The 67,029-nt window shown below is 37.8% G+C and overlaps 2 protein-coding genes and 2 long non-coding RNA genes across 4 annotated transcripts; 3 read left to right on the top strand and 1 right to left on the bottom strand.

The window, feature by feature from the left end:
• The first annotated feature begins 6,705 nt into the window (after positions 1-6,705).
• On the top strand, positions 6,706-46,168 carry LOC113083503 (uncharacterized). Its single transcript, XM_026254557.1, has 8 exons — positions 6,706-6,934; positions 7,020-7,340; positions 27,209-27,328; positions 33,306-33,614; positions 33,796-34,104; positions 44,098-44,409; positions 44,590-44,895; positions 45,150-46,168. Exons 1-8 carry the CDS (start codon positions 6,706-6,708, stop codon positions 45,209-45,211), a joined length of 1,968 nt encoding a protein of 655 aa, XP_026110342.1. The 3' UTR covers positions 45,212-46,168.
• Positions 46,147-49,324, bottom strand: LOC113083500 (elastase-1-like). Its single transcript, XM_026254556.1, has 8 exons — positions 49,251-49,324; positions 48,985-49,073; positions 48,723-48,823; positions 47,923-48,048; positions 46,865-47,001; positions 46,634-46,776; positions 46,396-46,545; positions 46,147-46,258 (listed from the first exon to the last, which is right to left on the bottom strand). Exons 1-8 carry the CDS (start codon positions 49,288-49,290, stop codon positions 46,247-46,249), a joined length of 798 nt encoding a protein of 265 aa, XP_026110341.1. The 5' UTR covers positions 49,291-49,324; the 3' UTR covers positions 46,147-46,246.
• On the top strand, positions 49,290-50,682 carry LOC113083502 (uncharacterized). The gene is made up of 4 exons (XR_003283287.1): positions 49,290-49,398; positions 50,021-50,184; positions 50,262-50,417; positions 50,542-50,682. It is a non-coding gene; the product is annotated as an uncharacterized LOC113083502 (long non-coding RNA).
• Positions 50,683-55,848: 5,166 nt separating this feature from the next.
• On the top strand, positions 55,849-56,751 carry LOC113083501 (uncharacterized). The gene is made up of 3 exons (XR_003283286.1): positions 55,849-55,998; positions 56,124-56,272; positions 56,658-56,751. It is a non-coding gene; the product is annotated as an uncharacterized LOC113083501 (long non-coding RNA).
• Positions 56,752-67,029: the final 10,278 nt, after the last annotated feature.

The following is a 67,029-nucleotide window of genomic DNA, read 5'->3' on the forward strand; positions in this document are numbered from 1 at the left end:
TAGAAACAAACATGGATTTGTATAACTTGGATTCTGTGAACAGTTTCTGGAGATGACAGGAACAGGCAAAATTAAATAAAAGTGAAAAATAAAGTCAGAAAATTAAGTAAAAAATCTACTTTTTAATTTGCCAGTATTATAATGTTTCAGTTTATAACCCCACAAAGTTACAAAATGCCTATAAAGTTGCAAAATCAGCTTATTTAGAGTGCAACACTGAAAAAACTTTTAACCACTTCCTCATCGTTCGGTCCTCATCAAAAGGATTTGTATTTTTCTCACAATGTGGTTTAATTCTAGCAATTTAAATTGATTTTCAGCAGCTGTATATATATATATATATATATATATATATATATATATATATATATATATATATATACAGATATATGATAGGACAATGAAGAGTTGACAGGAAGTGAAAGAGCAGTGAGAGTAGCAGGATCAGGAAAAGTCCTTGAGCCAAGATTAATTTAGGATGTCTGTATTGGAGCTGTTCTGTATGTCGGTACCACTCCTACATTCTGGACTGAGAACTGAATGAAGCCAAGATTGTGTTTATGATCTCACTGCTGATAGGACAGTTGCTTCACAGCTGCCTCCACATCGGTCATGGGACTGTGCCATCAACCTGACACAAACATTTACCCTCTTTCACTTTGTGAGTAGAAAGCCACGGAGGAGTACAATGAGGAGGCATTAAAACAAGGCTACATCAGCCCTTCAACTTCCCCTTCTGCTTTGAGCTTCTCCTTCGTGGCAATGAATGATGGAGGCTTGCAGTCTTGTATCAACTACCTTACCCTCAACAAGATGAACACTGTGAAGTTTCGATACCCACTTCCTCTCATAACAGTAGCTTCAGTACAAGTCTGCAGAGCCACCATTTTTGTCAAATTGGACCTCCCCAGTGCTAATAAACTCATCTGGATATGTGAGGGGGTGACACCTACTGGCCACTGTGAGTTACTGGTCATGCCATTTGGATTGGTCAGTTCCCCCTCTGTATTCCAGGACTTCATCTATATTGATGGCATCCTTGTTTACTTCCTGAGCACGGTCCTGAAATGTCTGAGATATTTCCATCTGTTCCTAAGAGCTGAAAAATGCTTCTTCCATCAGTCCTCAGTGCAGTTCCTTGGTCACAACATCAGTGCCTCATAAAAATACATTTATTTACTGATATATTTATTTATGTATTAGATTTTGTTTGTAAATAAAATAACACACCATATTAAATAAAACCCCATTTTGTAATCAAATATTTTTTATTTCAACTTAACCCTTAATACCCCGTATCTAAAAATAATTCTTATAATAATTTTCCAATTATATTTAAAATAAGAATATGAAAAGAGGCAATAAATGTGCATATACTGTGCTCACCATAGACTTGGACACCCTTTATTAAAGCCACCTCATTATAGATTTTTGTAGCTCAACCATCCAGCTACTCTCTCTGTATGTAAATTATTTCATTCTTAAAATGTCTATAGATTTAATTTTTTTTAAAGGACTTTGGCCTTCACGAACAAAACAATAAAAAAATAAATAAAAAAAAATTAAATAACTAACAAAATGGAAGAGAAGCATCATAACTCTAAACTCAATTGTGTATTTCCAGAGAGATGCTCAGATCACACCCCACAATTCTGATCATCTGCGGAGAGAAATTACAAATACACAGATAATGAAGGACATAAAGGCTTCAAAGAGGATTGAGAAGATATTGCACTGAAACTTGATTGCATCTTGTGTTTCTATTTTGTGTATTTATCCATGTTCAGTTATTATGTATCATTCAGCTATAACTGTTGATACAGCACTGTCATTTCTGCTACAGAAACATTTCAATAAAATAAAAAATAAAAAAAACTATAATTTACATGGCTTGCCATTTTTAATAATAGAAGCTGCAAGTTATTACAATACCAGGTATTGAGAGTGTTAAAACAATCATAATAAATGATATTAAGAAATCAATATTAATAAAACTGTTATTAAGAAGGTTTAATCTTGTTCATAACACCATAATGGAACTATATATTTCACTTTCAATTAAAAGCATGTCTTTTACCAAACCTTATAAAATGGGTTCTGCTGTTGTTACAAGAATCCTAATCTGGTATCGTTAAGAGCTATTATTCTTAAGAGTGTGTGTTCAAGTTTGGCCTTTAATAAGTAATACCTGTTTATCACTCCTCGGCTCTTCAAAGAACCTTATCAACTAATTTCTGCAATATGAGCACAATGACAAAGAGTCAATGCATAAACCAGCAGATTTAGGATGGCAGGACCACAGTGACTTCTTGCTGTGTATTTTCGATAGTTTCTGCAGTGCATTCAGTGGGTGGCACAGTAATGCATTTGGCCAACAGACATTTCAAAAGTGAAAGTTTTCTGTCAGACTCAGACTGTTTGGGTGTGTTGGTAAGAAAAGACAAACTGACGGGACGGGAACAAGAGACAAGGTCATGAGAAATATGAAGAAAGTGTTTTTGTTTTTTTCTTTCATATTTATTTTGGATGGTAAGTTGATTTCAGTTTATTTCTTTTAGTTTGGTTTTCATGTTTTTATTTCTTGTACATGAATGGAAGCAGCAGATGAAGTGAAATACAGCGAGTCTCGATCATTAGTACAAATCGTGCACTTTTAGGTGCTTTATAAATTAAATTGGCATTGGAATTAAAACATCAAAGAATAATTTATATCTATTTTATTAAATATTCTCTGCTATTTGTTAAAACTCTGTTTTGTGAGCAAATCACAATGGAATGAGAATAAAGGCCTACTTGTTTGCTTCTAGAGTTTATATATTCCGTCATATTTATTATTCTGTATTATTTTATTAATCATTTATCCTAAATGATTGAATGCAGTAATAATATGTTTATATAGTTTACTGATATTAAAGGGGTGGTTCACTGTTTTTTTCTAGGCTTGATTGTGTTTATGGGGTGCAGTCTAACATGTGTTAATGCTTTGTTTAAAAAATAAATAAATTAATTAATTATTTCTCACATGATTTACCTCACCAGTTAATTACCACACGCTCTGTCCCTTCTCTGGGAAACGTGCTGATGATTTCCTGCTTTTATGAAGCTCCTCCCACAGAAACAGGTGATGGGCTCTGATTGGTTAGCTAGCCCATTGTGTTGTGTTTGGTAGTTTTGGGAAAGTTTGGTTCTTTTCTGCGAGCCGGTTCTTACGGACAGTTCGATTCAATAAACCGGTTATAAAAACTGGTTCACCGGTTCTTTTACGCTCGATGTAATGACGTCATCGGCAATGACGTAATGGTGTCAAGTCTATCAAACATTCAAGTACATAAAGTCACAAATCATTACTTTAGTCAGTTAAAAACCTCATAATCATGAAAAGTTTGCTATAGCTACATAATTCATTGAAATTCATTTGTTATTAAATAAACTAAAGTTTCGTCAGATTTCCCGACATTCAAGCCTTCGGTTTACTCATAAAATTAGCACAAAATCAGTTCATTATCAATCAACAATAGAACAAGTTCGGTTCAGACGCGCTGTGAGTCAGTCGGCTTCACGCTGAATCACACATACACAGTATCATAAACTGCTCTACTCGTGTTCATGTTCTATTTACGACAAACTAAATTTGTGAATGTGTCATCGTTAACTATAAATACAGAACAGGTATTTCATAAATCATCTCTTAAACATCTTTAGAGTCTTAATTATTGTCCAACTTCCCTGAAAACCCCTTTGGCATATAATCTATCATAATCTACAATTTAACAAAATACACAGATTAGATACATTCATCTTCGAAAAAAGCAGTTTTTGAAGGCATTGAACTGACAGAATTTTAAAAGCTGATGTCTCCGTTTGCATTGAACTTTCAGCTTCATAACTTTGCAGATACTGTTTATTGTAAGGTCTGTTATTGGGTTTTGTTTCTTGTTCATTGTTTTCATGTGCTTTATTTTGTAGTTTCTTCTTCTTCTTCTTTTGTTTTTTTATGGCGGTTGGCAAACCAACTTAACGGTGCATTACCGCCACTGACTGGGCTGGAGTGTGAGTCAGGAGATATTGTATCTTAAAAAACAAAAACAAAAAAAACATTAAATCCTACTGGCTAAGTCTGTGTCTCTAAGAAACTTAATAACAAATATATTTTGTAGTTTGTTTCATGCTGTGAGTGTCATGCTTCCCTTGCCCTCTTGTCTTTATGCTATTGGTTCCTCTTGGTTATTGTGTCATGTTCTGATTGGTTGTTTTAGTCATATGTTTTGTTTCCCATTGGTTTGTTCTTGTCATGTGACCTGTATTGTTTTTTTTTTTAAATAAGTAGTCATGTTTTTGCCATTGTGCCTTGTCGTTTATTAACATATGTTCCTGCTGTTGATGAGTGTAGTCTGCTTTAGTCAAGTCAAATCTTTGTTTATTGTTTGGATTTTGGATTGCACCTTTTAAATAAACTGCACTTGGGTTCATCTATGCTCGCTTTCATTGGACAGATCATTACAGAATACACAACCCTTCAATGAACCGACCAGTTAGCCTCCTCTGCTTTTGTCAAGGCGACAGGGCCATAGAGGACTATGTTGCTGACTTTTGTGGACTGAGCAATTTGGTGGATTTTAATGAGGTGGCTTTAAAGGACATTTCTCAACATTTATGATTCTCTTTATTATCCACACTCCGTTTGACTGGTTTACCTCTTACTGTGGGAGTTGCGGATGAGGAGCCCAGTAATCCTACAGTTTCCACCAGCCCAGAGCCACTACACAAAATGGCCACCAGCCCAAACCCACTGCACAAAATGGCTGCCAGCCCAGAGCCACTACACAAAATGGCCACCAGCCCAAACCCACTGCACAAAATGGCTGCCAGCCCAGAGCCACTGCACAAAATGGCCGCCAGCCCAGAGCCACTGCATAAAATGGCCACCAGCCCAGAGCCACTGCACAAAATGGCCGCCAATCCAGAGCCCGCTCCTCGCAAGCAAACTCCAGAACATGCTCGCATGCGCCCTCTAGAGGGAGGTTGGGTCATGACACTTCCTCCAGAAATGGCAGCCACAGCTGACCTTCCTGAGTACCGTCAAGTCACAGTCAATCTTCCTCAAGCAAGTCAAGTCATCGTTGACCTTCCAGTGTCAAGTCAAGTCATCGTTGACCTTCCAGTGTCATGTCAAGTGACTGTTGACCTTCCAGCGTCAAGTCACTATGGGCCTTCCAGAGACTTGTCACATCTCAGCTGAACTTCCATAGTCTCATCACATCTCAGTTGTACTTCCAGAGTCTCATCACATCTCAGCTGAACTTCCAGAGACTCATCACATCTCAGTTTTACTTCCAGAGTCTCATCACATCTCAGTTGTACTTCCAGAGTCTCATTACATCTCAGTTGTACTTCCAGAGTCTCATTACATCTCAGTTGAACTTCCAGAGTCTCATCACATCTCAGCTGAACTTCCAGAGTCTCGTAACGTCTCAGCTGAACTTTTAGAGTCTTGCCATGTCACAGCTGATCTTCCAGGGTCTCGTCACGACATGGCCGCCATTCCAGGGTCTCGTCACGACATGGCCGCCATTCCAGGGTCTCGTCACGACATGGTGGCCATTCCAGGGTCTCGTCACGACATGGCGGCCATTTCTGAGTCTGATTAAGTCATGCCTGCCATGCCTGAGTCCCCGGCTAAGATGGCCGCCACACCTGAGTCGCCTGTCCTTTCACAGCCAAGGAGGCCATCCATGAACCCACAGTCTGTCCTGTCATGGCCACGGAGGCCATATTTACCTGTTCTGCCACAGACAAGTGGTCTGTCCATGTCTCTGCTCCACCTTGGTTTCCTGCTCTCCCTGTGCCTCTCTACCATCCCGCTAGGCCTGCTCCACCATGGCTCCATTCTGCTTTTGATCCGGATCCACCACTTGTCCTAGTTCCAGGCCCGCCATTGCACAATGCTCCAGGTCCTGTTCCTTTTCACGGGCCTGTTCCTCCATCCCTTGCCCTGTTCTGCCTCCGCCCCACCACTCACCTGAATTTCTTGGGTTTTATTTATTTGGTCGTCAGGAGCCGCCCTGAGAGGGGGGGATGTGCAAAGTCTGTTTTGGGATTTGTTTCTTGTTCATTGTCCTTTATTGTGTAGTGTGTTTCATGCTGTGAGTGTCATGCTTCCCTTGCCCTCTTGTCTTTATGCTATTGGTTCCTCTTGGTTATTGTTCATGTTCTGATTGGTTGTCTTAGTCATGTGTCTTGTTTCCTATTGCTTTGTTCTTGTCATGTGACCCGTATTGTTTGTAATAAGCAGTCATGTTTCTGCCATTGTGCCTTGTTGTGTATTAACGTATGTTCCTGCTGTTGGTGAGTCTAGTCTGCTTCAGTCAAATCTGTTTTAGTCAAGTCTGATCATACCTCATCAAGTCTTTGTTTATTGTTTGGATTATGTTTCGATTTTAGATTGCACCTTGTAAATAAATTACACTTTTGTTCATCTATGCTTGCCTTCAGTGGACTGATCATTACATTTATGTTCAAATATCAACATTACACACTAATGTTTAAAAAGTACATTTGCAATCAACCACCTCTTCAAAAAATAAAGTAGCTGTTTTGGTTTGCTCTGCAGGTGTGTTTGGGGACATGGAAAAAGTGTCTGTGAAGGAGGGAGATTCTCTCACTCTACACACTGATATCACTGAAATACAGAGGGTTTTTTTATTGATGTGGATGTACGGATCTCAAAACACTATTATCGCTAAAATCGATGGTAAAACTCAGGCAGTCTCATTATACGATGTTGATGATGGGAGGTTTGAAGACAGACTGCAGCTGGACAATAAGACTGGATCTCTGAACATCAGTGACATCAGAACCAAACACTCTGGAGATTATCATCTAAAGATCATCAGCAACGAGACTTTCCTCAAGACTTTCAGTGTTACTGTCCATGGTGAGAAGCTCAGATATTTGTACACTATTTGCACAATGTTTACATGGGAATATAAGTCACATAACTGTTCCTGTTTGTTTTCCAGATGTGATTTTTGCCGGGTTAGAAAACAAGAAAGAAGGAGATTCTGTTACTCTACACACTGGTGTTACTGGTTCACAGAAACAGGATCTAATACAATGGACATTTGGACCTACAAATCCAGACAGTTTTGTAGCTGAAATGAACATTAAGATTCGTGAGATCACACTGAATTCAGATGATATATTCAGAGGGAGACTACATCTGGAAAATCAGACGGGATCTCTCACCATCAGAGACATCAGAACCTCAGACGCTGGAGTTTATCAGCTACAGATCTCCAACAGTAAAGAAACACTCTACAAGAGATTCAATGTTTTTGTTGGTACGTAGTTCATGCCAAATTAGTGTAATTTAGATGTTCCCTCATAATGCAATTGTTTGTGTGTTTGACTGTCTCTCTTCAGCTGTTCCAGACCCGGGTCTGTCCACTGGTGATATTGTGCTGATTTGTCTTTTTGTCCTTCTGCTGGTGGCTGCAGCTTTTGGTGTGATGTGCTACATAAAATACTCTAAAAAACAAAAAGGTGAGTGTTATCTACAGTAAATACAGGAGTAGAATTTTTATAAGAGTAATTCGTTTTTACATAACCAATTTTTCACAAAAATTTGACTTGCTGAACAATGAAACATCTTTTGAAATATTTTACATCTTCTCCATTTGCTTGATGTTTTCTGTGATGACAGAAAAGGAGACTGTGTCCGTGAAGGAGGGAAATCCTGTCACGCTAGAAACTGGTGCAGTCGAGATCCAGAGAGACAAAGTGCTCTGGATGTTTGGACCTCTAGAAATGGTTATTGCACGAATCGACAAAAATGGCAGTAACATCTCATACACAGATGATGAGGAATTCAGAGACAAGCTACAGCTGGACCATCAGACTGGAGATCTGACCATCAGCGACATCAGGATCCCAATCTCTGGAGATTATCAGATGAAGATCACCGGCAGTAAAGCGACAAAAACAAAGACATTCAAAGTTATTGTAAGAGGTACACAACTGAAATACTTCAAATGTCCTACTGTATTGTCTGTCAATATGTTACTTTATTTGTTTTTGACCTTCGTTGGGCTCTTTAGTGGGTTTTGAGTTGTTGACCTCCACATTCACATCAACTAGTTTTATGTATTTCTGTTTCTTTATGAAATGAAGAGGACACATGGAAATTCACAGAAGGAGAATCTGTCCATCTGCAGACCGGTGTTACTGAAATACAGAAAGATGATCAGATACTGTGGAGGTTTGAACCTAAAAATGCCCTTATCGCCAAAATCGATGGACTGACCAATGAGAGCAGTGTCTACGATGATGATGACGGATTCAGAGACAGATTGGAGCTGGACGATCGAACTGGAGATCTCACCATCATGAACACTAAAAGCACTGACTCTGGAGTTTACGAACTGCAGATCAAGAACAGAAATAAAATCTCCTACAAGAAATTCAATGTTCTTGTTTTGCGTGAGTAACTCAAAAATAATATCGATAACCATGTTCATGTTCATGTTCACAGTCACATGTTTCTTCTACATGTTTCTTGCTTTGGCAGTGAACACACTGAAATATACAGTGGGAGATTCTGTCACTCTACAAACTGGTGTTACTGCACTGAACAAAGATGACCGGATACTGTGGAAGTTTAGCGATAAAGACATTTTCATAGCTGAAATCAACCGAGCCACCAATCAGACCAAATTATACAAAGGTCCTGATGGCAGATTCAGAGACCGACTGGAGTTAAACCAGAGAACTGGAGATCTGACCATCAGGAACATCAGCAGAGCTCATTCAGACGTTTATACACTTCAAATCACCAGCTGCAAAAAGAGCACATGCAAGAGATTCATGGTTATTGCTCATGGTGAGTAACTCAGTCGGATTTATGACTGTTTTGTTGATTTTAATGCTACTATTAATAGTTAAAGATGCAAAAAAAAAAAAAAAACTGAAGAAGACTTAAAAATTATGTTCACAAATTGTCATTGGTGCATCAGTAATGAAGGAAGAGAAATGCAGTTTTCATAATGGAAGTAAAGGTAAATGTTAGTTTTATTATATTTTGGCAATGAACATGAGAAATTATAAATGAACTAGAATAAGATCAACAGACACACATTTTGCATTGCATATATTTTTTTCTTTACTCAAATTTACACCATAAAGTGGATTAACGCAGTTGTCAAAATTTATAATGAGGCAAAGAGGTGATAAGATTATATACAGCAATCTTTTGAACAGAAAGAGATGCAAGCTGGGTTTTATCATCCAGGCCATGGTTACTTAAAATGTCATGCCAAACCTGTGCGAGTTCTTACCTATGTGTGAAATAAAAATCTATAATATAATAAATATCCATAATATTGAACAAAATTAGAGTTTATCAGATGTCATTTATTTTGACATTACCATAGCAGTCATCATATGTTATAATGTTCATGATTTTCCTCTTTATGTGGTGCTGTGATAAAATTAAAGAGAAGACTGTGTCTGGGATGGAGGGAGATTCAGTCACGCTTGACAACGATATTGAAATACAAAAAGATGATCTGTTGCTGTGGATGTTTGGACCTGAAGACAGTCTCATCGCTAGAGGAGAAAGAAATAAAGCAATTTTCAGTACAAGTTTCAGTACAATTTACTCCACTGAAGGGAAGTTCAGAAACCGACTGAACCTGGATCAGTCTGGATCTCTGACCATCACAAACAGCACAACTGAACACTCTGGAGTTTATAAACTATTGATCATCAGCAGCCGAGAGACTAAATACAAGAGATTCAAAGTTACAATCCGTGGTGAGAAACATGGTGATCTTATATAGTTAGGCTTTATCTGGAAATCACATACCTCAGCTTTAATTAAAATAATTACATGTCAAAATATTAATTATTTATTTAAATTCCTGAATTGTAATGTCTCCAATTAAAAAAAAAATCTCAGTAGTAACATATTCCTAATGATGTGGATTCTTCATGGTTTTAAACTCAACAATTCAGATACTTTGAGTGTGATGAATCTGATTAGATTTTTAAACAGTAGTATCTGTGCATAATGCTGTGGTTCTTTGTTTTCTTACAGGGAGTGAAAGAAACCCAGACTTTGGGGCTGAGCAGGAAGGGATCCCCTTAATGCAAATATCAAACTCACAACAGTAATATAGTATTGTATCTGATAATTCAGACTATTTCAAGAGGTCAAGTGACAAGAGTCAAGAGGCATTTATTTGTCATATGCATAGTTAGCACTGGGGAAAACTGGGCATTGAAATGCTTGTGATGAGGTTCAGACATACAGTGACAATAACAAGACATAAGACATAGACGTACATGGAGACCACTGAGGCTCTTGAGTGACTACAGTGCCCATAGACAGAAAGACATGGACAGAGCATTATATACAAATAAGTGAAAGTAACAGGTACAATAAAGGTAATCAGTGTTTAGAGTTATAGTGTATATAAGAAGTCCTGAGGTAATATTATGATTACTGGGGTAGAACGGTGTCTAAAATGTCTTTGTAGAGTGACGTAGAGCTACATGGAGGAAAATTAAAGTGGCAGTGCAGATGCAATAAATAAACTTAAGAGCAGCTCACATTCAGATGTATTCCTGAGTAGAGCAATGTCCAAAAGTCATTGTGGAGTGTCAAAGAGTAACATGAAGGAATAAAAAAAAATAAAAAAATAAAAAAAAGTGGCAGTGCAAGTACAATGAAAGTAAACATAAGAGCAGCATGTATTGCTGTGTTTTTTTTATTTTATTTTTTAGATGGAGGACAGCTGATTGTTAAGTAGTCTTATGGCTTGAAGATAGAAGCTGTTCTTAAGTCTAATTTCAGGCAGTATTGCACGTTTGTATGACATTACATACCCAATGAGAGGGAATTTATTATTAACCATTTGACTTGGTGCTTATAAAATATTAATTTAACAGAACTTGGTCCATTTAGTTGTTATAAATGTAATTACTTTCATTAGTAAATCTATTTGTTAGTATTAACTTTATACCACAGTATTCAGGCTCAGGTACTGTGTTGTTAGTGGGTATTTCTGGATATGCTCTGGATTGGCTTACCTCCTATCTTTCTGAGTTTTTCAGTGTCCTCAGGATCTTTCATGGCAGATTCTGTTCCTTTGTCCTGTGGTGTGCCGCAAGGTTCTGTGCTTGGCCCCCTGCTGTTTAGTCTGTACATGCTTCCCCTTGGAAACAGGGAAAGACTGGGACTAAAAAACAGCCCTGGACTTTGACTAGGCCTGTCCCAAAGCAATCGGCGCACATAAACTCAACAACAACGGCTGGCATGAGTGTCACAAGACTTTAATTGTGGCTCATGATACTATATCATCCAAATTATTGCAATAGCATTGATGTTGACTAGATGTTGAGCTGGAGTGGGAGTCTTTCTCTGCTCTTGGTCTAAGCTGAACCTGAATAAACAAACGATGGAATGCATTTAAAAAATAAAAAGAAACAGGTTTTATTCCATGCTGTCTTAAAATGAATATATACTTAATAATCGTAATGTATGCAGTAATTAATCTTACCGCAGAGATAATACCACATCTAAATGAAAATACACCATTACAAATGTAACTTCTGTATTCAAAATCTTCAAGTTTGTAAGCATTAACTGTAATGTTAACAACATTTTTAAAAGAAAAAGCGCAACATATTTCCTAATATTAGCTACAGCATGTGGCATTTTACAGCTAAAATGTTGAAATTTAGCTGTTTTAACTACTTTAATCATTAAAAATGTAGCGACTTGAATATCACTTCCTAACATCATCCCTAGCAAGTAACTTTCTTTCGCCTCTCATATTCCATACTTGGATCTGGATCTGCCTGTGGAACCAGCTCATCTTTCTGTCCCTCATCATCATCACTGGCGGGATGTTGCTGTATAGCTGTCTGGCTCACTTTACTGCTGCTAATATTTAACTGCGAGGTGCTGCTGCTGGAAAATATTGCTATAGATTTCAGTTAGTTTGGGACATTTAGCGGCTTCATATTGTTATGCATATTGTTTGTTTGTTCGTTTCTATGCTTCTTCTTTCTAACGTTAATGTATTTGCTGTTGGTTTCTTCCTACTCTTCCACTTCTTCTTCTCCTTACTTGGCAGCCACGGCCAGTGCAGCTGGCATCCAACTTAAAGGTGCATTGCTGCCACCTACAGTACTGGAGTGTGAAACAGATTAGTGGGGAAAAAACAGGTGATGAGTGCGGGTGGTGGGCTGGCCCGCCGGCCGTCCTGGAGTACCGGCCATTCTGTGATTCTCCAGATCACACAGATGGCCAGTCCACCCCTGCTTGGAAAGATTATAAGTAGTTTTAAATCAATATCTTACCATTGTTATGCAGATGACATCCAGTTATTTATTTCCTTTAGCCCAGATAGACTAGACCAACTGTCCCTTTTGCTGAACTGTTTAGTCTCCATTAATAAATGGATGGCTGAGAACTTTCTGCAACTTAATACGGATAAAACAGAGGTGATGATCTTTGCCCCAGACAACATTACCCTTAAGATTAGGCAGGCCCTTGGGGGTTTATCATCGTCTGACTGCAGTGACATGAGAAATCAGGGTGTCATTTTTGACAGATCGATGTGTTTTAACAGTCATGTTAAGTCTGTGGTTCGTACCGGTTTTTTCCACCTCAGGAATATTACTAAGGTTAGATCTATGGTTTCAAAAAAAGAGATGGAGATGCTTGTTCATGCTTTTATTTCTTCACGACTGGACTATTGCAATGTTTTGTACACTTGTTTGAATAAATCATCTATAGATCGACTGCAAGTTGTACAAAATGCAGCTGCTAGGCTTTTGACTAGAACCAGCAGGAGATCACATATTACTCCTGTGCTGAAGGCCCTTCATTGGCTTCCTGTTGGGTATAGAGTGCATTTTAAAATTCTGGTTAATACTTTCAGAGCTTTGCATGGTCAAGCACCCTCATACATATACATACTCCATGTCGGTCTTTAAGGTCTTCCGGCCAAGATTTTTAAATGTTCCCAGAACAAGTCTTTCTGTGTTGTGGCTCCAAGGCTCTGGAACTCGCTCCCTTTAGCTCTGAGAACTATGAGTTCTGTGGAATCTTTTTAAAAACACTTAAAGACTCATCTTTTTGGACAAGCTTTTAATGAACAATATGATTTGTTTGTTATTGAAGTTTTATGGAATTTATAGTTGTAGTGTTTTACTAGGTACTTGTACAGTTGTTATTTTTATATTAGTGTGCAGCACTTTGTTACCCTTTCTTGTCTGTGACAGGTGCTATACAAATAAACTTTACTTACTTTTTATCTGTTAATTTGTTTTTGGTATAGTGCTTTCCACAGTACACATTGTTACAGAAAATCATGATGTTTATAATGTCTTCTTGCCTTATTGTCAGTGAATGCTATCAAAACGTTAGCTAACATTCTGGCAAGGTTCTCTTAAAGTTATACGAACAAACTTTCTTCTGATAATAATAGTTTATGGTGTTTAAAAATTGTTGAGCTGAATCTCAGGAATGAGTCCAAGAACTACACTTCCCAGAGTGCACCTGCAGCAGCAATCTGGCTGCTTGTCACCTGTTCTGTCATTTTCACTGATTTGGAGCACCTGTTTAAAAACCTGGAGTTCCTCAGTCATTCAGACAAACAAACTTCACTGAGAAGACACTTCAAGTTTACTTGTAGGTTCAGTCCAAAGACAAAATGTTTTATTTACTCTCATGGTGTTTGGAATGCTGTATAACATACTGAAGCTATCTTTAATTTATGTGTAGATTGGTTAAGAAACACACTGAAGCACTGACTTGTTAAATGGGTTCTTTATTCCATGTAAAGGCTTAAATGGGTAATTCATCATAAAAATCATATAAGATGTTTAATTAAACATTTAAACAATTAAAATTCATTATAAATGTTTAATTAAAATGTTTAATTGAAATGGTAACATTTGTTCTGTTTTTAAAGGTTTACAACCTAATTTAACGAACAGACCAGTCAACTGGCAAAGCCAAAGTAAAAATAAAAAAACTGATTGAGCTGGAAATTTGAGTCGTCCATGTGTCCTTTGGAACCTGAACAAGAGTAGGACTTGACAAATTTTCTTAAAAGATTAGCACAGAAGTATTCATTACACTTATTTTTTGGAATGGTCACTTGAATATTCAATCCATCTAACTTTTTTTTTTTAATGTTAGTGTTCATTTAAGAGAATTTAAGAGAACATGAAATCAGGAATAAACAATGACTAAATGTCAATTTTTTTTTTTTTTTTTTTTGTAAAGTCTTACCTTTTATTTTTGTAATTCAAATATTTCATGACCATGGAACACACAAGCAGTCATAAGGGTCAATTTTGCTTTGCATTGATTTATGGTTCATTAGGACAAGACAATATTTGGCCGAGATAAAACTATTTGCTGAGAAATGCTGAGAAAATCACCTTTTAAAGTTGTCCAAATAAAGTCCTTAGCAATGCCTATTACTAATCAAATTAAGTTTTGATGTATATTTTTACGGTATGAAATTTACAAAAAATCGATAATTTTGTCCCATACAATGTATTTTTGGTTATTGCTACAAATATACCTGTGCTACTTTTGACTGGTCTTGTGGAACAGGGTCCCATTTCTACTCTGGAAAAGTGCAAACACTCTGGAAAAATGTAGCCTATGACAATGAGATGAACAGCAGCATCCCCTGAGTCGTGACAAAGAGGATTGTTTGAAAAATGAATGGTGCTCTGATGTAAACGCTTTTTTTCCTTCTATTCTCATTTGAATGTCAAATGAATATGATCTCAATTTTAAAGGGCCTATGGGGCACTTGACTGATAAACTTACCTAATTTGCACTTAAAACAAAAAGGTGCAAATGTTTCTTTTCTTTTTTTCTTATCTCTTCTTCATGGGTCTGAACTGTTATCACAGCATAATCATACTAAATATCTTAAAAATTCTTCACTGACTTACCAAGTTGTACAAACATGACTAAACGAACTACAAGCAGTGTGGGTCAGATAGTTATAGTAAGCCCCGTGTTCTCAGATAAAGATCAGAGCTGAGAGTCTGTGAGTGTGAGATCCATGACCTGACTGACATGACTCTGTGCCACATCTGAGGCGCCGTGTAGGATTTAAATCAAACTTCGCTTATGAATGCATACACAAAACATGTGCATATACATCTATAAACTACTCACATATACATACATGCATGCATACTACTGATGTTCAAAAAAAATTTAAAATACACGTGCACACTAATATGAAATCGATGTTCGCAATGAATGCATCAAGTCGATAATGAATGAATGAATATAGTTCAATAATTAATAAGTGAATAATAGAAACCAATGAATATCCAAATTAAACCAACTGAACTGATAAATATATCGGTCTACATTTTGTATTTTTAATTGTGGTCTGATTAAGCACAGTGCTAGAATCAAATTGAAACAAAAATTCTAATAAATAAAGTGAACTTAACAGAAGCACAAGTAAAAGCTCTACACAGTGAATCTACACACATCTCAGTTAATTCCTTACTTGGGCCAATGGGTGGTCTTTACACACAACAGCCCCTTATTCATTTTACATATCTGGGTTAGTTTGCTAGCTAGTAATACCTTACAGTCAGATTTCTTTATTAAAATTTTTCACTTTGTGCAGTACAAAAAAAAAAAAAAACATACCTTCACATGGAGCCCTTGTGCGGTCTTCGGTCATTTCTGACCAGAATATTTTAAGTTTTGAAATGTTAAAAATCACAGCTTCATCGGAATGATATGAAATGCGGTGACCTTCATGGCATTTGGGGTGTGAACACACAAAAAAATTGAGGGCATGATTCGAAGAGTCTAAGTGGGCGTAAAAAAAAAATAGTAACACTCAGGGTCTTCGGTCAAAAATGACCGTCCATAGGAAATGAATGGGAAATAGACAAAAATACAACAATTCAGAGAATATTTGTGTACACAATCTACAAATCGATCACAAAACTGAAAAAAGTGCACAGCAGTGAAGGGATGACACTATAAAACATCAAGAGTGTGATATTGACACATCCAATCACACACAGATGCACACACACACACACACACACACACACACACACACATACTTACACATAGACACCTATGAACTACTGTGTCTGTAACACAGAGCAAAGTTTTGAGAATGTGAAATCCATTCAATAATTCAGTCATAATGCAGAAAAATCTAACAGCAGTGAAGGTATGACACTCTAAATAATCACACACACACACACACACCTATGACCTGCTGTCTGTAAAACAGCGATGAGAAGCAAGCGCTGCCTCTTGGGTTTGTCAGTGCACTTAGAAAATCAGACTGGCTCCTTTGCACCATTCTGAGGATTCTTATTTTTTATTTTTTTGCAGGAGCTCTGTGCCACTGAACAATATGTTCAGGTTTGATTGCAATCATAATGCAAAAACTTTAATGCAAATAATGCATGAAATCATTATTTATAACAGAAGAAATATAAAAAAATATACAAAAAGTACTCTTTAGAATGTATTAATATATATTCAAGTCCACTACTTAATATGAGTAAGCAATTATGTCTAAAAACAATAAGGGAATTCACAAGCCTCTCTATGGATTCCTATTCTGGTAATAACTGGTTGCACTGTGCACTTACATGTTTTTCTTTCTTTGCTCTGACCAGGTGGCGCTAAAAAATGTTCGAAAAAATGTATTTGAAAGGCCTAGTCTCTGGTTTAATCTGAAATACAACATTAATTAGAAAATAATTTTGAAAAATTAGAAAAAAAAATGATGTACTATTTTCTATGAGAAAAATTTTCATAATTATTGCATAAATATGAATACCTTAACATTTTCTCAAAATACAAAAGAAAAAATATTATTGAATAAAAATATATTCCACTGATTTTACTGGGGGGCAAAAAAGTTACATTTCAGGTGTCCGGTCACTTTTGACCGTGAAGACCCTGAGTGTGACTCCCAAATGAGGGCCGCACAAGGGATAACAGAGTTTGCTGATGTCCAGATGTGTGGTCTGGATTAAAAAAAAAATTAAATAAAAGATAAAAATGAAGTCAGAAAATTAAGTAAACAAGCTACTTTGATATAATATGTCCTTTTATAACCCCACAGATGAAGTCACAATTTTAAAGACTGAAGTCAGAAATAAAGTCGCAGTTTTGCACAAGGCCTATAAAGTTGCAAAATCAGCTTATGTAGAGTGCAACACTGAAAAAAAAATTAACCACTTCCTCATCAAAATGATTTGTATTTTTCTCACACTGTGGTTTAATTCTAGATATTTGAATGGCTTTCCAGCAGCTGAGGCATTCATCTTGGAATAAGAATTATTTTTCAAGATGTAGTTTTTGCCTTTATTATGATCGGACAATGAAGAGTTGACAGGAAGTGAAGTGGGAGAGTGTGAGAGCAGCAGGATCAGGAAAGGTCCTCGAGCCAGGATTTAAACTCAAGACACCTGTATTGAAACGGTTCTGTATGTTGGCGCTGCCCAAAAAGGCTATCACTGCAACATCAACCTGAGACGAAAATTTACCCTCTTTCGCTTCGTGAGTAGAAAGCCATGGAGGAGTACAATGAGGAGGCATTAAAACAAGGCTACATCAGCCCTTCAACTTCCCCTTCTGCTTTGAGCTTCTCCTTTGTGGCAAAGAACGATGGATCAACTACTTCACCCTCAACAAGATTACTGTGAAGTTTCGATACCCACATCCTCTCATCACAGCTTTAGTACAACTCTGCAGAGACACCATTTTTACCAAATTGGACCTCCACAGTGTACATGTGATGGCAATGAAGGGAACTTTAGAGACAGACTGAAGCTGGATCATCTGTCTGGATCTCAACTGAACAGCACAACTGAACAATCTGGAGTTTATAAACTATTGATCACCAGCAGCCGAGAGACTAAATGCAAGAGATTCAAAGTTACAATCCGTGGTGAGTAACATGGTGATCTTATTTAGTGTGCCTTTATTTGGAAATCACATTATTCATCACATATTTCAAAATATACAATTGGGATTTATACTTTGATTTTAATTTCCATTTCCAGAATACTCAATTTATTAAATGTGATTTATCTTAGTACATATTAACTTTTTAACTTTTTGCATTCAGGGAGTGAAAGAAGTCCAGATGGGGGGCCTGAGCAAGTGGGGACCCCATTAATGCAAATTACAACACCATAACCATAATAGAAAACATTAATTCAGATAGTATTGCACATTTTAGATGATATTACATACCCAATGAGAGTGATTGTTTTCTTAATTATTTAACTTTGGTGTTTGGCGACATATAACAGTATTTGGTTCAACTTGTATATATTTTGTTATACATTAATTTACTTTACTAAATCAGTTTGTGAGTAAATTAACTTTATACAACTGGTATACGGAGGTACGTGTTATTTGTGACTGCATGTCCTTTATAAGAGAATGCTATATTTATTATTGACTGTATTAGTCCTGAGTGACTGTTCTCTTTAAGTCATCTTGATTTTGGTATTCCACTACTTTTATTGTATTGTGCCTTGGAATGATTGCATTTGATTGTTGTATTCTCATCTATAAGTCATTTAGATAAAACTGTCTGCTCGATAAATAAACGGTCACATACAGATACACTGCTGCTGGTATTAGGGGAGTGTGATTTCACCAAGTACAACATGTTCCTGGATCAACATCCTTGTTGATCCTGGAACAACATTCCAATCAACCAATCAGAACTGAGATAAAACTTTTCAGGAAATATGTTTTTGGCTTACAACCAGAGTTAAGTGCTTTTACACCCTTGTTAATCAGCTATCATTTCCCTCTGATTTTAGGAATAAATTATGGGTAGGGGTAGGTTTAGGGTATCGAGTTAAGTCTATATTTTTGGACAATAATATCGATCCAGGATCATCAATGTTGATCCAGGAGCATGTCTTACTTGGCAAAGTCATGGCCAAGTAAGTGGACAAACACTGATTTAGCTTAAAAGCTGTTCACAAGTAATGCATAACAGTTTGTACTATCGTGATCACCACTGCACTACATTTCCCACAATCCCACCAATATCCACATGCCCTCCATTATATGTTATAACGATCAAACTAATAGCCATATGGAATATAAACTGAAGAACAGACAATAATGGGGCCAAGCACTCCATATCAGACCAAATGCAACAATGAGAAATAAAAGCAATTTTAGAATAATTTTAATTTAAATTGCTGAAAAATCATGAATTCATGAATGATTTATAGACTGACGTTTCATAGACCTTCAGTTGTTATGCATTCAAATTCCATGCCATTTCTAATTTTACAGTATTTTTACCTCCTAAATTAGCTTACTACACTTGTTGTGGAGTAACAATTCTAGTATAAAGTATACAAGTATAAACAATCGTTTTTTTTTTTTAAATAATCAGAATATTCACTTATTTCCATTTCTGAAGTAAACTACTGGCAGTAGCTGACATCTTTTGACTCCGGACAGCGGTATCTTGCTAAAAACAACAACAGCCTCAGCTGTTGGAGATATGCGTGGGAATAATAGATAAAAACGAAGGTGGGTCGGTCTAAGGCATGAAAGTCCAGGGCTGATTACGAGTTCCTCCCCAGCCCTGCGTCAGTCAGACTTGGGATTGTTGCTAAGAAAAGACAGACTGACAGGACCCGGAACTCGAACTGGAGTCAGGATCCTGATCTTGCAGCAATATGAAGAAAGTGTTTTTATTCGTTTCTTTCGTATTCATTATGGACGGTAAGTTGATTTTGGCTTATTTCTTCAGTACTTTCGGTTTCATGTTTTTATATCTTGTGCATGAATGGAACCAGCAGAAGAAGCGAAATACAACGAGTCTCGAATATTAGTTAAACTCGTGTATTTATAAAGTCAGAAAAAGTTCAACCAAAGATGCGTGAACGCGAAGGAGGACTCCCTCTCTTTTTAATAGGCTATTGATAAAACGGAAATATTCAAATGCGGAAGAAAATCCGCATTTGAATATAACTGCGACAAACAAAGTTTGGGTGGATGGGGAAGCATCATTTTGGTTGATTGGGACAATGCTTCTTTGCGGTCAAAGATTGACGACGGCTACTGTTCCCCTCGGAATATCTGTTTCCCCTCGGGTTGCCAGGTCCGTGTAATAAACCCAACCAAATAGTTAATCAAACATTTTCCCAAAGTAGCCTAAATTCCGCGGATTTGGCAACACTGCCGCATGCAAATACACAAAACACTCCTGGATGTAAGGAAAGCAAAAAGAGACAAACGCTGCAGCATGTAGTAAAATTATTCTCACACCCCCGTTTATAAACCTAGTCTTGATAATAACAAAAAGTCAGTTCTTGTCAAGACACTATACTTAACTGACTTAAAGCAACTAGCACATTGACAATGACCTGTTTTCTAATTTCAGTTTAAATGGGTGTATTCCTTCAATTGGGCCTTTAGAACCTAATTGCAGGTTATTTGTTTAGATTTTAACAATAAAGCTATTTCAATAGATGGCAAACTTGATCACATCTCCTCAAAAAAAACAATGTAAAGTTTAGAAGAAAAGTGGTTGCTGGACAAAAAGAAGCCTGACAATTTTTATTTTAGAATTAGAAAAAAGCAAGCTTGCCATTTCAGCTAGATTCTACTGGCCTGGAATGGGGTGGACGTTGATAAATGGTTAAAAAGGCTACTAAAAATTTTCCTTTTCAACATTGCTGTGAGACATAAACTGATTATGTTAACAGCAAGGATGAATTTAGTGGGAAAAGTCACCACCAGGACCAACAATGTAAATGAGTACATATAATGACAAATACACAAAATACCCTATGCTATTCTGACTAAATATGAAGCAGTTGTGTAGTGCATTAATTTATTTCACAGGTTTGGGGCAACAAAAATCATTCTTTCTGACTAAGGCACAGAGTGTGTTAACCAGGTTTATAGTTTATTGAATAAAGGGGAAAAAGATGACTATGAATTCAAATGTTTATGTGTGCATAGGGTTCTAATTTTATACACAACATTTATGGTTCATTGTATACTTATTCCAATGTATGTTTTGCACACACCACACATAAAGATTTGTTAAGCTTTTGGTGCATACATAAATACAACAACAGCAAGGCATATAATAAAAAATAAACATAAATGAGCATAAATTAAGAAGTATACGACTGTATAAAACAGAATATCCAAAGCCTCAAGCATCACATTGAAATTGGTATAAAAAAAAAGGAAATATATTTCAAGTTGAATAACCTCTCGTCTTAAAACTATTTTCAAGTTTAGGATTTAGGATGGTATTTTGAACTATTTGACTTGCCGTATATCCAGTCGTGCTTCTTGCGCACGCTAGTTCTGATCGTACGTACATATAGTAACTCGGCAACTACGCAAGAATTGTAGTATGTTTGCGTAAAGGGGAACAGAATCGACTGCTACAACCGCCCCAGATTACTTTGGTTTAATTTTGACAGCACGTTAAACTTTACACTCTGGACAAACTGCAGTCAGTAGAAATATTAAAGACTCTAGCTTCGATATTTGACCACTGTTTTCATAAAACATCGTTGCAGTTACAGTAATTTATGTCAGGAGTGCAAAATAATGATTCTCTATTATGTTTAGTTTAGAATAGAAATTCACCACGTATGTCAGCAGCAGTTTATTTGTGTTCACATTCACTGAACAGCGTCAATAAGGGATTATAGTCCAAAAATGCATACACATGGATAGATTGATATATTTACTCTTGTTTACTTAATATTTCTTCAGATAAAATCAACATTTATATTCATTTTCCACTGATTTACACGATGCAACAGCTCCCTGGGCAAGGCAACCTCCCGCTCTCTCTCTTGAAGCCAACAAGGAAGTGACTAAAACTATAATTCACCGACTGGCCGCTTGAGGCTGGTGGCAAAAGGGACTCAATTCTCCCCATAATAAAATGCATAACTTTACAGCAGGAAAAAAAAGTTTACAGCCTGGTACAAAATATTTTTTGGCTATATAGCTGATTTGGCCCTTCATGACATTGAGGGGAGCTTATTTATTTTTTACAACTGATCCGTTTACCTTTTTAACTTTAGTTAGTTTGTATAATGTTGCTGTTTGAGCATAAGAAAAAAGATCTGCAAAGTTACAAAGCCAAATTCAAAAGGAGATATTTTATTTTATTTAACAGAAATAATTTTTTTAAAAACTACAACAAACAACTTGTTTGGACTACAATGCATATTTTCCGGGATTTGTGATATCACAAATATCAACAAATGGGGTGAGACCTGGTTGAGCTGCACTAGAAAAGGCAGTGAGTGTTATCACCATGTTGGAGGCGCGCTAGCTTTCCCAAGACAGATGAACTTAGAGTGGTTACATTCATCTGGGTTTAAAAAAAAAGAAGCAAAAAACACTCAGGTTGATTTGATTTTGACATAATATTTACACTGAAGCTCACAGCAAGCGACTATGGTAAGGGGCATGACATTTCCCGACCAGGTGCAGAGTTCTGTCAATCACAACACAGACTGGCCCAGCTAACCAGTCACAACACATTTTGTATTTCAGAAGGCGGGCTTTCATTTGATACAGGAACTATTCCAGCTACTTTGAGCTTCAAAAACGCTCTTCGGGAACCTATGGGTGACGTCACAGACACTGTATCCATGTTTTTAAGTCTATGGTTCACACTCTTCCATACTCTCACTGTGACTCAGACAAAAGTGACTCAAACAAAAGCATATTTACATTAACATTTAATTTACATTTAATTATTTAGCAGATGGTTTTATCCAAAGCGATTTACAAATGAAAACAATAGAAGCAGTCAGGTCAACAAGAGAACTACAACAGTATACAAGTGCCGTGACAAGTCTCAGTTAGTCTAGTACAGAACCAATTGCCAGGTTATTTATTTATTTATTTATTTAATAAATGGAAAAGACAAGAAAAGAAGGAAAAGTGCTGGTATTAGTTGGTTAAGTGCTGGCGAAAAAGATGAGTCTTTAGAAGTTTCTTGAAAATGAGTAAAGACTCAGCTGTACAAATTGAGATTGGGAGGTCATTCCACCAGCTGGGCACGGTCCAGGAAAAGGTCTGTGAGAGTGATTTTGAATTTCTTTGGGATGGCACCACAAGGCGTTGTTCACTTGCAGAGCGCAAATGTCTGGAGGGCACATTGAGTGAGTTTAGGTATGTTGGTGCCGTGCCAGTGGTCATCTTGTAGGCAAGCATCAGTACCTTGAATTTGATGTGAGCGGCTACTGGTAGCCAGTGTAACCTGATGAGGAGAAGGAGTAACGTGAGCTTTATTTGGCTCATTGAAGACAACCCTCGCTGCTGCATTCTGGATCAATTGCAGAGGCTTGACAGTACATGAAACTGAAATTGACGAAAGTGACGTGACATTCAGCCAAGTATGGTGACCCATACTCAGAATTTGTGCTCTGCATTTAACCCATCCGAAGTGCACACACACAGAGCAGTGAACACACACACACACACACACACACTGTGAACACACGCCCGGAGTAGTGGGCAGCCATTTATGCTGCGGTGCCCGGGGAGCAGTTGGGGGTTCGATGCCTTGCTCAAGTGCACCTAAGTCATGGTATTGAAGGTGGAGAGAGCACTCCCCCACCCACAATTCCTACCGGCCCGGGACTCAAACTCACAACCTTTCGATTGGGAGTCCGACTCTCTAACCATTAGGCCAGGACTCCCCAAATGCAGGAAGGCATGCAGGAAGGCCCGCCAGGAGAGCATTACAACAGTCCAGTCTGGAGAGAACAAGAGCTTGGACAAGAAGTTGGGTGGCTTGCTCTGACAGGAAGGGTCTAATCTTCCTAATGTTGTATAAGGCAAATGTGCAGGACCGGGTCGTTGTAGCGATGTGGTCTGTGAAGCTCAACTGATGATCCATCACAACAACTTGGTTTCTGGCTGTCCTCGAAGGAGTAATGGTTGACGAACACAGCTGTATAGAGAAGTTGTGATGAAGCAATGGGTTATCTGGAATCAGCAGGAGTTCTGTCTTCGTAAGGTTAAGCTGAAGGTGATGGTCATTCATCCAGCTAGAAATGTCACTCAGATAGGCTGTAATCCGAGCTACCGTCGGGTCATCTGGTTGGAAAGAGAAGTAGAGTTGGGTGTCATCAGCGTAGCAGTGATAAGAAAATCTGGCATCTGAATGACGGATCTTAATGATCTTTAATAATCATGTAGATCAGGGATAGGCAACTCCGGTCCTGCAGACTTTAGTTCCAAGCCTAATTAAACACACCTGAACAAGGCAATCAGTGTTTTGTGGATGTAAGTAGTAGGATGATTGGACAGGAGAAGTTTGGAAACGTCCATCTCTGAGAGTGGGGAGAAAGAGGAGAAAGAGTGTGCGTCGGTCATTGTGAAGTTGTCCTCAGTCTGCGGTGTGGAGAATTGGTCACTGATGGTTCTTGTCTTATTTGTGAAGAAAACTGTAAAGTCGTCTGCTGTAAGAGTCGATGGGGGAGGTGGTGGAGGCGGATTAAAAAGAGAAGAGAAAGTTTTGAAAAGTGTCCAAGTGTCACAACAGCTGTTAATTTTGTTGTGGTAGTAGGATGTTTTAGCCTTGAAGACATTTGCAGAGAAGGAAGAAAGGAGAGACTGATACACACTGAGGTCGGTAGAGTTTCTTGATTTCTGCCATTTCCTCTCTGCAGCCCTGAGTTTAGAGCTATTTAACACTATTTAAACACATGATACAATGAGACATACCTGGGAACAAATGAACTAATTAATGATGCACAGCTGGAACCAAATTAATTAAACAAGGAACTAATAGAACTGAAGACAGGAAAAGGAAACATGACCAAATAAGGAAAACCGGAACAAACATGTAAAAATTATTCTGTATTATTTTGTGGGCTGTATTAATATCAGTTGGCATCATCTTAAACTATTTATTGCAGTAATAATGTAGTTTACTGATATATATATATATATATATATATATATATTATATATATATATATATATTAGTGGTGGGCCGTTATCGCCGTTAACGTGCCGCCGTTAATCTATTCTCAAAGTTGGGTTGGGAGCTGGGTCTATACTAAGCAAGCTATGATGACTTTCACCTTGATATTTTATATAACTGACTCGCTGAGGACAGCCTAAAATGATGCTCAGGACAGTTGACGGGCCACTGCTGCGCATCGTCACGAAAGCTTATCTTTCTCACGTGTTGTTAAGCCGTACCGCTTGTCGATTTAAACATTAAAGCATCCAAAAACTAGACGCGGAAAAGCTGAACGGAGTAGCGCGTGCCGTTAGGTGCGCACGAGAGAGAGAGCCGCGTATCACGGACAGCGACACTGAACCAAGCTCTCTTCTGCGAAGTTCACCTCGCTCGAAGTCCCTCCTGCACCCGAACGAACAAATACAAATCGCAGTTTGAAAAAAGATGTGAAAGAGCCCAATTCAACACCACGGTGTTCTGGTGTGCAGGGCTCGCGCAGAGAAAGGCGTCTCAAAACACTTGAACATCGAATTTGCTTATTTTTGCTCTTGTGCCGACAAATACATATAAAATATGTCAAAATATCCACCTTGGAAATTATGCTCGAAAAAACTGTCAGTTATTTCTTAAGTGAAAATAAACAGTTGAGGAAAAAAATGGGATGTGTATTATATTGGATGCGTTCATCTTCTCTTAAAGTGACCGCGCCTAATTTAGCTACTGGCTGCTGTAATGTTAATCCAAGAAAATGAAAATCACTCACTGCTCTTGACTGAATTTCTTTGTAGTTTTAAAAGTCAAACCAAAAATTATTCAGAAACCAGATATAATTTTTGATATATATAGCAAAACTGTAATAATGTGAGACATGTTGAAGGTGTCTGAATAAATGTAGGTTTGATTGTATATTTCATTTTTACATTGAAGACTATCCAGTGCTATTATTTGGTTTCTGTACCTTGACACCTACAAACTTGAAAAAAAAAACTTAAACATTGGTGTGAAACAGGAGTAATGTTGTTTGCACCTTGTGCAACGTGGAATTAGTTTACAGCTTTTTCAAGCACTTTGTGATCCATTTTAGAAACAGGAGATAAGCGCCTTTTCTAATGCACCACCTAGCTTGATAAACCCCTTCTCAAAGACTTACTGTTTGTCAATTTTATTTGGGTAACACATATTCTGAATGCCTTCGGCAAAATTCGAATGAGCCATTTTAATCTAGATTAATCTAGATTAATTTCAAGATCACAGTGAGATTAATCTAGATTAAAAAAATTAATCTATGCCCACCTCTAATATATATATATATATATATATAAAAAAAACAAAGTAGCTGTTTCGGTTTGTTCTGCAGGTGTGTTTGGGGACATGGAAAAAGTGTCAGTGAAGGAGGGAGATTCTCTCACTCTACACACTGATATCACTGAAATACAGAGGATATTTTTCTTGATGTGGATGTATGGATCTCAAAACAATATTATCGCTAAAATTGATGGTAAAACTCAGGCAGTCTCAACATATGATGTTGATGATGGGAGGTTTGAAGACAGACTGCAGCTGGACAATAAGACTGGATCTCTGCGCATCAGTGACATCAGAACCAAACACTCTGGAGAATATCATCTAAAGATCATCAGCAACGAGACTTTCCTCAAGACTTTCAGTGTTACTGTCCATGGTGAGAAGCTCAGAAATTTGAACACTATTTTTTATGTTTCTTTTTGTTACTCCTCTCTCCCGTTTGCTTTCCAGATGTGATTTTTGCCGGGTTAGAAAACAAGAAAGAAGGAGATACTGTTACTCTACACACCGGTGTTACTGATTCACAGAAACAGGATCTAATACAATGGACATTTGGACCTACAAATCCAGACAGTCTTATAGCTGAAATTAATATTAAGATTCATGAGATCACACTGAATTCAGATGATATATTCAGAGGGAGACTACATCTGGAAAATCAGACGGGATCTCTCACCATCAGAGACATCAGAACCTCAGACGCTGGAGTTTATCAACTACAGATCTCCAACAGTAAAGAAACACTCTACAAGAGATTCAATGTTTTTGTTGGTACGTAGTTCATGCCAAATCAGATTAAAAGAGTGTACTTTAGATGTTCCCTCATAATGAAATTGTTTGTGTGTTTGACTGTCTCTCTTCAGCTGTTCCAGATCCGGGTCTGTCCAATGGTTATATTGTGCTGATTTGTCTTTGTGTCCTTCTGTTAGTGGCTTCAGCTTTGGGTGTGTTGTGCTTCATAAAATACTCAAAAAAACGAAAAGGTGAGTGTTATATACAGCGAATATCAGGGGTCAAAGCAAAAAATAAAAATAAAAATAATAATATTTAAAAGGATACTATGGCAAACTTATTGCTTTCTTAATTCAAACTGATTTTCTTTTACACGAATACGTGGTTGACTTGAAGAATGAGAGCTATACACAATATAATACACTTGAAAATGATGTGCTATATCACTGCTTATCGACACTAGGGGTATGACAATACACTTAGCTGAGATAAGATAAGATACAGATATTTGATTAAATACTATTTTAAAGAAATTTACAGTTGTATTTAGAAATATTTTAACTAATCTAGGGCCTGTAAATAATGATTATTTTGGTAATAAGGTAATCTGATTATTTTGACAACTGAGTAATCTGATATTTTTTAGCAACACAAACAGATCAAAGTGATATCCAGGCTTTGGTATAACTATTTATATATAAACTAATGATGAGGCAATTATAATTGGCTCAAATAAAATATCAAAACCAAGAAATTACATGATTTTATTAGACAACACTGTTACTGTACATAATGTAATATGCCTATACATAATGAACATAACCAACTTAAGTACATTATATGAGGTCGCCAACAGCCCTGGTGACATTTTACTTTACAGTCTGATTAGACAATGTTTAAATCCATTAAAAGTTAATATTTATATAAAGCTTCCAAGACCACTTGCTGAAAGTGACAGGCTGTCTTTGCAAGCCCCTTGAGCCATCCCTTGAACTCTGAAGACTGGATTGCTAGAGTGTCTGAGGGGATGCTCAAAGTGGTAGCTTGATCCAATGCTGCTCGAGGCGCCTTTTGCGGCGAGACAGTCAATGTTAGAACGTGGGGACTGCAGAGAGAGGGTTAGATGCGCATTAGCGGTCCAACAATTCAATTCAAGTTTATTTGTATAGCGCTTTTTATGATACAAATCATTGCAAAGAAACTTTACAAAAAATTACGTTTCTACGATATTTAGTAGTAGCTTAAAAGTGGTGACTGTCAGTCTATGTGCATATGGCAAAAAGGGCATGTAAAAAAGACATATAATAAAAATAAAGTTAAATAATGCAGCACAAGGCACATGGCAGATAGAGTGCAAACCAGTGAAGTGAACAAACAGTGGAGATAAAAAGATCTGCCAAGAGCACCAGGAAAACAGTGAGTGTGCATTTTACCATTGGCTAACATAGCATGGACGTGTCTGACAATGGAGTCTCCGACAATCACAGCGTCGTGTTCCGTCTCGCGGAGGAGAGCACAGTGGTCAGAGGGGGAGAAGTCGTCTCCAGGGGCCTGGCTTGCGTCCTCCACTGTGGATGCACCCAGGGTCCGTGGTGTCCTGGCGCCGGAGTGAAGAACATCTGAACATCTATATTAACACGTTATATAAATGAAAATTATGGTGTATAAAAAAGATTTTTAAGATTAAAAAAATAGTCGATAAAAAAATAACTTGACGGAGCTCAAGTGCAATACACATGGCAGCAACAAACAGGAATTGAAGTAGTGAAGTTTATAGCTGCATACGGGTTTGGTGGTCAACAGTGGTCTCTAGTGGAGGGCACAGTCCCAGACAAACAGCAGAAGTACGAGGAACTGCTGTTAGGGGCCCGAGGACGAGAGACTTTTGCCGTCGAGCTCAGGCTAACCTCTTTCGCTGTCACTAGCGAGCCATTGGGAAAACTCTAGGACCCCAATCCTTACGAGGAGGCACCATAGGTGAAGGCTCTTCTTGTGTGGTGACCAGTTGGTGGTGAGAGGATGTTGAGCGTGATCACGGTGCCGGCACCTGACGTCGTTCAGTTTCTCTGGGTCTGCGAGGAATCATCTGGCGGAAAGAGTCTGATTGCTGTTTCGCTGCCCTAAACTTATCCACCACCAAGGTGACCGCCTCTCCAAACAGACCATCCTTGGAAATCGGGGCATCCATAAGAAAAGTTTTGTCCTTTTCCTTAATGTCAGTGAGACTAAGCCAAAAGTGGCTCTCGACCGTTAACATCCGTGCCATAAAATGGCCTACTGCTCAAGCAGTAAGTTTTGTAGCACGTAGTGCCAAATCTGTTGCTCGCCGCAGCTCTTTCACAGCCTCCGGTGTGATACCATCTCCCTCGTCAAGTTCTTCTAAGCGATCTGCTTGGTAGGCTTGAAGAACTCCCATCGAGTGGAGAGAGGCAGACATGGTAGGACTTACCGACAAGGTTGGACGTGCATCAACAGGAAGAAGGGGGAGAGATTTCCAAGCCATGGCCGAATTAGGCACGAGAGTCTCTTCCGCTGGCGGAATCACAATATAGCCACTGTCCAACAGAAATGTTGGTGAAATCTGCAGCCACAGCGTTTGTAATGCACACAGAGTATGGCTGTTTCCAGGACCTCAAAACCTCCTGGTGGAGGTCCGGGAAAAAAGGCAAAGGCCTATGGGGCTTTGCAGGTGTCAGACTAGTTAAAAAATGGTTGTCCAGCATAGATGAAGGTTGGGCTTCGGCAACCACAGAAACAACATGGCGGGGGCAAGAAGAAAGGCCACTAAGCACTGCCAGTGCATGATGCAGGCCAAAACACACTATGCACCTTTCATAGGTATCCCCCTGTGACGAGTGGGGTGGGGCCAAGAGCCATGGGAATGGGGCGAGGCCGGTGGAGTGATTGAGAAATGAGCGAAGCCTGCTTGACCCACCGGTCTCAAGTCCCACGGAGGAGATGGAAGGATATAAAACAGGAGCGACGACAGTGAAGGACGAGAGAGGACCAGGCCCGGGATTTATTTTGTCATTAAAGTTTCATTTTGATTGTCCACCGGTTCCCACCTCCTTCTTCCCGTGATCATGGAGTTTTTATTGTTACGGTGGTGGCGAAAGATCCCTTGCCGCTGTGGTGAATCCTCGGTGCCATCGAGCAGGCGAGGAAGTGTGCCGCCATGGACGCTCGAGGCGGTGGGCTGGAGTGAGTTGCCGGGGACGTGGATGGGTGGGTGCCATCCGTGAGGGCGCGGAGGAGTCGCCGCTGTTTGCCAGAGAGCTGGAGCCTGCTGCCGTCCGCCATGTTGGGGAGGAGAAGGGAACGGGGGACTCCTGCCAGCTGCCCAAAACTGGAGGAGCTGTTGCCGTCCACCGGGCGGCGGTGGAGTGTTGTGCTGTCCGCCGAGGGCTGTCCAGTGCCACAGCCAGGCACCGCTGTGGAGATCACCAAGCTGGTGGAGGGCCAAGTGGCAGTGCGTCTAGGAACTTAATTTTTTTTTCTCCTCTCTCCCATCTCTCATCTCTCATCTCTGTCACTCCTCATCCTTCCATCTCCTTTTCTCTCGCCTCATCTGTCCTATCCCCAGGTTCCCACGGTTCACCATGAGCGGTTCCCCCCTGGAGGGGGGTGGGGGTGGGGGTAGAGCGCAGTCTCTTGAGCACTCCTTGGCCTGCGAGGGGCAATGGGGGTATGTGATGAGTGGGGCGGGGCAGAGAGCCGGACGTGGATGGGCGGCTGCCGTCCGTGAGGGAGCGGAGGAGTCGCCGCTGTTCACCAGAGAGCCAGAGCCTGCTGCCGTCCGCCATGTTGGGGAGGAGCAGGGAACGGGGGACTCCTGCCAGCTGCCCAAAACTGGAGGAGCCATTGCTGTCCACCGGGCGGCGGAGTGTCGTGCCGTCCACCGAGGGCCATCCAGTGCCACCGTCAGGCACCGCAGTTGAGATCACCAAGCTGGTTGATGGCCGAGTGGCAGTGCGTCTAGGAACCGAATTTTTTTTCCTCCTCTCTCCCATCTTTCGTTTCTGTCACTCCTCATCCTTCCATCTCCTTTTCTCTTGCCTCATCTGTCTTATCCCCAGGTTCCCGCATGTCACTGTGAGCGGTCCCCCCCTTGAGGGAGGGTGGGGGTTTTAGAGCACAGTCTCGTGAGCACCCCCCGGCCTGCGAGGGGCGATGGGGGTATGTGATGAGTGGGGCGGGGCAGAGAGCCGGGGGAACGGGGCGAGGCCGGTGGAGTGATTGAGAAATGAGCGACACCTGCTTTACCCACCGGTCTCGAGTCCCATTTAGGAGATTGAAGGATATGAAACAGGAGCGACGACAGTGAAGGACGAGAGAGGACCAGGGCCAGTATTTTATTTGTGTTTATTTTGTCATTAAAGTTTCATTTTGATTGTCCACCGGTTCCCACCTCCTTCTTCCCGTGATCATGGAGTTTTTATTGTAACAGTGGTGCCGAAAGATCCCTCGCCGCTGTGGTAAATCCGTGGTGCCATCGAGCAGGCGAGGAAGTGTGCCGCCATGGACACTCGAGGCGGTGGGCTGCAGTGAGTTGCCGGGGACGTGGATGGGCGGCTGCCGTCCGTGAGGGACGGAGGAGTCGCCGCTGTTCACCAGAGAGCCAGAGCCTGCTGCCGTCCGCCATGTTGGGGAGGAGCAGGGAACGGGGGACTCCTGCCAGCTGCCCAAAACTGGAGGAGCCATTGCTGTCCACCGGGTGGCGGAGGAGTGTCGTGCCGTCCACCGAGGGCCATCCAGTGCCACCGTCAGGCACCGCGGTGGAGATCACCAAGCTGGTTGATGGCCGAGTGGCAGTGCGTCTAGGAACCGAATTTTTTTTTCTCCTCTCTCCCATCTTTCGTTTCTGTCACTCCTCATCCTTCCATCTCCTTTTCTCTTGCCTCATCTGTCTTATCCCCAGGTTCCCGCATGTCACTGTGAGCGGTCCCCCCTTGAGGGAGGGTGGGGGTTTTAGAGCGCAGTCTCATGAGCACCCCCCGGCCTGCGAGGGGCGATGGGGGTATGTGATGAGTGGGGCGGGGCCGAGAGCCATGGGAACGGGGCGAGGCCGGTGGAGTGATTGAGAAATGAGCGACACCTGCTTTACCCACCGGTCTCGAGTCCCATTTAGGAGATGCAAAGATATAAAACAGGAGCGACGACAGTGAAGGACGAGAGAGGACCAGGCCTGGGATTTATTTTGTGTTTATTTTGTCATTAAAGTTTAATTTTGATTGTCCGCTGGTTGCCGCCTACTTCTTCCCATGATCATGGAGTTTTTATTGTTACAGTGGTGCTGAAACCCGGGAGAAGGAGGGACGCGCTGCTGAAGATTTTTTATTGTTACACACCCCCTAGTGTAACACCTGCCACACGGCTCCTTGCATTTCCCGTAAACTCAGCGCGTCCACGAAGAGGAGTTGAACAGTGCTCGATGAAGAAAGTCACTGAGAACGCAAGATACTTTTCTTAGAACACAGAAAATTTGCCTTCCTGAAGGAAACTAAATCTGAGTGAAATAGCACGTGGCACGCAGGTATACTATGCGTACGCATGCGTAGGGTGGTGCCAAGCACTATTTGGCCAGTGAAATTGGTGGGATGGTACAGGGCTTCAGACATTCGTCACACCAAGAGGTGTTCCCATGCAGTGACGTCACTCCAGCATTGATGTTACCTATGAAAGAGAAACAAGATTTTTTTTTTTTTTTATGTAGGATTATGCTTTCTGCAGCCAAATGCTGCTCGCCGAAATCCAGCATGGCGCTGGAGAAATTTAATAATGGAATATACGTGTAGAATTGTTTTAAAAGAGCAATTAGTTACCATATTTTCTTCTAGACTGAACCACAGATTGTTTAATTCAAAGCCTAGGATTGTTTAAGGAGCCAACAATTTAGCAGAAGAAAATCTGCTTTATGTGTGATGAAAAATTTCTGAATTTTTCTTGTTCTTACTGAAGAAAGAATAAAGAAAGTTCTAACACCCTAGAAATGCATTTAAAAAGTGACTTAAAAACCAATCAGATCACTGTTCAGTAAATTGAATCAAACTCAACACTAAATCACTTATGAATCAAATTGAAGGTTTTGGAGCAGTTCAACTGTTTCTAATGGGACTCACTTTACATTATTGTATTAATTCACCCAAATCATATATTTTTGAATAGTTGAACAATGAAACATATTTAGAAATATTTAATATCTTCTCCATTTACTTAATGTTGAGACAGAAAAGAAGACTGTGTCAGTGAAGGAGGGAAATTCTATAACACTAAAAACTGGTGCAGTCGAGATCCAGAGAGACGATGAAGTGCTCTGGATGTTTGGACCTCAAGAAATGGTTATTGCACAAATCTACAAAAAGGCTGGTAACATCTCATATGCTGACGATGAGCGATTCAGAGACAAGCTACAGCTGGACCATCAGACTGGAGATCTGACCATCAGCGACATCAGGATCCCGATCTCTGGAGATTATCAGATGAAGATCACCGGCAGTAAAGAACCAAAACTGAAGAGATTCAGAGTTATTGTAAGAGGTACACAACTGAAATACTTCAAATATCCTACAGTATTGTCTGTTAATATGTTATTTTACAATATGTATATTATACTTATTTGTTTTTAACCTATATAGGGCTCCTTAGTGGGTTTTGAATTGTTTACATCCACATTCATATCAACATGTTTTATGTATTTCTGTTTCTTTATAAAATGTAGAGGACACACGGAAATTCACAGAAGGAGAATCTGTCCATCTGCAGACCGGTGTTACTGAAATACAGAAAGATGATCTGATACTTTGGAAGTTTGAACCTAAAAATGCCCTTATAGCCAAAATCGATGGACAGACCAATGAAAGCAGTGTCTACGATGATGATGACGGATTCAGAGACAGATTGGAGCTGGACGATCGAACTGGAGATCTCACCATCATGAACACTAAAAGCACTGACTCTGGAGTTTATGAACTGCAGATCAAGAACAGAAATAAAGTCTCCTACAAGAAATTCAACGTTCTTGTTTGGCGTGAGTAACTCAAAAATAATATCGATAACCATGTTCATGTTCACAGTCAAATGTTTCTTCTACATGTTTCTTGCTTTGGCAGTGAACACACTGAAATATACAGTAGGAGATTCTGCCACTCTACAAACTGGTGTTACTGCACTGAACAAAGATGACAGGATACTGTGGAAGTTTAGCGATAAAGACATTTTCATAGCTGAAATTAACCGAGCCACCAATCAGACCAAATTATACAAAGGTCCTGATGATCGATTCAGAGACCGACTGCAGTTAAACCAGAGAACTGGAGATCTGACCATCAGGAACATCAGCAGAGCTCATTCAGACGTTTATACACTTCAAATCACCAGCGGCAAAAAGAGCACATGCAAGAGATTCATGGTTATTGCTCATGGTGAGTAACTCAGTCGGATTTATGATTGTCTTTAAAAGATAAAGATGCAAACAACTTGAGAAGACAGAAATGTTAGTCAAATCTTCATTGGTGCCCAGAAATTAGGGACATTTTAAAATCTGTACAGCTCCAACACAGTTTATTCTTATGTGCAAAACAAAAATCCATTATCTTGCCCTCTAATTTATCAGACGGGATTTAATTTTATTATAACATTCTTGTGTTTACTGTTTTATGTGGTGATGGGATAAAATTAAAGAGAAGACTGTGTCTGGGATGGAGGGAGATTCAGTCACGCTTGACAACGATATTGAAGTACAAAAAGATGATCTGGTGCTGTGGATGTTTGGACCTGAAGACAGTCTCATCGCTAGAGGAGAAATAAATAAAGCACTTTTCTGTACATATGATGGCACTGAAGGGAAATTCAGAAATAAACTGAACCTGGATCATCAGTCTGGATCTCTGACCATCATAAACAGCACAACTGAACACTCTGGAGTTTATAAACTATTGATCATCAGCAGCCGAGAGACCAAATACAAGAGATTCAAAGTTACAATCCGTGGTGAGTAACATGGTGATCTTATTTAGTGTGCCTTTATTTGGAAATCACATTATTCAGCTTTAATTAAAATAATTTTAAAATATTCAATTGGGTTTTAATTTTCATTTCCAGAATACTTAGATTTTTTTTTAAATGTGATTATCTTTGCACATAAATATCAACTTTTGTGTATTCTTTGTTTTCTTTCAGGGATTGAAAGAAGTCCAGATGAGGGGCCTGTGCAGGAGGGGATCCCCTTAATGCAAATAACAACACCATAACAGTAATAGACACTATGAATTCATACCCAATGAGAGTGATTGTTTTTTAACTATTGGTTTTAGATTTACATTTACACCGTTGTTTACGGAGGTACTGTGTTATTTGTTACTGCATGTCCTTTATAAGAGAATGCTATATTTATTATTGACTGTATTAGCCCTGAGTGACTGTTCTCTTTAAATCATCTTGATTTTGGTATTCCACTACTTTTATTGTATTGTGCCTTTGAATAATTGTGTTTGATTGTTGTATTTTCATCTGTAAGTCATTTAGATAAAATGATCTGCTCAATAAATAAACGGTCACATTCAGATCCACTGCTGCTGGTATTAGTATCTGATAATGTCAGTCCTCTAGTGGACAAACACTTATTTCGCTCAAAAGCAATTCGCAAGTAATGCATAACATATTTGAATGTACTCCCATGATCACAACAGCACTACATTTCCCACAATCCCTCCTGCCCTCCATTATATGTTATAACGATCAAACTAATAGCCCTATGGAATATAAACTGAAGAACAAACTATTTTGATGAACAAGAGCATGATTGTGGTCAGTGTTTTTGTTTTTTCCCCAAATTATTTCACACTCAGTTTCTTTCTAGAACTGACTGACGGTGTGTTTTAAAGCAGATAAACCCGCAGCCATAATGAGATTGTTTCTAACATTGTAAAATATATTATGTTAAGGTTTGTACTTTCTCTGAACATTTCATTTGCTAATAAAATTCTAAATTTATAAATATAATTCTAAATTTTAATTTTAATTAATTTTAAGATTATTTTACTCTAAAGTAGCCTATCTCTAAGAGATCCTGATGCATTGCAATGGTTTTTTTTCCTTTAGTTTTTTTTTTTTTTTTTTTTTTAGAATCATACAGGCATCATAAAACATTGTGAACATAGTATTTCACTGAAGCTTGATTGCATCATCTTCATTTTGTGTTTCTATTTTGTGTTTATTCTCATTCAGTGTCAGTTATCATGTGTTAATGTATTAAACTGTTGTAAGAACACTGTCATTTTTGCTACAGCCATGTTAATGATAATAAAACACGTCTTGCATTTTTAATAATAGAAGCTACAAGTTATTATAATACCAGACAGGGAGAGCAGTAAAACAATAAGAAGTATTCATATTTTTAAAAAGGCTCTGATGTTGTTACCAGAATCCTAATCTATATCGTTAAGAGACATTTTTTCTTAATAGTGTGTGATAAGGTTTTGGCCCTTAACAAGTTTTACCTGTTTATCACTCCTTGGCTTGTCAAAGAATGTTATCAACTGATTTCTGCCCCCATGTGCACAGTGACAAAGACTGAAATTAGACTAAAGATTGATTTGCATAAACCAGCGAACTTCTGTATTAGCAGGATAACAGTGACTCCTAGCTGTGTATTTCCGAGGGATAGTTTCTGCAGTGCTTACAGTGGGTGGCAGTAATAAGCAAAACAAATGTGATTATTTAAGAGAACTTTTAAATTGCAGGCAGATGTAGGCCAACATTACGGTACATACAAATATTTGGAGCGTCCCTTCTGTCCCATATGAACACTTATTTTCTACACGTAACCTATACAAGAATAAACACTATTTTCTTCAAGGATCAGAATCACAATTGTCCCTTATTTTCCATTTCTGAAGTTAATTGGCAACACTAAAGAAAATTACGTAAAGTAATTATCGTTTGACTCCCTTCTTGACACCGGCATCTTGCTAAAAAACTAAAAAGCAAGTAATAGATACTGAAAAACAAAACAATAAATAAAGCTGGGCCGGTCTAAGGCATAAAATCCCAGGGCTGAAAATGAGTCAAAAAGTCCCTCTCCGGCCCCACATCAGACTGTTTGGGAGTATTGGTAAGAAAAGACAGACTGACAGGAAGGGAACTCGAGTCAGGATCATTATCTTGAACCCTGCAACAATATGAAGACAGTGTTTTTATTTGTTTCTTTCGTATTCATTTTGGACGGTAAGTTGATTTTGGCTTATTTCTTCAGTACTTTCGGTTTCATGTTTTTATATCTTGTGCATGAATGGAACCAGCAGAAGAAGCGAAATACAACGAGCCTCGAATATTAGTTCAAATCGTGTATTTATAAAGTCAGAAAAAGTTCAACCAAAAGCGCAAAGTCTGTGATTCAAAACAGATGCGTGAACGCGAAGGAATGTGTGCTGCCCCTCTTTGTGATAGGCTACTGATCCTGAAATATTCAAATGAGGAAGAAAACTATTTGGGTGGATGGGGCAGTGTTTAAAGGCTTTACTATGAAAATTATATACCTTAGAGAACTATATGATCCTTATGGCCTAAATGAGTGGTTCAATCTTTTTATTTACGCAAGCCCTAATCAACCACAACAATATTCATGAACTAGCTAGATATTTGCTAAAATATAAATTCTTTGTGCAGGCTAAATGTGTTTGCCAAACAGTTCATTGGTGACGGGGCCAATCGAATTATTTATTTGATTTCAATATTTTTATTTGGACAAAGATTAGAAATTTAATTGTTTTTAATGACTTTTGGACTTAAAGCATTCTTTTACCTCAGGTTTATGTGTTGTATTGTGCAAATTTTGGATGGATTTATGAATTAATGAATAAACATGGGCTCTTAATAATGATAAACAGAAAATTATATATTGCATATAAAATTATATTAAAGTACGAACTAACTTGTGCAATACAGTGAATATTCTTACAATACCCTAAAAATGTGCTGTCCCAATTCGCCAAATATTGTATCCCAATAATTATAATTATTTATTTATTTTTGGCCCTGTTTACAGAAAAGATAACATTGTTTGCTCCCAATCACCCTTCATTCACCTATTATATATCCTACATCCAGGGACAGAAGTTTCACATTACATAATTTGCATAGGTGACAGTGGACAACAGATATCAGTTATGGGCCATTCCACCGAATGGGTGCCATTTGCTTCAAAACTCTTCCAAAAAAAAAGACTGAATCTAGTAATACACACTGTTCAGCTTTTTTGTGGATGTTGTTTTCTTACAGCGCAGTTCATACTCAAGCAACATTCCATGTGTCACGAGTCTAATATAATTTCCACCAGACAGAAATTCCAAGGACAATTTATGTAATACTTGCATGGAATGTAATATAAAACAGCAATGCAAAAACATTGTCTCTGTGTAGATAGAAGGCCAAAACTTTGAGAAAAAGATGTATTTTCAAATGTATCTAGATTAATATGGATGTAGTAGCCTAATATTTACATAAATAAATCAGATGACACTACTCATTCCTGTTACTTTTACTATATATGATTATAGGATACATGAGTAACTGAGTAACAGGACTGAAAGTAACAAGATTTAGATTTTAGGATATAATTAGCAAATACATATAACCACATGGAGTACAAGCTGATATTATGAGGATACTCAGCAAATTACAGTCATTCACAAAATATTTCTTTTTTTTAAATAAACAAGAAGGCTAAAAGAAACTTTTATTCAAGCTCAAACATCAGAAATATTCATACTGTCACAGTGTTTGGTCTGTGTTTCCCTGGGTGTCCACTAGAGGTCTCACTTCCCATTATCGTCACCCCACTTCAGTACTGCTTTTCACACAAGCCTTTGTCTGGACTCAGCACTGTTAATTGCACTCAGCTGTTCCCACTTTCATTGTTTGCACCTGTCTTTATATACCCGGTTTGTTTCTGTCACTGTGATAAAGTCCTTTGTTTATGTCTCCCGGTTTATGTTTCGGGGTCCCTGGTTTTTTGTTCATGTTTCTTGTTTCGGACTGCTCATCTGGATTTTGACCTTTGCCTGACTAGTTACAGTTCTGGATTACCCAATAAAACACTGCAACTGGATCTCTCTGTTTGTGTGTGCGATTCGTGACACATTCGTGGCATTCTTTGTTCATGAGTCACGTTATCACATCCTCAGAGCTTGTAGATATAAAGGGTGTTCTTTAAATGACTCTCTTCCTGGGTCCCTGCAGCTGGCTGATAGGGACTGGACCTGTTTGAGATAGTTGGGTACTGTGTGATCACTAGTTGATCATTACTCAACGTTAAAACTCCAGATGGGAGAAAGAAGACTCCTTTGATTCCTTTTTGGAAGTAGCTGATTCTGCACATTATTTAAATGGTTGTTCCATGAGATCTTACACATTAAATGATGGCAATAATTCTGGCATATTTCATATTATTCTGTATTATTTTGTGGGTTGTATTAAAATCAGTTGGCATCATCCTAAATGATTGATTACAGTAATAATCTAGATGTTTCTGTTTTTTCAGGTGTGTTTGGGGACATGGAAAAAGTGTCAGTGAAGGAGGGAGATTCTCTCACTCTACACACTGATATCACTGAAATACAGAGGGTATTTTTCTTGATGTGGATGTACGGATCTCAAAACAATATTATCGCTAAAATTGATGGTAAAACTCAGGCAGTCTCAACATATGATGTTGATGATGGGAGGTTTGAAGACAGACTGCAGCTGGACAATAAGACTGGATCTCTGAACATCAGTGACATCAGAACCAAACACTCTGGAGAATATCATCTAAAGATCATCAGCAACGAGACTTTCCTCAAGACATTCAGTGTTAGTGTCCATGGTGAGAAGCTCAGATATTTGTACACTATTTGCACAATGTTTACATGGGAATATAAGTCACATACCTGTTCCTGCTTGTTTTCCAGATGTGATTTTTGCCGGGTTAGAAAACAAGAAAGAAGGAGATACTGTTACTCTACACACTGGTGTTATTGATTCACAGAAACATGATCTAATACAATGGACATTTGGACCTACGAATCCAGATAGTTTTGTAGCTGAAATGAACATGAAGATTCGTGAGATCACACTGAATTCGGATGATATATTCAGAGGGAGACTACATCTGGAAAATCAGACGGGATCTCTCACCATCAGAGACATCAGAACCTCAGACGCTGGAGTTTATCAGCTACAGATCTCCAACAGTAAAGAAACACTATACAAGAAATTCAACGTTTTTGTTGGTATGTAGTTCACATTAAAAGAGTGTTTCCCTCATACTGGAATCCTACATGTTTTTTTTTTTACTTACTCTAATGATCATCTCTCTTCAGCCGTTCCAGAAACAGGTCTGTCCACTGGTAATATCTGGCTCATTTGTGTCCCGCTGTTTGGTGTTGTACCTCTGGTTGTGATTTATCTGTTCAGATGCTGTAAACAGAAAGGTAAGTGTTATCAATAGCTAATATTGCAATAGGGATGGGCATATATATAATGGTCTTAGTGCCATATTTACTAAACAGAGCAAAAAGCACTGATGAGAGTGCAAAGTGCAACAATGTGCACATTAAAAAACAGAGGGGGGCCCAGTCGAAATCCTGCTCCTTCAGGAACGCGATTTCAACCGTGCCCCCTCAGGATTTCAAGCGAAGTGAATTTTCGATGCAGCTTCCAAAAGATGGCTGAATGATATATATTTTTTTTGCATATATATATTTGATACGATTAGAACGTATTGTGTGAAAGTGTTGAAGCTATGATGCAAGATCAGTTATTATGATTGGCTGTTACAATTTAAAGAGATATGAGGCTACAATCTTTTTTTGTCCCATTTTACCTGATGACCCATTTTAGCTGACTTCAGCTAGTTAATAAATTATACTAATATTAGGCTACTTTCCCCATAGCCAATTAAAGATAAACTAACATGATCTATAATGGTGCAAAATGTATTTACTTCTATTTAAGAATCATGACATTTTATGATATAGTAAACAAGTTGGGAAAATTTCAAGTAAAAAAGGAACAAAATTTCAACTGAGGGGGGCGTTCAATCGGTCTGTGCCCAGGGCACCGCTGTGTCATCATCCATCCCTGTCCACTGCTATTCCAAGTAAATGAACATTACTGCAGTTTTTCCTCCGGCAGCATTACTGCCAAAATAGGTTGTAAATGAACTTGTAAGCATTGCAGTACGTTTAAAATTTTTTAATTAAAATTAAATTAAATTTATACATTTAGCAGACGCTTTTATCCAAAGCAACTTACAGTGCATTCAGGCCAACAATTTTTACCTATGTGTTTCCGGGGAATCGAACCCCCAACCTTGCGCTTGATAGCACAATGCGTCACCACTTGAGCTACAGGAACACTTTTTCTAGTTCTTCTATGTTAAAACATTTTACATCTCCATTCACTTGATGTTGAGACAGAAAAGAAGACTGTGTCAGTGTCGGAGGGAAATTCTGTCACGCTAGAAACTGGTGCAGTCGAGACCCAGAGAGACGATGAAATGCTCTGGATGTTTGGACCTCAAAATACAGTCATCGCTCAAATCTACAGAAAGGCTGGAAACATCTCATACGCTGATGATGAGCGATTCAGAGACAAGCTACAGCTGGACCATCAGACTGGAGATCTGACCATCAGCGACATCAGGATCCCAATCTCTGGAGATTATCAGATGAAGATCACCGGCAGCAGATTGACTAAAATAAAGAGACTGACTAAATTGAAGAGATTGACTAAAATGAAGAGATTCAAAGTTATTGTACGAGGTGATGTTTTTCTAAGTATTTTTTTTATCATAATATCCATTATACTACAAATATCACTTTATTCCTTTTAAGCTCTTTAGTAGATGTTAAGTTGTTCATCATTTTCATGTTTCTGTTACATGAAGAGGACACACAAAAAATCACGGAGGGGGAACCTGTCCATCTGCAGACCGGTGTCACTGAACTACAGGAAGATGAAGAGATACTGTGGACGTTTGAAGATGTCATCATAGCCAAAGTTAATAGAAAGAGCAGTGACAACAACGTCTACATTGTTAACAACGAGAAATTCAAAGGCAGACTGGAGCTGGACGACCGAACTGGAGATCTCACCATCATGAACACTAAAAGCACTGACTCTGGAGTTTATGAACTGCAGATCAAAAACAGCAATGAAGTCTCCTACAAGAAATTCAACGTTCTGGTTTGCTGTGAGTATCTCCAAATAATATATTTCCAAACATTAACCAATAAACTTGATAGTACCTGCACAATATAGCTAAAAATGTATATCTTATAAAGTACAAATTATAATACAGTTATATTACAGTCACTGCTTTTTCAAACTCAATCCCGGTTTGCAGTGCGTCTATCCAGCTAGAATTTTTTTGTTCTAAAAATGTTCTAAGAACATTCCCATGGATTGTTCTAACAATGTTTTTAGCGGGTAGTTTTATTTTTGTTCCCAGAATGTTCTCTCAAAAGATAGGATAACATTCTCTAAAAACATTCTAAAAATGTTTATTAATAACATTATAAGAACATTATCCCCTAACATTCTAATTAAGATTTAAGCAGAGGTTTAGATGTTGATGTCTGTTTCAAAGTAATAGTTTGCTTTGATGTCACCATAATGGTGATAAGTGTTGGCTTTAGTTGTGCAATTTGACACTTGACTTGGCAGCATTGTTCTTTAGCTGCTGTAATCTTTATTATGGCAAAAACAGCAAGAGGACATGTGCATGATGCTGGTTTCTTGCTGATGAATAAAACATCACTGCATATGTGGTCTGGTTAGATGATTTCACCAAACCTAATGTATGGTGTTCGTTGCGTATTATTTATTAAAGCGACTCATTGGGTCAACAGCGTAAGACCCAGCTGAATATAAATAATATCATTTCAAGAATTCAAAAAAAACTTTGTCACACAAACATCAAGATTCAGTATATCACTCTCAACAATAGTGACATGTTTAATGCAGCAATGTATTTTTGGTACGTCATACAAAACTCATCCATGGCACCCAGAATGCATTGCGGCATGAAGCATGTCACCATTGTTGAGATTCATATGCTAATTATCGAGCTCTCTGTGTGTCTAAGCATTCTATGTTACAAAGAGGTTCATGAACAAAGACATTTAAAAATAATAGACAAAAAAATATATATGATATAATCTGCAGGATTTGCTTTTTTTTCAAACAGAAATGATTTTGCATTGCAACACATTTGCTATAGTAACTAATAGTAAAGTAATAGCATAGGCTAGTCTCCAGATGAAACCAGTTGATCAGATCATGACACAATGAAATTTTTAACGTCAGCAAGTAGCCCACGTCACCTGATTTTTTTTTAATGCTCACTGTTTTCAACGTAACAAATATAGTTTCAGCAGTTAAACAAAAAGTAACATTGAAAAGAGTCATACTGCCTAAGTACTGATCACTATTATGGTGATGTCAAAATAAAATATTTTCAATAAGCCGTCAACACCTCTGTTAATCTCTATAAGAACTTTTTTAGATTTATGACAGAAATAAATCTTGTTTATAATAAGTGAAATTGGTAATACTGTTTTTGAAGTTATTTACGCTGGAGTTTGACACCAAACAGAGGTTGGGTTTTCACTTTCAACCAACATTTGACTTCTGAGCCCCATCTAGTGTGATGTGAAGCTTTATAAGAATGTTAGAGGATAATGTTCTAACAATGTTATCAATAGATATTTTTTGAATGTTTTTAGAGAATGTTATCCTAACTTTTAAAAGAACATTCTGGGAACTAAAATAAAACTTGCCGCTGAAAACGTTCCCAGAACATGAAAAATTTCTAGCTGGGTAGCAGCATAATTTCTTTTACTATTACTTAAACTGTCATTCAATCACTTCAGGTTAAGATCACTGAGTGCCAAAAAAAAAAAAAAAAAAATTATAATCAGTCTTCAATACACTGTATCACTCAGCTGCACATAAACAGTTACTCTGTGACTTTGTGCAGTGAATATGCTGAAACATACAGTGGGAGATTCTGTCACTCTACAAACTGATGTTCCTGAGCTGAGGAATGATGACCGGATACTGTGGAAGTTTAGCGATAAAGATATTTTAATCGGCGAACTCAACCGAGCCACCAATCAGACCTTATTCTATGAAGGTCCTGATGGTCGATTCAGAGACCGACTGCAGTTAAACCAGAGAACTGGAGATCTGACCATCAGGAACATCAGCAGAGCTCATTCAGACGTTTATACACTTCAAATCACCAGCGGCAAAAAGAGCACATGCAAGAGATTCATGGTCATTGCTCATGGTGAGTTATGTGATGCCGTAACAATTAAATGTTCAGCTAATATGTTTTGATGAATGCTAACAATCATAATGGTTTTGGGTGAGGAAGTGAATGAATGAAAACTTTTTAACTGTAGCAGTAAGATTCTCTGTTATAACGTCCATGTTTTTCTCTTTTATGTGGTGCTGGGACAAAATAAAGAGAAGACCGTGTCAGGGTTGGAGGGAGATTCTGTCACGCTGAACGCTGATATTGAAATTCAAGAAGATGACCTTGTGCTGTGGATGTTTGGACCTGAAGACTGCCCAATTGCTAAAGGGGAAACAAAGGAAAAGATCTCCACATATGATGATGCTGACGGGAGATTTAGAGGCAAACTGATTCTGAATTATGAGTCTGGATCTCTGACCATCACAAACACCAGAACTGAACACTCTGGAGTTTATAAACTACAGGTCATCTGCCGCCGAGAGACCAAATACAAGACATTCAGACTTACAATCCGTGGTGAGTAACATGGTGATCGAAGTTATGTGGCCTCTGTGTACAAGCGATTTGATCTTAAGAGTTTGCAAAGTTAATAGTATAAACACTATAGTATGAATATAATCGAGACATACATACGCCATATTTCAATATCTCCAGCTTTGTCTGTGTTGCTTCACTGCCACTCATAACTCCTTATCGAGTTTCAAACACTATCATCTGTGTTGCTTATGCTAGCATTTAATGTAGCTGTAACCTTCTGTGTTTTCTTGCAGAGAGTAAAAGAAACCCAGACTTTGGGTCTGAGAAGGAAGGGATCCCCCTGGTACAGAAGTGAAACTCAACAGAAATAGTAGCGGAGAATAACTGTGAACGGTTTTAGAGGGTATTGCACATTTTGTATGATGGTACGTACACATAAGTGTTATATACAAGTATATCACACAAATATACATATGCATGTGTGTGAATGAATGTATTTTTGTAGAAAATAACTACAGTCCTCAATTTGTTTGCAAATGTACCTTATACAAAAAAATACTACAGTATATATCTTGAAAACACTATATTGAAGTGGAATTTTCCATTATCACTATAAGCGATGTGCTAATGAGCCTGCTTCAGGTTTTGTTGTTTCTTTTGTTTTCTTTCAAATATCTTGTTTTTTTCTGTCATCATAAGCTTTTTTATCCAAAGCGACTTACAGTGCATTCAAGCTATAAATTTTTTTATCTATCATGTGTTCCCAGGGAATCGAACCCACAACCTTGAAAATGCAATGCTCTACCATTTGAGCTACAGGAACACTTTAATAAAACACTTTTTGTTTATTAGCTATAATAGTGATGTCTTGTTACCAAAAAGTCAGTACCAATACCAATACCTCTGTGTGAATTCTGAGACTACAGCAAATCTATTAATCATAACTAAACATTTCTCATGTCTTCTTTTGAAAGTGGCTGTACATTGAGGATACAAATGTTTATGCATTGTATGTTTCATGCTGTTGATGCTCCCTTCTGAATGATTCTCTGTTTTCAGTAATAACTTCCTTGAAAGAGATTGTACCTTTATTTTTGTTTTATTTTTCTCTTGCAATATTTGACCAGTTGAAATAAAACAAGTGTTACAGCTTGTTGAATACATGTTCATGTGAGATAAAGCAATAATAAAACGTTGGATACTTAAGTGCACCACTGAATTCTTTTAATGTTTTTTTTGATCAAACTGGATTAAACATGGACACAATCTTGAAAATGATTCCAAAGCAGCTCAATACTAGATGAAACCTTTATTGTACTTTTATCCACTGCAGATGTTTAAACTTGCTAAATGGAGGATGTTTCTCTCTCATCTTCTCAGTTTTTCTTGCTTATCCAATGATCTGAAATCAACAAAATGGCAAAGAAACATGATATTTTAATAGTATAATAAGATACAGTTGTGATCTGTATTGCTTGTTAATTACATATATAGTGTTTATAATAATAATAACGATGAGATCTTATGACTTGCACTTACACCACTGATCCAGCTGGAGTAGGCAGACACACGGGTGAAGACTGTTGGCTTCTTGGTGGTGTTACAACCCAATGAAGACACAAAGCTGGTCACACCGTGGACGACGTACTGACCGCTGACCTGACAGTTCAGAGGGCCGCCAGAGTCACCCTAAAAACAGGCCAAAATAAAGCATTTTACTGCATTGTGATTTCACTGCATACTGATAGTTCATGATCTGTCTGAGAGTCGTTCTTACGTTACATCCAGAGTCAACTCCGCCACCAGCGCAGACCATGGTGTTCTTCACGGTGCTTCCCCACCAGTCGCTACGAGTGCAGGTGCTGTAGTCCACCACGGGCAGATAGGCCTGTTTCAGCTGAGCTGACAGTGACCCACCAGCTGCACAGAGATCAGAGCGAGAGAAACGAGTCAGGAATGATTTTAGGCATCATCGTGGCTGATCTGTTGTACTTGAAGCTAGACTGACTGGATGTGCGGCCCCAGCCGGTGATGTAGCAGGGGTTGTTGTGGGGCAGAACCTGTCCAGAAGGGGGCAGGGTGGCCAGCTTCACATATGAGTTCAGAGTGGCGCTGGAGGACAGGCGCAGAAGGGCGATGTCATATCTGAAATACACAGAATGGACAGCTGCAATTTAGATTTCACACAGCTATGATGCTAGGGGGCGCTATAACATTAGGAAATCTTTTATATAATCGTGTGTTGTGCTGATGTGATAGATATGTTACATTAACGTTAGGTATAAAAGTTGATACAGTCAATTAAGTGGAAAAATTTAATGCTTGGTCAAAGTTATATTGCATGATTGTTGCATTGATTGATATGTTAAAATTACTGTATTTTATGTGTTAGGAATAATTACTCAGCTGGGCATTGTTCCCATAGAGAAATTTTTTAAAATATATTTAAATATTTTTCAAATTATACAAAAATGGCCCATAATATATTTACAAAAAAAAAAAGAAAAAGAAAATATATTTACTATCAGTATATTGTTTTGTATATTTTTGAAAATACATTTTATAAAAAAAAAAAAAAAAAAAAAAAAAAAAATATATATATATATATATATATATATATATATATATATACATTTTTAAAGCAAATAAATATAAATAATTACATTTTTAAATATATTTTGGTCTATGTATTTAAATCCAAGAAAATACATTCACATAGGCCACATATTTACCAAGACTCAAAAAAAGAGAGAAATAATAAAAAAAAAAAAAATTTAAGCAAATCTCTGACAGCTGAATGCCACAGCAGACCAGTCACAGTCAAACATTTCAGAGATCGTTGAATATGTTGTAATTGCTGAAGAAGTGAGATATAATAAGGTTGTAATAACTGTTGATACACTTGTGTGCTGATATGTCAATACAGTAGGCCTACTATTTGTGTTCTCTAAAGTTATGTATAATTGTTGACATAGTCGAGTGTGCTGAGTTAAAGTTATACATGTAATTATATATTGTGTATAATTGTCATGTATGTTGCGTATGTAATGTTTATTCTTTACACACCCAGAAGCCACATTGTTGCTGTTCCAGTTGGGGTGGATGTAGACATTGCTGACGCTCATGTACTGCTCGCGACCCTCGTTGGTGTTTAAGTTGTGGTCACCCAGGACAACACGCCAAGTTCTCGAGCTGCACAGGAAACACGTTCACGTGAGCAAAGGTACAGTCAGGAAACAAGCATACACTTCTGGATTTATTACATTTAGTCTGCATTGACGCTTTCCTGAAGGAAAATATTTGTATAGTGCTTTATAAAATAGAGATTGTTTAATTTTGTCTAATTTTGTTCATTTCAGTAACTATAGTTATGAAAATATATTTAGTAAAAAAATATATGTAAAGTTCATTCATTATTAAACAATTTAAATTCAGTATGTAAGCTTACTTCCACCACCGTTTTAAAAATTATTTATAAAAATAAATGAAATGGGGTAACTTTACACCATACAATTCTGGCTTTTTTTTCTGTGATTTTGTCTCGCAGTTCTTCTGAGAAAAACTGTCAGCCTTGAAACTTGAAATGGCGAGTTATTGCAAAAATATCAACATCAATTGAATATCAGTTAACTTATAAAATAGCATTTATATCCCACAATTCTGACTTTATAACTATGAGAAAACAAGTCAAAATTGTGTATCACGATTATCTTTTAAGTGTTTCGCAAACACTGGAAGTGAGTTATAGCTGCCACCAGAGGGCAGACTGCAACATTTATACTGTGTGTGTGTGATCTCTCACAGATTATTCAGATGTGTTTGTTATTTTTTCACCATCTGCTGTAGATACAGAAAGCTTTCATTACGTGTCAACGCAGTGGGCAGCAGTCATCACCCAGTTAGCTCTGATCAGACTCCCACCGCAGGTGTGATAGTAGCTGCCGCCAGACAGGTACTGGAGAGAGATCTGGAAAAGAGAGGCAATGGATGTGTGAGAATCAGAAGATTTGAGGGGGAAAGCTATAGAAGCACTCTGAATTCAATATGAGTGTTCTTTGAAACTTGATTAAAATAACCCAAAAAGCACAAAAACTGCATATTTATTGAGTTATAGTTCAGGTGTTTTACCTGCCAGGGCCAAGAGTTGGGTTGTGCCACCTCTCCTCCAACGACCCTCTCCTCGGGGGCCTCCTCCAGATATCTGGGCTCAGCCAGCGCTGGATACAGAATACACACTTAGACATGCTAGCACTACAGTAGCCTACTATTGTAGTTTAAGTTTATATAGACTTCATATTTAAAGTTCTGAGTATTGCATGCATTTTTTAATTTGGATAAATATAAAAAAATTAAATGCAAATGATTCTCTCAATAGAAACAGACAGATGTCTTACCCAGGGCGACTAGCACGCTCAACAACAGGATCCTCAGCATGTTTGCAGTCTGTCTGAACTTTCTGCACTCTGAACACTTCTGTCATCCATATTTATGTGGCCGCAGAAGTGGACAGAACAGGTGTTTTCTCAAGGCTGATGCCCACAGGTGTGTGAACCTCACACATTTCACCACTGCCAAGGCCAATGTGCCAGTTGTGTTTGTGGAATAAACTTGTTTATCCAGCTTGACGCAAACACTTGACCTCTATTAACTTTCAGTATTACTCTTTTGCTTCTCATATAAAGCTCCTGTAAAGTATAATATAATTTTTATGAACATGATGACAGTCAGTTTATTAACTCTTAATTATATTATATTGGCATTAATTATTATTATTTTTGTATTTATTTAAGTATATTAAAGGTAGGTTTATATATATATATATATATATATATATATATATATATATATATATATATATATATATATGAAAAAATGACAACAAAATTACAACAAAAATTCCAAAATGCTATACTATTAAATGTCAAAACCGCTATCTCCTAAATAATTATACACCATAATTGTGTAATTTTGTAGCATGGAACAGTTCAAAATATATTCATAATAATATCTGAATCAGGTGCTTAAGTTTTTATTACTTAACTAGTTTCCATTTATGCTGATGGTTTTGTTGTGTGAATTGTAGGGTGTGTTTGCTGGTTCACTGCCAATATTGATAAGGAAACGTTGGCCTCGGCATGATAAGACTTATATTTATAATTTCCAGGAGTCACAAATGTCAACTGTTGAAGAGCAATGGATTATTTAAACAAGCCTAAACTTTAATATTTGATGCAGAGCCCAGAGATCTTATGTGACTACAGAGAACTCATACAATATGTTACAAGACCGCCAGAAATATATTTACTATACTGTGACAACACAGATACTGTGAGTAACTCTTACTTTTACTAAACTACTCCTGCTGTCAAAGTAACTTCAACTGCTTGACTGGGTTTCAGTGACAGTTTTTTAGCTGAACACTAGAGGGAGGCATTGCACAGCATACTGAAACCTGCATACTGAACTTATTCTCTTCTGGAAACTTCCATTGGTGTGGCTCAGAGCCTTCCTTTACCTTCTGTTCTTTTCCACTGTTGACGCGAACATCATATGGTACACAGGTAATTTATTCGCTACACTCTGATAGTGTGTTTTGAAGAGTTGCTGACCACCGCTGACCTCAATGTGATGATGTGACCTTTCACTCTGACTAAAAATATTTATTCTTCTCACTTCTTTCGAAAGGTCACATGCTGGTCACTGAGGTTCCTTCAAAGAAATCACATCCCATTTAAATCAGGGGGAAATCTGAGCAGGTCTGACTGAATTATTTGTCTTATCTTGAACACATTTTTCTCTTACAGTATTTTTGTAGATTTTGCAAGATGAATGTCAATGGATTTTGTAGCATTTTTTCATATATTATTAATATATTAGTGTTCCTGTAGCTCAAGTGGTAGAGCATTGCTTTAACAAGCACAAGGTTGGGGGTTTGATTCCCCGGGAACACATGATAGGTGAAAATTGATAGCCTCAATGCACTGTAAGTCGCTTTGGATAAAAGTGTCAGCTAAATGCATAAATTTAATTAAATTTTTAAAATGTAATATATTAAAAAAAAATTATCCTATCCAATTTTAAAAACAAAATTGGCATTTTTTTTTCTGTAGACAAAAACAGATATTCTATATTATGTTATTATAATACTTAAATGTGAATAAATACGACTATTTACATTTTAATTCCACATTTTCCTAAAAAAAAATATTACTAAAGGGCAGTAAGTAATAATGAAGAGAAGCGGACCCTACACTGAACCTTGAGGAACACCAGAGGTAACTTGAGATTGCTTTGATTGATCTTTGATTTAATTTTATTAGAAAATGCACTCAGATTGAACCAAAAGACCAGAATCTTCTGCCATCAGCAGGTAATTAGTGATTCTGACAGCAGTAGTACTATGATGTGAAAAAAAATCATGACTAAATAATATTGAGTTATCTTTGATATTGTTTTCCCCCTGCAAAATGTAACTATTTCTGCATTGCTGCTCAGAAAAGTAAAACAACAACAACAAAAAGCAACAACAACAACTTCAGACCATCTATAGCTGTACAGATTATGAATTTGATTCTCAAAACTCAAAATGCTAAGCAGTGGCACATTTACCAGACTGACTCTACGTGTGAGCATCTTTAATCGTATCTTGCACGTCTAACTCTTTGACATTGGCCTTGACTTTGGTTTTAGCTTCATTTGGCTCATTCCCAGCTCAGTCTTCAGTCCTGAGCTCATGAAAACTTCTTTCACACAGCTTCACGATGCAAATAGCGGCCATCCAAAACTCGTGATCGCTCGCACAAAAGATCCGAGCACAATAGGAAGACCAAATCACCTTTAATACCATCACTAATTAAAGCAGAAGTCATTAAAGCGCCTGCGTTTGGATTATTTTCTTATCAGAGTCCATTAGAAAGATAGTATTCCTGACTGGTAATTGAGCCGGTGCTGACGCCAACATCAGGGCCTTTGGGCTGAGAGCAGAAGTGGCCCGTCTGTGGCTCTACCACTTCACACAGGCTTCAGTCGCTTCATCCTTAACTATCACGGCACCTCTGAGAATCACGTCTGAATCAAACGTGTGGATCAGACGGGGAGGATGTTTTAATTAAAGATGTTTGTTCACGATAGAATGTCATCACTTAATGAAGGGAGGATTTGAGCTCCCACAAATGAGTATGTGAGGTTTAAAAGTTAATGACTTGTGCTGATGAAATTCATGGGGGGCATTCAGAACATTTCCGAGATTTTTCTCACGGAACGAGACTGCATTAAGTCAGAACTTTAAAACGGTTAGATAACCCCAAAAAGTTGGAGTAAATGTTCTTGTCTACAACACCCCCTATTATAATACTTTCCATGTACACTATGTGAAAGTGCATTTTTAGAATCTCTCTGGTTCATCTGCCGATACATTTTTAAAGCTAGGTCTCTTTTTAGATGACTTGAATTGCAGTAGATGTTTCAGAATTTCAGATGGAGATAAATAGTAAGTACCACAGCATAAAAATAATGAATGCCTCTTTGAAAACAGCCTCAAACCAGCTGTAAAAATGTGGTTTAACATTTAAGTTATAATTCAATTTGAGTTCTTTAAAAACTATATAAAGATTTATACGTTTTATAATATTTCTTTCTTGATGTATTTGACCTCTGATCATTTTTATTTATAAAATAATATGTATATATAAATGCGTGGATTATTTATAAATATTTGTAAATATAATTGATATATTTTACTTACTAAACAGTAATTATATTTGATAACGATATATACATATATGTATAGGCTATACATATAATGCATTTTAATACTTATTATTTTCATTTCTAAAATTAAATGCATTATTTTTAAATATAAAATTAAGTTTTAGTTTATATTTTTTCAATTTATATATATATATATATATATATATATATATATATATATATATATATATATATATATATATATGACCCCATACATTTCAATAATTTTAGCACCTTTTCTCATTATTCTTTTAATTGAATGCAATCCAGGCCAGAGAATGAAATACATGAGTGACACCCCCCTCCCTCCCTCTCTCTCTCTTCCGCTGTGTCCTGTCGTCATGAGGGTGTCAGCAGAGGCTGCTGTGTCCCAGCTCATCATCCAGCAGCACTCCATCAGATAACGGGAAACTCGACGCCATATCGGGAGATTTTATTCCATTTCTGAGAGCGCCTCGCAGTCTGCAAAGAATGCTGCAGATCCCGTGGGGTTCGAGAACACGCTCTGAACGCTCCATCTCACACACACTGGCCGTGACCCCCGCGGACATACGTTCCCTGCGCGCGTTGATGCAGGTTCATGACGTCACAGGCAGGTGAAAGCTCTCAGAGCTTGTCATGTCAACAACCGCGTGTTCCCCAGGGACACGTCACATTCACAGAGGTCATGCTACTTTATTTTGATAGTCCGCCTTAGAATATATTGATTAATATGTTAATAAGGCTGTAATAATAATTTTACATTATATTGAGATACAAGAAGTTTAAATTTTGAATCAGGTATAGTAATGCCGTATCAAATATGGTAAGGGCACACATTTGGAATTTAAAGATATTATTTAGAAATAGTATATGCAATATTTAAAACTTTGTAGATCATAATATCATACCAGAATCATATAGGCCTATGTGTCTAACATAATTATTTAAAGCCATTTTTATTTTCCGTTTTTATTTTTAATGCAACATGTAATGTGATTTTAATTATTTAATTTATATTATTTGAGTCTTTTTTTTTCATTTTAATAGTTTTTGTTTATGTCTATTTAACTTTTATTCATTAAAATTTTGGTTTTGTTATTTTTGTACATCAAAATTAAAATAAGAAATGTTTTTATATTTTATTTCAGTTAAAATGTATTTAATTTAAATTCTTTATTATTATTATTATTTTTAATGGTTTTACTTTTAGTTTTGGTTAACTATAATAACCCTTATCTATTGGTACACTTATGCATGTTATTTATTTAGAAGCATTTATTTTTGTTTAGGGTGATTTGAACAGTCCCAAACAAGTATTAAACTTGGGCCAGTATGTGTAAACAATTAGAATTCCCAATAAATCACATAGCAACACAGTAAAACAGCTTAGCAACTGCATAGTGATGCTCTAGCAATCACTTACTATCTTAGTAAGAGTTTGTAAACATAAAAACATAGTTATACATACAGATATTTAAGATTTCAACTCAATTTATTTGTAGCACAGAGCCTGAAAATCACACGGATTTGAGGCAGCCCTTCATCAGAAGATTGTGTATCGGCAGTTTGGATTTTAAAATGTGAGCTAGACAGCTCTGCATTTCCATAAATGATCTCATCTGAGCGAAGCGCCGGTGATGTTTTGATTGATTGGCACTGGCTGACGCGTGGTGTATTGACTTCATCATTCCTCTTCTATCTGCAGGTGGTCTTGAGTAATGTCACAGGTCAGGGTCACATGACCATGTTGACAGCGGCCAACGCAAGACCGAGAGCAAGGCCGAGCAGCAATCAGTGACCGTGAAACTGATCAGGCTACAAAACCAAACAGAGCATCACACTCAGAAGAACCGAGAGAACATCTATCTATCTATCTATCTATCTATCTATCTATCTATCTATCTATCTATCTATCTATCTATCTATCTATCTATCTATCTATCTATCTGTCTGTCTGTCTGTCTGTCTGTCTGTCTCTCTCTAACTGTATATTTCTGTCAGCCTTTATCTTTTTCTATCTATCTATCTATCTATCTATCTATCTATCTATCTATCTATCTATCTATCTGTCTGTCTGTCTGTCTGTCTGTCTGTCTGTCTGTCTGTCTGTATCTGTCTGTCTGTCTCTGTCTGTCTGTCTGTTTATCTATCTATCTATCTATCTGTCTGTCTCTCTCTCTCTAACTGTATATTTCTGTCAGCCTGTCTATCTATCTATCTATCTATCTATCTATCTATCTATCTATCTATCTATCTATCTATCTATCTATCTATCTATCTATCTATCTATCTATCTATCTGTCTGTCTGTCTGTCTATCTATCTATCTATCTGTCTGTCTGTCTCTCTCTCTAACTGTATATTTCTGTCAGCCTTTCTTTCTATCTATCTATCTATCTATCTATCTATCTATCTATCTATCTATCTATCTATCTATCTATCTATCTATCTATCTATCTATCTATCTATCTATCTATCTATCTATCTATCTGTCTGTCTATCTATCTGTCTGTCTGTCTGTCTGTCTGTCTGTCTGTCTCTCTCTAACTGTATATTTCTGTCAGCCTTTCTCTCTTTCTCTCTTTCTCTCTCTCTCTCTCTATCTATCTATCTATCTATCTATCTATCTGTCTGTCTGTCTGTCTGTCTGTCTGTCTGTCTGTCTGTCTCTAACTGTATATTTCTTTCAGCCTTTATCGTTTTTTATCTATCTATCTATTTATCTATCTATCAATCTATCTATCTATCTATCTATCTATCTATCTATCTATCTATCTATCTATCTATCTATCTGTCTGTCTGTCTGTCTGTCTGTCTGTCTGTCTGTCTATCTATCTATCTGTCTGTCTGTCTCTATCTGTCTGTCTGTCTGTCTATCTATCTATCTATCTATCTGTCTGTCTCTCCCTCTCTAACTGTATATTTCTGTCAGCCTGTCTATCTATCTATCTATCTATCTATCTATCTATCTATCTATCTATCTATCTATCTATCTATCTATCTATCTATCTATCTATCTATCTGTTCATCTGTCTTTTAGTCTTTCTTTGCATCCATCTGTTGGTCGTCTGTATGCCTCTCCCTCTATCTCTTTGTCTGTCTGTCTATACATCTGTCTTACTCTGCTTCAGTCTTTTTATTAATGTGTCTGTCTGTTTGGATTTTGGGTTAATTTGTTGTCTTAGACTTTGCTTTGCTTTGTTTGTCCTAATTTAATTAGTTAATTAAAGTTAAGTGTGTTTGTGTGTGTGTGTGTGTGTGTGTGTGTGTGTGTGTGCGTGTGTGTGTGTGATATCAATGTCTTCATGCATCCTGACGCTGGTGAAAATGATCCTCATGCCGATTCACAACCTTTAATTGCAATGAAACCACAACAGAAGCAATCGATGAGAGCCGGCTAACTATATCAGATGTGTGTGTTTGCACACCTTGAGCTTTTTCATCATCACAGTCTCCTGTTAAACACCTCCAAACTGTCTTTCTCATTCTGTGACTTTTCTCTTCGAAATGGGTGAGAATGAGAGCTTTCTCTTTCAGGCTTTTCCTCTGGGACGTGACAGATGAGCCAGAGGAGGCCGGAGTGGCTGATTGATCGTGGGAAGTCTTGTGCATTCATCTCTGTCGCTGCCGTTCGGCCGATGGCCGCCTCTAAACCGCACTCTCTCTCTCCAGTGCTGGGCTAAGAGGTAATTAAAAGCGTCCCTCCGTGCGGATCTATCAGTGTCAGAATGTGTCAGCGGCCGTGGAGGACTGCAGCCTGATTTGTTGTCACACCCTCAACAGCAGCGGCGATATTTTACATCATCATTTATTCAGGCACTGCTGATGTGACGACCTGCTTCGTGCTGATGTTTCCTGTGTCAGGACAGTTTTGCTGCTCATATTATAGCTCACTGAAGTTTTCAGTTTTGTTTAATTCAAGTATCAACTTTAAAAAAATAAAATATGTCAGTTGTTGCCATACAGTAAAAGTATAGAATGATAAAATGAATCCAAAGAGCAACAGAGGTGATTTGATCTTGAATGAGAAATGTGTAAGTTCATACTGAGATATTTGCCTCTTCTTTACAGGTCTTCTGGCAAATCTAAACACTGTTTGAAACATCACTGAGATCTCTTCTGAACCTAGGGGCTTTTCAGCAGAAAAACATCTGAGAAGAAAATTTGCCCCATTTGCTCTTACTTTTATCTCTTACATTTATCTCTTGAGATGGCAAAGAGTTTTGTGGCTGTGATTTAACTATATGTTAAATACTAAACTCAAAGAAATGGTGGGTTTTTTTCAACCCATGTCCTGGGTTGAACCTGCTGGGTAAGGACGCTGACAAAGCAAAAGACGTTCACTGATCAGAGCGAGAGCGTCGCGAAATGTCACAAAAGAAGTGTGTTTTTGGTTGCCAGGGCAAGACAACTCTGCACAGATTACCAAAAGAAAAAAAAAAAACAGCATTAAGGGACCAGTGGATGGAGTTTATTCTTACAGAGCATCAACGGAGTTGTGCAAGTGTTTTTGTTTGTTCCCCTGCATTTCCAAGATGCTTGTTTTACAAACAAGGCCCAGTTTGACGCTGGATTTGCACATCGTTTATTTTTTAAGGATAATGCAGTCCCAACGAAAAAGGGTCACGATCGTGTGTTGGAACCGCAGGCGGTGAGTAAAACTGCTTCAAATATCTCTGTGTTGTTAACTTAGCTATCAGCGTGTAAGCACATCAAGTAAACCTTGTACACCTTTAAAGAAAAAAAAAGACGACATAAAGTGGAACTTAGTCATTTTCCAAAACCGCTAAGCAAATATATACAGTTTCATTACATACCACATAGAGACGTCCTGCTGTAGTCGTTGCTGCTGCTGCTCTTGTTCAGTTTCAGCCTCTGGATCTGATTCTGGATCATAATTAAACGGCTGAATCTGACTGTTAGCCATGGTTTGTTTTGGATGATGGTTTTTTCCTCATGGTAATGTCACAACTTCCAAACTCTCTCAACGCAAAAGCTTACGCGCTCCGCCCACACGTCAATATGGCAAAATATAATATGGCAAACAAGTTGCTATAAAGAATGTATAATTAGCCTGTATAACCATTGGTGTTTCATTAAAAAGAAGACCATGTTCTTGTTCTTTATGAAAAGTGGTTTTATTTATTTTTAACATTTAACATTTTTATTAATTTATTCATTTTTTGTTCAGTTTTTGTGAAGAAAGTGGGTTTGACTTATAACAGGCCTATGTCCTGCTCCAACTTCCTGTTTCAAAGGGAAGTACTGTATGTCAACACTGAGAAGAAATGCTCTTCATTTGATGTAATAATTTGCATATTTTTTTCTTTCTGACTGGTAGGTCTTATCCTCTTGCTCTTCTTCAGCCCCAAACCTGTCAAACGTAAATTAATGGCATACTGACAATGAGGTAGAAATTAGGTAATTATTCAGTGCTGGTTGACACTCGTGACATGTCAAATTGAATAAGTTGTCAAACTGGCAGATAGGCATAATAAATCATTTTAAACTCGAATTATTTCCCCTTGTTTACAATTTAAACCACACAGAAAGTGTTTTCACATCGAGTTAATCGCTGTTTAGCTATTTGCATATATTCTGTCGTGTTCAGAGATGTTTTTTTCACATTATTAGCATCCTATTTATTGTCGTTATACATATCATTAAATGAAAGACAGCAGAACAGCAGCATTTTTAATCATTAAAAAACACAAACACATCCCCTAATTGCTGTTTTTATGTCAGCAGATCGTATAAAATGTCCCATTTTCGTTTCTGCTCCGTGTACAGCTAAATAATTTAGCACTGAATGAGGAGCGTCCCTATCTTATGAGGCGTGAATATTAATGCCCACGCATGCTGTGCTAATTAAGAAAACCAATTAATACAGGCAGCTTAAATCCTGTAATAGAGGACGTTTCTCACCCGTCCGGTCCGAGATGAGAAAGGCTTGTGTATTCCTCGCCATAATCTTGACATTTAGGGAACCTTTGTTCTCTGAATCCGCTGTGAATTATGTCAATCAAATTGAAACAGTGGCATTTTGGGCGGGAGCACCTCGACCGTGTGGTCTACAGGAATCAACATTCTCCCGCGCATTTGACTGTAGGTGGAGTAAGTTAACCCGGCGCGTTCACGTTCGCGCTCACAGCTGGGGACTGGCGCTGAGCTAAACCCGTGGATGAATTTAGAGCCTGTTATTATTCCGAGTATTGAACACTTCTAGTAAAGGTGAACTTGGACTGAATGAGGCCTGTGCCGCATATTGATCCCGTTTGAAGCTTGGATAAGAGAGGTAAAGTAGCTCGAATCAGAGAAGAAAACCCTTCACTGACTGTTGTGTACTATTTCACAGACATTTTAAGAAAGATCACATTGTGAATAAACAGTGGATATATTTGATAACTCTGAATATTTCATTAACTATTTAATACTTACAAGGCAAAACATGAGTATACATCTTAGGTTGTGAAATTTTCCGATTTTCTTTGACAACTATAGCCTAAATTGTTTTAAATAAAATGAAGCAACTGTGTTTTGTTTGACATATTGTACCTTTTAAGTGGTGTCTTTAGTTTCTTCTCATAGTCTACTCCACTTTGCTGAAGTTGCTCATTTTAAACAATGTCACCCTCAATTGGCACAAAAAAAAAAAAAAGCAATTATGCTTCTCAGCACCGGCGGCGCCAGGGGGGGTCTTGGGGGGTCTCAAGACCCTGCCAAAAAATGCCTTGACCCCCCATTTGACCCCCCAGCCTCTTCCTGATTAAAAAATATATATATTCGGGATAAAGATCCAAAAATGTTTCTCTTCAAACTACGCAGAACAATAATAAATAATAATTATTTCGACATTTATTCATACACTGAACCGAGAACCGTTTCTGTCGGGATTCGAGAACCGATGAGCTGATGATAACTGCGCATGCGTGATTCAGCGCGAAGCAGACTGACACAGAGCGCATCTGAACCGAACTGATTCTTTTGGTGATTGATTCTGAACTGATTCTGTGCTAATGTTATAAGCGCGGGTAAACCAAAGGCTTGAATGAAGGGCAATCATCGCCAATGACGGCATAACATCGAGCGCAAAAGAACCGGTGAACCGTTTTTTTTTTTCAGCTGGTTTATTTGATCGAATTGTCCGAAAGAACCGGTTCACTTGAGCACCTGCTCCTTTGCCCCTTAAGTGCCCTTTTGTCAAAGCAAAATTTCCTCAATTTTTTTTTTGTAATAACATAAACTTTTGTGAATGCCTGCCCACGCGCAAACATAATATTAGTACAATTTATTAATAATAATTTAGCCGTAAATAAAATGACCAACATGATGACAGTTCACCTGACTACGACCTCATCCAACCGGGAAGATTCCTCATGCTGCACGCGCATTTTTTAATTTCTAGAGGATATTTTCAACATCGTGGCAGCTGCTAAGTGGTGTTTCATTCTCAGCGAAGTGATTTTGGTGTTTATTTACTTATTATTATTTTACAAGAACGATGTGATGTGAGAACATGCAGATACGTTGTTTATATTGCTGTGTGTAGCCTGTAGTGTAGAAGTAACACTAGCGTGCTGTTTGAGGAAGAAATGTTTCACAGGCATCGAAGGGTCTGGTCTTTATGTTATTTGACTAAACTATTATTATATTACAGTACTTATTTATTTTTAACACGTAAAAATAATTATCACAACACTGGTAAGGCTTATTCAGATTTTCTCATTCTCTGAATTATCATTATAAAAATTAAAACAATTCAGATTTTAAATGTGATGCAAATATTTTTTCTACAATAGCAACAGTGTTTACAACAGCAAGACCACTTCAGCCTGTAAACTCAATAATATCTATCTGGAAATAAATGTAAAAATATCAATGTCAATAAAAATGCATGATATACCTGACATGAAAGTGCAGTGTGAAGGATATGAATAACAAATGTAGCCTGTCATTTGTTTACATTGCAAAGGTGTTTTTGTTGTTTAGTAGCAGAAATATGCAGTTATTAGCCATGTCCACTGTATTTTTTGTTGGTTTTCATGAGACCCCCCTTGAAAAGACCAGGACCCCCCATTGCCCCCCCAATCAAAATTGTCTGGAGCCGCCACTGCTTCTCAGAGTTACACAACCACCAATCTTTAGAAAATAATGCATTCGGTTAACAAATGAATCCTACCTTTTAAATGTCTTGCACACAAACATCATGCCAAAGTGCTAATTTAGCATCCAGGCATCTTGTTTTATTAGAACATAAAATTATATTTGTTGAATTATATATTTTAGGAATGACTCCCTTGAAGAGCAAATTGAAATGGAGCTGCACCTGAAAGGAGAAATGATAGCTCAGTTCAAGAGGACCGAACTTGTTGTGCACTGAATTTTATTAAAATACCTTTTATAATTAGTCTCTCCACACTTCAAACTCAAGACAAGCATGAAGTAATAATGAAAAAGAAAAGGTGAGTGGACTTCTGACTGTTAGGTTGTGTACATATTTAATGAAAAACTAATATGAAGTTTTTTCGAAGTGATGTTGGAAATGGCATAGGGTAAAGCCCTAGATTACTCTGATCAGACTCACATGGCAGGATGATTTGAATTGCTGCCCAATTAACTTTAATTAAAAACCAGCAATAGTTGAATGATCGGGTATGTTTCAGCATTAAACAAAAAGTGATTTAAGAACAAACCCACAAAGTTCCATGACCTAAAGATGAACATTCCTCTGTCATGACTCCCATTTATCTGGCATGAACAGAGCATGCAGTTGTCAAAAAGCTGAACATGGAAAATGTCTTGGCGAATAATTCTGGACATCCGATACATGTTCAACCTCCAAGAGTGGACTGTTCTGCATTAAAATAAAAGTTCAATTCATTGCCAGTAACATTTAAGGTTTGTATTTTTGTTTTTCATTAGATCATATATGTTCTGATACATAAAATCAATTCTAAAAACTACATTTCAAGAATTAATCACCAATCTAGCTATTAATCAAGTCGAGATGTTTACTTTAGAAATTATGGACTGATTGGTCTATGTTTGGACTGAATGCGTTTTATTAAGTTTTCAGCCAGTTTTGTTCACTTACAGAGACAAACTAGTTTTAATGTGATTTTTAATTTTTTTCTGTGAAAGTTTCTTTTTACAAGTATGAAATATTAAAAATTTACAGACTCACACACAATGTTATTTGCTGGAAACATCAGTTTTGGGCAGATGTAGTCAGACATCAGGGTAATCTTTGCCAGAGTCTTTAACCCTGCTCCTGGGGACCCACTGACTTGCAGAGTTTATTTTCAACCTGCTTCAGCACATCTGCCTACTTTCAAGCAATCCTGAGGAGCCTGATTAGCTTCGGGTGTGTTTGATTAGAGTTGTAGCTAAACTCAAGGACATTCAGGGTCCCCAGGAACAGGGTTGAAGACCTCGGATCGATGTATAAAGAAAACTTTCTCAAATACTGTCAAGTCAAATCACCTTTATTTGTATAGTACTTTACAGTATTTAATGGAGATTGTTTTCAAAGATTGTTTCCAGTACAGTAATGTTACTAAATCGAACTGATGCAAAATACAGGAGGCAAATCCAAAATTCAAGACAATAGTGCCATTATTAATTTCAGTTAAGCAATAAGCAGCTCTATTGAAGACAGTAGCTTCGTTATTCCTTTCGCACAGATCCCAAGATTGTATGAATAGTATAGTAGTATGCTGAACAAAGCTGTAGCGTGAAACGGGTCATATGATGCGATTTCAAGTTTCTTTTCTCTTTGGAGTGTTACAAGCTGTTCGTGAATCGATAAGATCCCTAAAGTTGCAAGTACTAAAGTCTCAAACCCAAAAAGATATTTTTTATAAAAGTTAAGACTTGTCCACACCCTCCAAAAATGCCTTGTTTAAACACGCCCCGACATGTCTACATCACGATGTTTAAAGACATTTTAAGAAAGATCACATCGTGAATAAACAGTGGCTCAGTGTTGGGCAGTAGCGTCGCTACAAGTAGCGAAGCTAGTTTAACTACATTTCTCAGTAGCTTGGTCGTAGCTTTGCTGCTTTCTGAATCAAATAGCTTTTCAGTAGCGAAGCTCTTTTTTTTACTTCCACACAAGCTACATTTTCGCAAGCATTTCTGAAGCTCAAACTCAAATTGGGAAATACAACTGCTAAGATCGCTGATCCTGGATCAGTAGTGACGCGACGGCGCTACTTCATCTCGTGCTTACGGTGGATAGCAACCAACCATCTTTATGATGCATTACCGCCACCTTCTGCTCCGGATGGTAACACTCCTTGGCCAGGCACGCAAAAAATTATTTTAAGAAATGATGACATAGGATGAGGTCGGAGAACAGTTAATCCCGGGGAGTGAGTCGCCGTGGCCGTACCTCGACAAGTACATGACACTGACCGAGATAACAGAGAGAAAATATGTTTTCAGATTGTAAAAATGATCAGGGTCCCCCTTACGAAAAGAAAATATATTTACCAATATATTTCTTAAAATATATTGTGATATATTGTAATATATTAATTTCCTTTTTATTTCTAATATTTTTGAATACATTTAATAATATATTGATGACACATATATTATATAATATATTGCAAAATATACAAATGATTGCCGCTTTCAATAATATATTGCAATATATTGGAAAAAATAAATATATATAAGAATATATGCCTAATATGCCGACATGTCTACATCACGATGTGGAAAGATTTGATTAACACTGCCCAAATGTTCACTCAAAGAAAGAAAGCATAACTTTGATTCTTTGTGAAAAGGACACACACACAAAAAAAAAAAATCAATGGATAAGTTGTATTTAAAACACTGTTCCAGAACAGTTCAAACCATATATTTAGATGTGTGCAATGCATTCTATGGAGGACTGTTTCCTGATCCTGGGAGAGAAGACTACAGTGCCAGTGCTTCTGATTCACAGTCTGTAAGTACGTTTACACATTTAAAGGATTTGTCACTGATGATTCAAACGCAAATTTCGAGCAGTGCAGCGGATCTCAATTCCAGTCCTCACGCCCCCTGCTCTGCACATTTTGTATGTTTCTCTTATGGCTTCAGACGTGTGTTCTATTTGAAAAGAAGTACCCTGCGAAGTGGACATCGCAGGATATTCTTCCTTGATTCCAGTTTGAAGTGAACATATATGTCACAAGTGCAGGCATGACTTTATGCGGCACAATGCAACACAACGTGTAAAAAAACATTACAAGTCATTATAATCAGTAATTATGTCCCTACTGGATGCAACCGATGGTTCTTTTGTAATGGGATTTATTGTTTTGTGTTGTCTCACCGGTGTTCTGACAAAACACTGGATGGCTGGCCAATCAGAGCACACCTCGCTTTTCAGAATACGTTGTGTTGCATTGTGCTTTGTAAAAAACAATGTGTTTCTGAAAGACGGGGCAAAGAGGAGCAATAATTTACAGAATGTTGAACATTAAAATGCACAAACGCATTTCATTACACCAAAAAGACAAAATAATGTTCTTTTTAGCAACATCATATGGCCCCTTTAAAGAATTTGATAGCGTTGATCCAGAACATCTCCGGTTTTAACCTTTTCCCCCAAAATAAAAGATATCCAACGACTTCCACTTTCCTGGAGACATGTATGTCCTTGGACGTTCCTGCATGTGCCTCGTTTTTGCTCCGTGTCACGCTGAACCCTGCAGGACCTCATTATAGCTAATCGTCCATCTGTCCATCCTTCAAGGGCCGGCCAACATTCCCTCAACTACGGCTGATCGGAATGCCAAGAAGACAGTTTTTTGGAAATGCTCGCTGGCTTGTGGTTTGTCAGAGCATGAGGTTACAACACAGCGAGGTCAACAGCCTTTTTGCTTCTTGGACTCCTGAAATCGCCACATGGGGGTCGAGCAGACGCGAGTTTATTCGTCTCAGATCCCATTCCCTGAGATTTGGCAAGCTGTGAAAAGGCCACATCTGCTTGAATTCTCAGCATGGTGTGAAGCAATCGTGTATGCTTTTGTTTTTTAGGTCTGGTTCCAATGTAAATAAAATACTCGCTAATGGATGAGAAGTTGAGTTACTAGGTCAACATAAAGGAATGGTTTAACACAGAAATTTGATGAAATGTGCCAGGTGCCCCTGCAAAACTGTATTAAAAAATGTTTGATTCATAATTGTTTAGCAGATATAGGCTGAATCTCTTGGGGTCCATAATCACTGGTCATTCTGTATCTTGTGAAAGCAATGTTCAGACTTCACAAAAGTTGGTATGCATTGATATAGCACTTTATGAGGAAAAGTGCACAAACTTCCAATGCTTTGGTGGGAAACCATACTTTCTCAGTTATGAACCATTTCAAATGTAAATAATAAACGGATGCTTTAATATTAATGTTGTGCATTAGATCAACACCATTACGTCCGATGCGAATGTAAAGTGTTCTAATTTCCTTTTAAAAGTGACTTTTCTCTTTGGGAACTATAGCTCGTATTCTTATAAGCTGATTCATTAAACCCTACACTGTAAAAAAAAAAAAAGTAATTCATTAAATAAATAACTGCTAATAAATATTTGATTGATCAATTAACGAATCCTAAGTGCTAGGCCGCTGCTCCAACATCTACTTTACTGGAAGTTCGCTTCAACTTTAATCTGCTCTGCTAGTTTTTCCACTTTAGTTCAAGTGCTTGAGCTTATTTTGCGTACTGACACTTTTTCCCCTTGAAGATTATGCTCTATAACAACCCTGCGGCAAAAGATCACAATTTCTCAGTAACTATGCTTTTAATAATCCATTTCCTGCCCCCTGATGATTCAGTTGATTTCTGGAGTCTATCTTCCATGGCGCTCTTCTTTACTCATGTCGCTGCCGCTTCATTTCTCGGTGCAGATGTCCTGTAAAATCTCCCAGGACGCTGTTGATAAACTCTTTCCTTTTGCTAGCAGCATTATGTCACCTTCATTACTTGCCTATCTCCACTTTGGTGCACGAATCATTTAATTTGTCATGCGGAGCATCTGTAGACGTGCATTATGGAACAAGCAAAACACGACGGGAGCCGCATCAAATAGATGATTTGACGATTTGAGATGCCGCTTTGCCTCATAAACCAAAACCTGCTCAGAAAGAATGCATTGTTATGATACTGAATCATTTTTAGGCTTTGCTAGCTGTCTGATTTTCCATCACAGACTTTTCTTTGTGGTCACAACACATGTTCTGCGAATATGGAATGTGCCAGTGACCCGAGATAGAATTGAATGTCATAAAATCGAGCTTAATGCATACTTGCTTAAGTTTCCGGCCTTAGGCGCACATATGATATACAGTCCTATATGCCACAGTATTATTCAGTGACTCATGGGAACAACTCACTTCAGGAGTCTGGTTTCATTTTCCGCATCTTCATAATGGATCAATAAACATCCAGATCATATTCAAACCTCTTTTATAGACTCCAATGCGAAACCTGGACAAACCTGGCCAGAGCGTTAAGCTGTGAGGGGTTCCGCTTCAGTTTATGGAGTTCGCCCGAGTCCATTAACGGGCTGACACTTTAAGCGTGTCCCTGAAAGTTGATAATCAGCTGTGGGCCACATCATCAACGCTATCGATTCAGCCAGTGACAGCGACACCCAGCGTTAGCCAATACTGTCACAAACCTGCTTTAAGATGCACTCGGTGTAATTTCATGGGTGGGTTCCCTTTCACCCCTCGGCTGCCAGTTTCTCAAATAATACTGATCAGTCTTTCTGTACATACTCATTTATCACGCAAGCATCTTCTGGTCAGCATAACTGTCCATTCATATTTTATATATATATATGAATGGACAATATATAACAAACAACATAATGAACGTGATGGATGCAGTTATTTTATATATAATAACTGTGCATCATATATATATATATATATATATATATATATATATATATATGGTCCCTTCAATGAGCATTATTATTTCATTGCATTATCTACCAAAAAGGAAATATATAGAGTAATTTTATTTTAATTTTAATTTCTTAGAGTAAGAAATGCTAAAGAATAATATCAAAACAAAATAAAACAATCAATTACATAAAATATACAAAATCAGGCTAATTTTAATAACAGCAAATAAAAACTTTGTTTTAATGCAAATGATGAAGTGCAGAAATTATATAAAAGAAAAATCAAATGAGTATTTTGACATTAAAGAAAAAAATGTAAAAATGTATTTTATTAATAAATAAAACTTCTAAAATTCTTAATAAAAGTATGATGCATAACGATAAATGGCAGTAAAGTCAACATAAAGATATGCAATATTGTAATAATATCGCTCAGTCTCTCTCTCCCTCTCTTTTAAGAAGTGCTCGGGTCAGTGATGCTCAGACAGACAGTGGAGCACTCGGAGGCTTCGTCGCAGTGTGCAGCGTTCATTCCTGACG

The sequence above is a fragment of the Carassius auratus genome, unplaced genomic scaffold (assembly GCF_003368295.1).
Source record: "Carassius auratus strain Wakin unplaced genomic scaffold, ASM336829v1 scaf_tig00038470, whole genome shotgun sequence".
Lineage (NCBI taxonomy): Eukaryota > Metazoa > Chordata > Actinopteri > Cypriniformes > Cyprinidae > Carassius > Carassius auratus.

Excerpts from the sequence above, each read along its gene's own strand:
- LOC113083503 (XM_026254557.1), top strand. The coding sequence starts at position 6,706 with ATGTGGATGTACGGATCTCAAAACACTATTATCGCTAAAATCGATGGT. Across the intron at positions 34,105-44,097 it reads ATTCAACGTTCTTGTTTGGC|TGAATATGCTGAAACATACA; the intron begins GTGAGTAACTCA and ends GACTTTGTGCAG. Across the intron at positions 44,410-44,589 it reads ATTCATGGTCATTGCTCATG|AGAAGACCGTGTCAGGGTTG; the intron begins GTGAGTTATGTG and ends GACAAAATAAAG.
- LOC113083500 (XM_026254556.1), bottom strand. The coding sequence starts at position 49,290 with ATGCTGAGGATCCTGTTGTTGAGCGTGCTAGTCGCCCTGG. Across the intron at positions 48,049-48,722 it reads GCTGCCCACTGCGTTGACAC|CTCGAGAACTTGGCGTGTTG; the intron begins GTAATGAAAGCT and ends TTTCCTGTGCAG. Across the intron at positions 47,002-47,922 it reads AGCAACAATGTGGCTTCTGG|ATATGACATCGCCCTTCTGC; the intron begins GTGTGTAAAGAA and ends TGTGTATTTCAG.